This window comes from Xenopus laevis, chromosome 2S, assembly GCF_017654675.1.
Source record: "Xenopus laevis strain J_2021 chromosome 2S, Xenopus_laevis_v10.1, whole genome shotgun sequence".
NCBI lineage: Eukaryota > Metazoa > Chordata > Amphibia > Anura > Pipidae > Xenopus > Xenopus laevis.
The window spans coordinates 68,702,199-68,759,412 of NC_054374.1; the positions used below are offsets into that span (position 1 = coordinate 68,702,199).

General features: G+C 39.3%; 2 protein-coding genes across 6 annotated transcripts in view; one reads left to right on the forward strand and one right to left on the reverse strand.

The window, feature by feature from the left end:
• rcc1.S (regulator of chromosome condensation 1 S homeolog) overlaps positions 1–5,811 on the reverse strand; it is a 7,641-nt gene extending 1,830 nt beyond the window's left edge. Inside the window, 7 exon segments of one of the 5 annotated variants that reach the window (NM_001091915.1) lie at positions 336–488; positions 1,504–1,626; positions 1,711–1,807; positions 2,775–2,954; positions 3,035–3,222; positions 3,838–3,924; positions 5,727–5,811. In NM_001091915.1, the coding sequence (NP_001085384.1) occupies positions 336–488; positions 1,504–1,626; positions 1,711–1,807; positions 2,775–2,954; positions 3,035–3,222; positions 3,838–3,916 (820 nt within the window). In that variant the 5' untranslated portion in view covers positions 3,917–3,924; positions 5,727–5,811. 5 annotated transcript variants of the gene reach the window in all.
• Positions 5,812–7,958: 2,147 nt separating this feature from the next.
• ctps1.S (CTP synthase 1 S homeolog) lies at positions 7,959–28,357 on the forward strand (the record flags this gene model as incomplete). Its single annotated transcript, NM_001094750.1, is given in 20 exon segments — positions 7,959–8,046; positions 9,176–9,342; positions 10,635–10,805; positions 11,001–11,101; positions 11,191–11,307; positions 11,937–12,020; positions 12,189–12,269; positions 15,294–15,445; positions 16,363–16,495; positions 17,125–17,213; positions 18,004–18,098; positions 18,369–18,431; positions 19,414–19,457; positions 19,755–19,851; positions 19,925–19,980; positions 20,727–20,823; positions 20,944–21,088; positions 23,949–24,038; positions 25,674–26,561; positions 26,613–28,357. Coding segments are annotated over 17 exon segments (1,776 nt in total). The 3' UTR covers positions 24,034–24,038; positions 25,674–26,561; positions 26,613–28,357.
• Positions 28,358–57,214: the final 28,857 nt, after the last annotated feature.

Below are 57,214 nucleotides of genomic sequence, written 5' to 3' on the forward strand. Positions count from 1 at the left end.
TGCCATATAGCCTTTTTTCAATGTCATCCATTGTAACAGCAGCTTGTTTATATGAACTATAGTAGTGTTTCTGAAGCAAACAGGAGTTTTACCAGTTCTAATAGTTGCACATATTCCACAGATGTGGCAGAGAAATTTATCAAATAATGTAGCAAATTGTAACAATTCAGAATCTGTGATCACTGAGCAGTCAGACTGAAACACTAGAGGCAGGAACATAAAAAAAAGCGGTTCACCATTAAGTGAATCTACAATATGTTATAAAATAGCTAATTCTAAGAAACATAACAATTATTAGTTGTAAAGGATTTATTTTATTGGAAGCCTCTTCTCACCAAGCTGATGGTAATTTGAAAGACCAAAGCCATATACATGGCCTTCTTGGGACACTGCAAAGGTGAAGTATGCCCCACAAAACACATCCTGGAAATGCACACGCCCGCTTCCCTTTGCCTTCAGGTGAATACATTGTGGAACTAACAGTCTTTCTGCAGGGGGAAGAAAAACAACAATTAAATTTAGTTTAATTTCTAGTAAATACATAGTCAAAAACATTATAAAGACACCCCATAAGCAACAAAACATCAGTACTTTCAGTGAAGATATTCTATCCTGTATTCCTCTATGCATTAGTTACCACATTGCATCCAAGTAACACATTGTTTACTAATCTTAACATTTTAAATTGAGGTTACAAAGCAACCCCATATAAGGCCTTTCCAGGCCAGCTTTTAGATATTTTAATTTCAATTCAGTCACAGACCACGTAAATGACCGGCATATTAAACTTTAAAGCATACTTTGAGATTTAAACGTTTATATCCAAAAGCCTGGCACGCTCCTTTCTACATAATCTGCCACAACAAATACCCAACCCTGACCAGTCGCTTAAATAAAAACTCCACAACACTGCATTTAAGCTTTTTAAAAAATACAAATAACTAAATACAAAATCTCATACATTTTATCTAAACAGGTAAAGGTGGAATTTTTAAGTTAGGTATTGAAAATTAACTGCCCATTAGCCATGTCTGCTTGTGCAGTAAATTAATTGACAATTAATTTGGCTTTAGAGGTATGGCCTAGCTAGCATATAGTTATTTACTAATACAGAAATTCCTTCATTGCTAAAACCCTGCAGCATATAGGAAGCAGCTTTATCCCTCGCTTTGTCATACATTATTAGTATTTAGTAAAGATGCATAATGCCCTCATTCAAGTAGGGTTGCCACCCGGCAGGTATTTTACCGGCCTGGCTGGTAAAAAATGATGGTTGTTCCCAATGTTAATAGGGTAAAAAAGATAAATATATAGGAAGGCCGGTATTTTTTTCTGGAAAAGGTGGCAACCCTAATTACAAGTTACGTAAACAGCAGCCCATGATGAAAGCTTAAACAAGAGATATCAGAAGACAAAGCTACAGGGTTTTCCATTTGTCCTTATGATTAAAACTTTGGTTTAAATTAATTTGGTCTAAAAGCCAGAAAGAACATGGTCACTCACCTAGCCCTTTGCGCCCTCCCCGATTGGTGAATCTCTCTGGAACTCGTCCCAGCTGACCCTGCTCTCCGCATCCTGATGTGTATAGGTCACCATCCACCGTAAGCAATACAAGATGATCATTACCTGGCGTGGGAACGGGAAGAAAGGTTTAAGAAAGACAGCCATGGGATTTTAATGAAATTTTCACACACCCATATTCCCACTTACCAGAGGCGATTTTCATTACTGGTGCATTTATTTGCACTTGAACAGGCACCATGCTTTTCTTCATAGGTTCCAGTAATCCAATAACACCATTATTATCCTACAGAAAAAAAATAAAAAAAAGTTATTGCAGGAGAGCAGGGAATTAATTCAGAACAGCAGAAGCAGTGTTTCTGGCTGCAACAATGTGTTTAAGTTGTCTCAGTTAAGCACAATTGTATGTAAACCAATTCCAAGTAGCATTTTTTTGTATGGGTCTAGTTTAAAAATGAGGAAATCCTACCTCGTTCACTTTTAGACCAAGGTTCAACAGCTGATCTATTTAAGAAGACCTACATGAAATCATCCTGCTTAAAGGGTTCGAACACGTTTTTACCGCTCACTAGTTTGATTGTTCACCAAAAATAATGATTTTTTCCAATAACTATTTGACAGTTTCTCAAATATTGAAGTGCAAGGTTTCATTTTTCACCTTCTAAAGCAGCTCTTGGGGGACTGAAAGACAAACACTAGAGACAAGAATATTAAACTTTCATTTGGGGAAAATGGTAAAGATGGAAAGCTATTGAAAAAAAGGGTTTGTTTATGGTGAACAATCTGAAAACAACTTTGAAAGGAGAACAAAAAAGTTTTTGAATAGTTTTAAGCACCTTTTTTCTACATAAACTTAGCAACTTTTACAAATATTAGAAAGAGCTTGTAATAGGACAATAAAGTATATGGTATTCTACTGGTGTCACTGCTACTGTCAAAATGGTTCATTCTACATTGAGTCTAAAGGGTTTATTGGGTGGAAGTTTAAAGTCAACACTGGCTGTACTTGTGTGTATCAAGGATAATAGCTGCTTGTGCGTACATGCAAAGAGAAAAAGTGACAAGATGATTGGGGCCAATTTATTCATCTTCCTCACTTAAAAGTCCTCAGTATACTATGGGAAATAAACGTATATAAAGCTTACTATAAGATCCACTGTAGCAGTATTTTTATCTGGTAGAAAAAATGCAGAGTGCCAGTCTGCAATTAAACAGTGCTTCTGACAAAATTCACCACAATGATCTTTCCGTACCCTAAATGATCCAAAGACAAACACTCTGCCATCTTCTGTCAAAGCAGCTGTATGACTGTCTCCTGCAGACACCTGCACCACTTTTTCTACAAGCTCCACCTTGTCAGGCTGCATTTCTGATCCTTCCTCAGAGGTATCACGACCCAGTGCACCCTCATCATTGCACCCAAAGGTGTATATCTGATGGAGGGAAAACAAAAGGAAGGTTAGTAAAAAAAAATAAAGCATCAATAATACACATTTGTTGTTCAAATACTCACACTTCCAGAAGCTCCAAGGCAAACAGTGTGCATTCCCCCAGCTGCTGCTTGTACTATGTCCTCAGGAAGGGTAACCAGGGCAGGTTTTTTCCTCTCCATCACATCTTCTCCAAGCCCCAGCTGCCCTACATCTCCCTGTCCAAGGGTTAATACCTGGCCGCTAACTATGCCATGTGATGGATGAGTGACTATTGGCAGAGACATAAAAGGAAAAGTTGTACCTCTAAGCAGAATATGCACTAATTTGTTAAGGGGGTGCTAGCATGTCTCACAATATTACATGTGGCTTATCCTAACAACCTGCTAAGTTTCCACTAATAGCCATCAGAAACAACGTGTTTGCTCCTCTACAAAAATAAACGCACTAATGCATTATTTACACATAAGCAGGGATGCTGGCACTGTCCTGATTTCAAAACAGAAGAACATATTTATCAAATATAAACATTTCAAAAATTTGGAATTTGTGCAATCCTTACTACTCAGCCTGACCGAATCCTAACCCTCAAATATGTGACTTTAAAGCATTGAGTAACTAAAGAGGACAATTTCACACGATCCGGTTCTTGGTGAGTAATTGGCCTAATACAGAACTCGATACAAACCATATTTTGTATATTCAAATCGAAGCAAACTGACAAGGACGTAACTAAATACAAAATAATGGGATTTGGATGGGATTTACAAACATATTAAAAAGTATATTATAAACATTGCTCCTCATATTCTTTCCAAATGAATCCATATTTTACATGAAAACACATTCCATGTGGGTTTATATACTGGACCAATTAACGACTAACCTTTTGTTTTCTTAACATCGGAAGTTCCATTGCTTTCTTCAGCTGCAATAGCTCTCTTCAAACTCTTTTTGCTTTTCATAGTGCAGTCTTAAAAACAAACAAACAAAAAAAAAACATAATATCAGTAAGCAGAACTTATTCTTACTCCTGATTAAATATGGTCACATTTAGAAACAGTGCACTCATCTTGTTTACAATTAAAATACTAAGCAAAATCTTCCTAATGGGAGCCCTTCAAGGGTATGCAGCCCCTTAAAGGGTTCCAAATAATTCTTGAAATATCATAAGATAATGAGGCAGGACTAAATCTGCATACAGGTACTAAATTAAAAAAATGAAAAGGCAAAAATTTAGATTGCTCAACTGCTCGAAATAACGGACTACCTTCCTGTAGGTTGCAAAGCATCGGCAGCTACTAACTAATCCCACTAACTAATCCCATGATAACACATGTCCCCTAGTTTATTCTGTGGAAGCTACAGATTATTGTGTGTGTATTTTTTTTTTTAATTTATATTTATTAATTGCATGTAGAAATCACTCATGGCACACCAATTGATGCAAAAAATGTAGTTGAAATTTTATTTTGCCATATTCACATCTTGACGTCAATATGGAATAATACATTTTCAACTATGTAATTTTCATTAATTGGTGTGTCGCGAGTGCTTTCTACTATGGAACTATATTTCCAATGGTGAGCACCCGGCCACCAGGAACCTTGAATTGTGGTTACCCTTCCTTCCTGGACCTAACCTTGGCATAAAGGAAAACTATACCTCCCAAACAATGCAGGTCTCTAATATATTGCGTAAGTAAGCCATTTTCATAATAATTTTTGTTTAGTAGTACGTGCCATTGGGTGATCCTAAATTAAAAAAATGTTATTTTAAGAACTAAGGACCACCCCCTTAGGGGAGATCCTACCAGTCATGGTGCACACAAACAAATCATACAGAGTTCTGTCTTTTGCTTCCAAATTTCTTTCATTTCCATTTAGGGTGGTGGCACATGAGGGTACAAATCGGCTCTTCTTCGGGCGACTAATCTCTCCTTCCCGCCAGCTAGAATGAAAAACGCCTGCAGGGTGGCACTCCGATTGTTTCGGCTTTCCTAAGTCACCTGAAGTTTCCTTGTGAGGCATCTTCAGAAGACTTCTGAAAAGGAAACATTCCGAGTGTCAAACCGCTGGTGATTCACATTCTTACCGGCAGGAAGGCATTTAGGGGAGAGGTGATTTCTCGCTGTGCGACTAATCTCCCCCAATAGCCTCGTGTGCCACCACCCTTAAGGACTCATTTCTGGTCAGGTCCTCTCTGAGGGAGCACAGAGACCATCACAAAATGGTGTTGCGATGTAAAAGGGCAATATTTACTTAAATATATATATATATATATATTCCAGATTCTTTGATATGCCACTGAACAGGCTATACGCTGTTGGTGAAGTCTTCATTTTGGGGGTGTTGTTTTCCTAAAACTTTTAAAACTGGGGACACGTAGAAAAATGACAAACTGGTGGGAAACCCAATAACTACACCACTCCAAGGCTACACAGTTGGTACCTACTCATTCACATAAATATAAAGCAATGTGTTCTGACCCCTAATCTTCAAGAGCATTAACCTCCTCATAGAAAAGTAAACAAACTACCAATACAGCCAATAAACGATATAGATGTGTCTTAAAATGCGTCAAAATGGTCAAGCAATAATAAAGCATATTCACCTTCTGCTAAAGATGTCAGCAAGTTATGCAAACGCCCCTAAGCCCTTCAGCTGACCCAGATAGATTCTGTTTATCACACCCAAGACAACATTCAATCAATATACACTGTTTACATGGCGTAAGGTTACAAGCTGCTACGTTGTTTCCCCCCCAGAACCTCACCTGTTCTCATGATTACAAAATTAACCGCGCTCAGCTCCTTTAAGCAACTTCTTCACACGTGCGGCGCATCTGTGACGTCTTACCCGAAAAGCACAGTGGAAGGGTAGCCGTAAGGCACGGCCCTTCGCCTGTAGGAAATAAACGTGGTCTGTCTGGGTTAGGTTTAAGTAGAACTAAGAATTCCAAGGAACGGAGCTTTTTATTCCTTCAATTGTACGCATTAAATTATCCGCCTATTCGGACAGTTGCTGGGACTCGCTAATCCCCAATATCATATAATGACAATGACAATTCATTGGCTAACACCATTACATCAGTGTGACAATGTGATTTTTTCAGACCTTGCTGGTCCTACTTAAAGCTACTTTAGGTAAAACCCATGATCCTTTTTGTATGCAATATATTACAGAGTGCTTTAGATTAATTTATAACTAAAGGGTCCGTGTGATATGGTTGCAACAAGTTAAGAGTTAATTACAGTTTACTTCTTACCAAGTTAGGGCTCCTACATGATCAGTTTTGACACAAACATTTTAGTTTTTGGTTGGTTGGATTTAACCTTGTGAAACATAATAATCTGGCCAATAACCACCTCTGATGTCACAGTGCTGCCCCTCACAAGGCATAAACAGGCCCCCTAATGTTATGATCCCACCCAGAGTCGGACTGGCCCGCCAGGATACCAGGAAAACTCCCGGTGGGCCCAGGTGTCAGTGGGACCTCATGCTGCTAAACTTTTGGCCTGTTTCATGGCCATTCCCTATTTCTATGACAACAAAGCGGCTAAATAGGTGAAAAAATAGATTATAGTATGTAAAGAAAAAAGACTAGAAGAATAGAGGTTGAGTGAGGAGAGGAAGAAAATAGTGGGTGGGCTCCTGGTCTAAGGTTTTTTGGTGGGCCCCTGGTGTCCCAGTCCGACACTGATCCCACCCACCTTGTGTCCCCCTTCCTCGCCGCAGGTAAGAGAGCTGCTGGGGAGGAAGGTTTCTTTTTTTTATTAGCTACAGAGAAAGCGGAGCCAGGCCAGGAGCCCTAGGCCTGCACATGCACAAGTCACTGCTCTTGCGCATGCATGAATCAATGTGCACATGCACAGAGGGCAAATAGACCAGGAAGCTAGAACAGAGTTGGGGAGAGCAGGGACTGGATATGGGGTAGGCGACAGAGAAGGTACGTGCCTGGCGGCGGCGCCCCCCCAGTTTTGCACCCTAGGCACGTGCCTAATCTGCCTACCCCTAGTTCCGGCCCTGAGCAGACCCCACAGTCCGGGCCCCTTTGCGACTGTCTGCTTCTTCTATAGTTACACCACAGTGACCATCCCACCCTTTTGTTTGGTTTTTCCAACATCAAAAGTGGCTGCCCTGCATAGAGTGGATAACTAGAAACATCTGTTTCATTACCTGGTGATGCTCAAAGGCCTAGGGAACAGCTGCTTCAATACATGTTCAAAAAGGGTCATTTGTCTAAGATTTTTAAGCCCCTTTCCCCATTAAAGGAGAAGGAAAGGTTTAAACTAAATAAGCTTTATCAGACAGTTCTACATAAATGCACCAGTAAACCCTTAAGGCAATGCTGCTTTGAGTCCTCTGTCAAAAGAAACACCACATTTCTTTACTTCTATTGTGTATACTGTACATAGGCTTCTGCATCAGACTTCCTTCTTTCAGCTTAAACCTCCTGGGCAGGGTATGAGCATGCTCAGTTTGCTCCTCCCTCCCTGCTGTAATCTAAGACCAGAGCTAAGTGGGGGAGGGGAGAGACTCAGGCAGGAAGTGATGTCACACCAAGCTAATATGGCAGCTGCTATCATAAAGAAACAGAGAGAGCTTCTAGAGATGTTTACTCTAGTATGGTAAAGCATTCTGCAGAATAAATATAGTGTTATAGCTTGCACTATTCTGGCTAATATATTAGCAATAATCTGCCTCTGTAGCTTTCCTTCTTCTTTAAGGGCCCTGCTACTACCAGATGAACAGATTAATTTGTTTCCTAAAGATGACAGAATTTGGTTAATTTAATGTGATCAGATAAATACACAACTTGGCAAAATATTCATTTGTTTTAAAGAAAATAAAAGAATGCTGGCTTTATAAAATATTACAATCTACGTCTCTGTAACTCGCACTTGTGTAACAACCAGTAAGGTCTGACACATGCAGAACGCCCATTTCCTACAGGCAAAGAGGCGTGACTTAAAGCTATCCAGCCACAGCACTTTCCGGCGTCTCTTGGTATTGACGTCACGGATGTGCCCCACGTGTGAAGAAGTTGCTTAAAGGAGCTGAGCGCGCTTTATTTTTGTGATCGTGGTGAGCAGGTGAGGTTGTGGAGGGGCATGATCGGCACAGCGAATAATCTTGAACCTATAACCCTATACTAATACTGTATATTTGTAGAAGTCATTCATAATTATTACAAGCAATCAATCATCTCCTTCATTACATAATGCTGGCAGATTCTTTCTTATCTCGGTTGTCCTAGGAAAGCTTGAATAAGCGATAAATGTAGGTCGAAGCTAAAGCACAGTACTGTGTTATGTGAAAGCTCCGATTCCGAGGCTTTATCTTGTTTACAAGTCCTGCTCCAGCAGATTTAACATAAATGACTCAGATTCCATATGTAAAGCAGCCTCACACAATTATTAATATATCTATTATATGTGATCTTTGGTTTGATTGTCAGTGAGACTAAATAACCCTGCTTTTATCAGACTCTTTTGTAAAATAGCCATTTTGTGTTATACACCGGCTTTAATGTCATTTTCTGTCACATTAGTGTTTAATAAAAATACATTGCTTCTGTTTTTCTTGTAAGTGTTATATATATATCTATCTCTATATCTATATCTATCTCTATATCTATCTCTATATCTATCTCTATATCTATCTCTATATCTATCTCTATATCTATATACTCTTCTTTTGTAGAAACAGCTTGTAATAGCACTGGTACAGTTTGTTGTGTTTGATCCCCATTCATTCTGCTGCTGCATCTATGCAGTGTACTCATGAATCAGACCGTTAACCTTCAGAGTTATAATTACCTGCCCTGGGATTGCACTGTGTGAGTCCAGGCCATTGCCATTGAAGGTGATATAGAGGCAGGCATTGATAGACAAATAACTGCATATACAGTACATTTTTACGTCTAACGTTTGTGTAAGAGGAACATTTTCATGCCTCCCATTTGTATGATAACTCATCAAAACAGCTACTTTTATTTTTAAGCAATCCACAATCTGATTGCTTGTCTTATATATACCTCATGTGATGGCACAATGTTCTTTATATACCACATCCTGGATCAAGCTTGCACTCAAACAGGATACTTAAGTCATTCGACAGTGAAATGATTAAAACCTAACCTACTACTGTGCTGCTTTTCAGCATTTACATGCTGTTCTATGTTCTGCTTCTCATTGAATGTGTATATCTCTTTTTATCCAGTATGAAGTATATACTGGTTACAGGTGGAGTCATCTCTGGCATTGGCAAAGGGGTCATTGCCAGTAGCATTGGGACCATTTTGAAATCAAGCAACCTACATGTCACTTCAATCAAAATTGACCCCTACATCAATATTGATGCAGGGACCTTCTCCCCATATGAACATGGTAAATGGACTGATTGAGTTCTATTGGCACAATCACCAGTGATGTTTTACACAATGTTTTACACAGCATGATAAAAAGGCTCCTTAAAGAGGTTGTTCACCTTCCAAACACTTTTTCACTTCAGTTTCAGATTATTTACCAGAAAAAGACTTTTTTTTAATTACTTGTCATTTTTTATTTAGTTTAATGTCACTGTCTGGTGTTTGAGTCTGACAGTTGTTATCCAGGCGCAGACTCTAAACTGTTACAATTTTGCAACATTTAGTTGATACATTTCTCAACAGCATCTCTGGAATATTAGCAACTATTGTATCAATTCTAACAGCTGCCTTTAATGAAACTCAGGGTATCTGTTCAGCAGGGACAAAGATAAGAAATGTATCTACTAAATGTATCAATTTAGAACAGTTTACAGAGTTGGCGACCCCCCCACCCCAGTGCTTCTTCAGAAAGGTGAAAAATTATATTTACATTTTAATATTATAAGAACGACCGCATATAGAAAATAGAACATCATTGGAAAAAGTTTTTAGTTCTGGTGAACAATCTGAAAACAACTGAACAAACAACCCCTTTAATGTAGCATTCTGCCATGTAATAAGTGCAAACCCTGCTCCAGTTCCCGTAATTTTAGGGCTGGATGTGGGCTACTGTGAATGAAATGGCTCAAACAGACATACCTAATTCCACAAATTAAAAGGAAACCATAACAGTTTACTATTTGCAGTAAGAGCTCCCTACCGCTTATTAACTCACATTGCCATGGACTCCCTGTTCAGTTGTGATTGGATGGATTCTTTGACTTGTAGCAGCTCTGCTTTCCAGAGAATCTGTGCTCTAATAATGTGTGGGTTGACTAAAACTCGGTAGAAATAGGAAACACTGGCACCCAAGACAAAAGAGCTGCAGGGTTACCCCTGGCTGTTTATTAGTGCGAACGTGCAACATTTCGGGGCCCACACCAGACCCATACCTGGTTCACTCCTTCATTTTATTTATATATCTGCACCAACTCTGCTGTGATGTGACATGTGAGGGGACACCAGTGCAAGTATTTCAAAAGGCGCACACAGAGAATCATGGTTTCCTTTCAATCCATGGAATTATGTAAATTTATTTCTGAAAGGTCAGATTTATTTATTGTTCATGAACCTCTTCCAAAGAAGTGCATCCCTGAAATAAGACCCGAATAAGCCCATATTATAAAGTGGGGTATGTTTTCCACTGAAGTACTTAACCATAAACTTTAAACCTTGTGGTTTTTGCATATATAATGTTTTATTCTTTTCAAGGGGAAGTATTTGTGCTGGATGATGGAGGCGAAGTGGATCTTGACCTTGGCAATTATGAACGGTTTCTAGACATTCGGTTAACAAAAGATAATAATTTAACAACAGGAAAGATCTACCAGTCTGTGATTAATAAGGAGAGAAAGGGTGATTACCTTGGAAAAACTGTTCAAGGTGTGTAACTGAGGGACAGATGTTTGGGGGGGTTGTTCAGAAATACAGAATCTACATTATATTTATCAGGGTGTAGCAGTATAATAAAATAATCCATATTAACATAGCGTTTTCTAAATATACAGAGAGATAGGAAGAACTGGCTGCTTTAAAAATGACATATAGGCTTACAAATATGACACTTTTTTTTTGCAGTTGTTCCTCACATCACAGATGCAATTCAAGAGTGGGTTATGAGACAAGCTCTTATTCCGGTGGACGAAGATGGTATAGAACCAGAAGTCTGTGTGATAGAGGTTTGCATAATTGTTCAATTTTCTCTATTTGTCTATTAAATGCCTTAGTGTTTTTACATATCATACTAAATGTTTCATTCCTTCCTTAGCTTGGGGGCACTGTAGGAGATATAGAGAGCATGCCATTTGTGGAAGCATTTCGTCAGTTCCAGTTCAAAGTTCGCAGAGAAAACTTTTGCAATATTCATGTCAGCCTTGTACCACAGGTAAAATACGTTTTGTTAGAAGGAGCAATTATTTCCTGTATGTGCTTGAAGTAAAGATGACACCGGAGAACTGTTGATTGAGGGGAAAGAAAGCGCAGACAGCCAATGTTGACAACTCATGCCCTATGACAGCCCTCAGTGCCTCAACTGGATACCCCATATTTTTTAAATTAAGTATTTTATAACCCCTATTCAAAGCTGCCATACTGAATGTGCAGTGTCCAAACGGCTATTTCTCCAATATAGACCAGTTGATTAGATGGAAGGGAGAGCAAGCAATGATGTAAGCCAAGTCTCATGGTTCTGGCAGCATACCACTTGTAACTGCTTAATTTGCCATTACTCTTTCAGTAATGTGCAAGCAACTCTGAATTTGCCTTCTTTGATTTTTGTACCATGCTTTTTACTCTTGTGATTGACTGTATAGATCACACAAACACATAGAAGAGCGTAGAAGATTTCATTAATGAGTTATGTCAAATCAGACACAAAGGAAGTGGTTCCGTGGACTAAAAAATACATTTAATGTCCATGTGACTAGCTCAAAACAAAACTCAGAGTGGCATAGAGAGTTTTTAATTGAAAATTGTTGTATTGTTCTTGATAAATCCATCTCTATGTTGCTATAGCCTAGTGCTACTGGGGAGCAGAAAACCAAACCTACACAGAACAGCGTGCGGGAACTCCGTGGACTGGGCCTATCTCCAGATCTGGTGGGTATCGATAAGCAGCATCCGTAACTTGGTGAATAATAAATGGTCTATTTTGCTGTTTTTTCCTTTCTTTTCTTTTCAATTTTTCTTAAATATTTACATTTTATTGGGAGGGATGTTTTCCATGTTAACTCATGCAGAGTGCTTAACTGTTTTTCTTTCTTGCAGGTGGTGTGTAGGTGTTCCACTCCACTAGACACTTCGGTTAAGGAGAAAATATCAATGTTCTGTCATGTAGAGCCACAGCAGGTAAGATAAGATTGTGAGTACCCTGGAAAGTGTTTAGGTGTTTGACTGCTTTTCTTTTTAAAATAACATTTAAATATGAAGTGTGTCTAAATACAGTAGGTTTTTGAGTGTGCTTAGGGGTAGTTGGGGTTTTACCAGCAGTGTAACTAGTAGGCACCAGGCTTCCCAGCAAAAATAAAATCTTCTGGCGTTCCTTGCGCACACTGCAAGCAATACCAGGTCAGCCCAGACCTGGAATGGTTAATTGCACTCCACTGTGAACATGTTGTGCCTTTAGGCTAAACAAGTGGCCTGGTTTGCTGTAGCTGTAATCCTCTGCTGTATGTGTAGACTGTGTGTGTATTCTTTTGTTAGATTGATATGCGTTATTCACTGTTCTCTTCTTGCCATGCTGTTTATAAAGTTCCAAGGAGCTGCCTTTACCCAGGGAAATAATTACTCCGAGTACACCTCCACAAAACATTATATATAAAAAGGAGTAGCTTTGCAGGAAATCACTCTTCTGCACTTCTGGGGATAAATTGTTTTTCCACTGCAATGCTGAGAAGAAATTGATTGTCATACATAGAAGATGGAGACATATGCTACCATATGCATGTCCCTTCACGGGCTCCCAATCTCCTCTAGAATCAAATTCAAATTACAAACACTCACATTCAAGGCCCTTAATAATGAAGCCCCTCCCTATATTTTATCTCTGATCTCCAAATACACTCCTTTATGCAACCTTCACTCTGCTTCTGATCTTCACCTCGCTTCTCCTCTCATCACTTCTGCCCATTCTCGTCTACAAAACTTCTCTCGGGCTTCTGCTTTTCTCTGGAACGTTCTGCCTCGAGCTGTCAGACTTTCTCTTTCTTTCCAAACTTCCAAAGTGCTCCTTAAAGACCCACCCGTTTAAAGAAACTTATTCAATGTACCTTAATTAATCAATCATTGCTGTATCAAAAATCACAAAATTGTTTCTAAAATCTTAATGTCTCAACCGTACCCAAACCCTTGTATGTTATCCACCTTTTATTCCTTTTGTTATAACTAAGGTTAAGCACTGCGTATCTTGTTGGCGCTATATAAATAAATGATGATAATTTGTTATATTCACGAAGTGGCATGAAAGGTTGTATTTGTGTATGGGAGAGCTGAGGTACTGGTGCTTTATTGGATATCAATGGCTGAGTGAATAGTGGACTTCAGGGTAATGGAGAATATATATATATCTATATCACTGATGTACTGAAATAGACCTACAGAGAGAGAGCATTGACGTCCTCCATTATGAGCATAGGAAAATAATACAAAAATTAAAAATAGAGCTATTTGGTTTAGAGGATGCATGAATTGTGAGAACACCTGGATTAGCACTGTAAGACTAGGAAAGTAAGTCTGTGTCGTTGTGTGATATGTTAAGTGAGAAGATTTATTTACTGGTATGTTGAGTAGATTGATAAAAAAAAAAAGGGATCTGGCTTACGTCAGTGTATTCGAAATTATTGATTGGAAAAAAGAGAAATCCCTTCCTTATCAATTAAAACGTGTTTTAAATGAACTGGAAGATTCTGTAGAACGACTTCTTTAAAAGACGTTGGATGATATATACCACATATTAATATAGAAAATCATTATTATATTTGACAAGTCAAAAGGTTGCCTCCATGAGCAATACATGTTAACATAAAATTATGTATGTTTCTAAAGTGCTAGTGCGCTAAATTGTTTAAAGTTCATTGAGGCTTAAAGTGGCTAAGTGTTCAGCTAATAATTAAAGTGACTGAGTGCTAAATTGTTAGATAATCAAACATAATTAAATTATGATCTTATAAATCCTTAAAGATTAATTACCACCGCTTTATACAGTTTTAGATTATGCGGAGTTAAAAAAGTATCCAAATAAAAATTAGAAAAGTGATTAAGTGCCAGAATTAGAATTCCCAATTCATCCAAATAAAATAATGTAATTGCTCAGATTTCATAGGTAAGTAGGAAAAGGAAATAATAGAAATGGAAAAGTCCCGTGGTAACTGTCTTATATTTTGCTATCTTCGGGACCCCACAAAGGTGTAGAAGTCAGGGCTTCTCGGACTGTGGTGTCAAAATTAACCTTATCTGACTTGTGTAAAGAACTAGCTTTCCTACAAAACCACAAATCCCAGAGCGATTAATAGAGAAAACAGATTGGTAGAATTATAGATTCGATTTCTGAGCAAGAACAAAGAGAAAAATCAAAACCCACCCAAGGTTTCTAGTAAAATGCTATGAACCGTCAATATATAAAATCAGGTGCCGATGCGCGTTTCGCAAAAGCTTTTTCACAGGCAATGGCCAATCTGTTTTCTCTATTAAGTGCTCTGGGATTTGTGAATTTGTAGGAAAGCTAGCTCTTTACACAAGTCAGAATTTTCCAGTTAATTTAAAACACGTTTTGATTGACAAGGAAGTGATTTCTCTTTCCTCCAATCAACAATTTATGTGATGTTAATAATTCTGTTGCTGGGTGTAGATTTTTAAGTGAATATTGTTGGTTTGCTGAAGCCCTCTGTGTTCTTATGTGGAGCAAATGCAATTATAAAATAGCGATACATTTTTATTCCCTGAACATATATTTCCATTAAAGAATAAATGCAGAAGAGAATTTGGGGATAAGTGTATTGGCTTCCTGTCCTATGTAGCCTTATGTAGTGTATCAAAACCAAAGTGAATGTATGTATAGTATTACTAGACTTCTAGCTTCTTTGTTTGACTTCACATCCTTTCTGAGGTGGAAACAAGACAAGCTAAAGTACTGTACAAAATATGTATTGTTACCCCCCCCCAAAAAATAGTGCTAATTTACAGACATTTAAGGGGGAAAAGACATAGATTTTATTGGATGGAATGCACACATAGAGGCATCGTTAACTTTTATTGGACAACAAGCAGCAGTGGTGTGCACTACTTAGAACAGGGATGCTGCCTCCACCCTAGGTATAATAAATAATAGTAAAATAAACAGCATTTTAACTGTGTTCTCCTCCTCCCTTCTTTTAGGTTATCTGTGTTCATGATGTCTCTTCAATATATAGAGTACCTCTTCTTCTGGAAGAGCAGGGAGTTGTGGACTATTTCCGCCAGCGGTTGGATCTTCCCATTGGACGCCAGCCTCGAAGGTTGCTCATGAAATGGAAAGAGATGGCAGACAGGCAAGTGATCTATATCCACTTTTCCGAATAGCCCACATCTTTGCTCAATTGAAAACCAAAATAATAACATAAGCAGCTTTCCAAGGCTAATATAAATAATCTTAGACGGTAATCCTATTATACAGAATAAATAACCAGAACTTGATTCTTATCAGTATATCCAAAAGTTTAAAGTTACAATACTGAATTGCAATATTAATATACATATGGTTTGCCTTCTCTCAAAAGTAAAAATTGTTTCCTTCATTTCACCTGCTGTCATCACCAGTTATTGAAGTTTGGCACTAGTTATGCCCTGATCTCCATCTCCTTCTATCTGCAGAATAGGGTGTAGCAATTTACATATTATTGTGCGCGTTGGTAAATCATGTGCAAGTTGCAGTGCAGTATATTCTTATTCAGTGTGGGTCCTAATTTTTGTCAAGCCTCCAGAAACATCATTACTGTGCAATTTCTTAGGTACAAGTCAGTTGCATGTAAAGGTGCAATATACAAAGGGAGTCTTTGAAATAACACCTCCTCAGGGCAGCTTTCAATTTTAGGGCTTGGGACTGTGTGCTCTGTAAGTTTGGAACTGACTCTAGCTGCAGATTGCAAGGGTTTTTTGTTTTTTTTTAAGGTATCTCAAAGTAGCTTATTTATGTCACCTTTATATTTTCAGTTTCCAGATCTTATAACACGTGAATACAATTAAAACTTTTTTTTTAAAACAAAAGTGTTATAAAAATGTTAAAACCATTTGATAACCTGACTATATGTGGGCTTTGCTCAGTCACTTGTATTTAAGTGCTTATTCTTGTTCTTCTGGAATTATATGCATAACATGAATCCAGATTTATAATGTACTGTAAGTGTGCCAGTGGTGGCAATCAATTAATCCCAAGTGGCACTACTAATAAGCAGGGCACTTTTTACAGATATGAACGGTTGTTGGAGTCCTGCAGTATCGCTTTAGTAGGAAAGTATACAAAATTCTCGGATTCCTATGCTTCTGTAATCAAGGCTCTGGAACATTCTGCACTAGCTATAAACCATCGGCTGGAAATCAAGGTATTTATACATCCCTAACAAGACATGTGTTTTACACTCTACACTCTTATGATTCTAACCCCATATATAATAATGTGCATGCAATATATCTGTATAATGAAAATAAGCGTCCTACATAAGATATTGTTTCTTGCACAAGTGGAAACACAAGTAGATGTATTATGCCGGTTACAGAAATTTGGTTAGGATCATCTATAGTTTATTCATTTGGAAAGAATGCACATTTTCTTTTTGCAAGAATTTGTAAAGAGGTTAGTCATAATAACTTAATATCTTGAATGTTTGTCAGGAATATTATAGATCATTAGGTGAACCCTGTACAAGGTAAAATAATACGTTATTTCCTCTGGAAACAGATGTACACCATGTGAGGCTCTAAATTCTACTTTTTAGTATTTAATTTCCATGCACTATATTATCTCTTTAAAAAAGGTATTAAATATATTATTTAAATGACATCATTCTACTTGGACCAAGCAATGCTAGTGTGTTATTGCTTTCCGCGATCATGTGTGGCTTGTGTAGACACAGTTATTGCATAGTAGTGAATCCATCATACCAAACTGTGCTTTATGTTGTGATTATTTATGTCTTGCATTTTATGAATTAAATATAACTTCTCTTTTAAGTATATAGATTCTGCAGATTTAGAGCAAGAAACCCTTCAAGAAGAGCCTGTACGTTACCATGAAGCGTGGCAGAAACTCTGCAGTTCAGAGTAAGCATTTTACTCTTGTCTCCGTTCTCCATTCAATTATTTAGTACAATATGCATACTTAAAGGACACCTAGGTTAGATGTGATGTATATTAGACTGGGCTGCTATACCAAAACTATATCTCCTTATGGAGATTTTGCCACCACCTTTTTTTTTTTGGTAACCACAGACGACATGCACATTGTGCTGTTCTTCACTGTTAATGTTATGGAATGTTCTGAGCAGTCTGGTTTTGCCAACTGTGTGATAGACCAATTGAACAAAGATGTGGGTTGCTTTACCGTGGTTGGTTGGCCTTCCTGTGATTTTTAAATCCTAGAATTATCCCCTCAGTATTGTACTTCTTTTATCACTGTTGCCACACTCTTCCCTAAGCTTATTTAACCTGTGGAATGACGTACATATGTATCGCTAAACTTCTAGCTGCAAAAAACGTCACACAAATTAAAATGACACGGCTTTAAGGATCTCGTGGGCTCTTATCACCAGGAGCCATTGGGTCTGCCCTCCAACTTTTGTGCTAAGATGTAACTACAAAGCTGAAGCTAAATCATATCCCTGTAACCTTCTTTAAATTGGTAAATGACACATCTCAACATTTTTTTACTTTTAAAAATTCTAATGTGTGATTGATGCACTGTGCCTTAAGCAATTAATTTATTGTTACTCCAGCCATTAAAAGTGTGGTTGCATAACATGGACTAAATGAATACAGTTATATTTACATTAGAATTGGCTGTATAGAGAACATTCTGTTTCTCTAATGCTTTGGGGGTTTTCTTTCTGTCCAGTGGCATTTTGGTACCTGGAGGATTTGGGGTACGAGGAACAGAAGGGAAGATTCAAGCAATAGCCTGGGCACGAAAACAGAAGAAGCCTTTTTTGGGTAACACATTTTAATGTCATACATTTTATTACCATGCACCATTTTGCTTTGCAAATACTCCTCTGTTAATGATCTTGCGGATGAGTCCAATGTTTTCCCTGATCTTGCCTCTTATTTTTTCTTTGTGGGCAGGGCAGGTAGAACTTTAGCTTCGCCACCTTGCATTTTGTATGTTATCAGACTTTAATTACACTGTGGTAGTCTAATCTTGCACAATTGTACATTGAGCTGTTAGACATTTATTAATAAACTTCTTTTATATTATTACAGGGGTGTGTCTTGGAATGCAGTTAGCTGTTGTTGAATTTGCACGGGATGTCCTGGGCTGGAAAGGTGAGCTAGCTGACCCATTTTGTCAGGTTGGGGGGAACAGTTTCTTGCTGCACACAAACAACTTAAAGATCATACATTAATTTCTCATGCCCCTGACCTAAAGTAAGGGGGAACCTAAGTTCTAAGGATTATTAATAGTAATGACCTTGATTTGGGGATTTTTCATACTTTTTAGTAACATATATATATATATATATATTTAGTTGCATTCAAATGTTTTTTTTTCTCATATAGGCAAAAATAAAACTGTCCTACAACTTTTCTATTCAGAATTCGCTAAATCAGGGATCCCCAACCAGTAGCTCGTGAGCAACATGTTGCTCCCCAACCCCTTGGATGTTGCTCTCAGTGACCTCAAACAGGAGTTTATTTTTGAATTCCAGGCTTGGAGGCAAGTTTTGGTTGTATAAAAACCAGGTGCACTGCCAAACAGAGCCTCAATGTAGGTTGACAATCCACATAGAGGCTACCAAATGGCCAATCACAGCCCTTATTTGGCACCAGAACATTTTTCATGCTAGTGTTGCTCCCCAACTCCTTTTACTTCTGAATGTTGCTCACAGGGTTCAAAAGGTTGGGGATCCCTGCGCTAAATGATAATAAATGTGTCAAAGCTTCATATTCTTTAGCTCAAGATCTGAATTTTTTTTTTTAATTTTAATTGGACATGAGTTATCTTGCACATATCTGTGGGATGCTTCCTGTGGCCTAGCAGCGATGTGGGTGGGAGATCACTGAAAAATCAAAGATTTTTTTCTATTTAAAAATAAAAAACAAAACAGAATGTTTCACAGACAGCCTATTTTGGCTTATGTTGACTATATGTGGTGATATCCTCTATGGTCCAATTTCTGGTTGGATAGTGGGCTTTAGTAGGAAACCATTGCTGCTGGTACCGCTATATTAAATATGTATTTAATTTTCTTTATGAAAGTGTAAAAAAAATAAAAGAAATAATTGAGCCTTGCTTTGCTTTTAATAGATGCTAATTCAACAGAATTCAACCCTAAAACAAGTCATCCTGTGGTAAGTTTTATTCTGAATCCTAAGGATTTTGCTGCATAGAATTAGACTGAAAATTGGGTAAAATCATTTTCACCAGCAAATGAGTGGGCTGGTATAACCTACACAAGTGTTATAATACTGTTTAATACAGCTTTGACCTATTCAGTAGCTCTATACATTGACTAGTTCAAGATGTTAGCTATTGTTTGTGGACTTCAGTTTAAATGTCCTATTCATTTGTTCATCCTGTTTTTAAGCGGTTTCCAGCTATTTGCTGGAATATAGTGTATATGTTCTAATGTTCCCCTTTCTCTGCAGGTAATTGACATGCCTGAACATAACCCTGGTCAGATGGGGGGAACCATGAGGTTAGGCAAAAGAAGAACCATCTTTCACTCCCAGAATTCAATCATGAGTAAGTGTGTACATGTCTGCGCATTTCATGAAGGTATTGGTCCAAGACTACATTGTTCTTTTGTTTTCTACAGAGAAATTATATGGAGGTCACGAGTATGTAGAAGAGAGACACCGCCACAGATATGAGGTATGGTACAATCTTAATATCAAGTTCGTATACGTAGATTTATAGGTGGTAGTTTTTTCTTTTTCTCTCCTACATCATTCCTGTATTAATTGTACTATTGTTATACACATTAAAAAAAATGGATCCCTGTTGTTTCTTTGGCCACTGTTTCAACCCAGCAGACTCCAAGAAAATCAGGACATATGCTGGTAATGCACATGATAAAATGTATTAGTATACAATGCAGCACAACCTTTAAGGGTGTTTGTATAGCTTCCTTCCACTCAAGAAGGGAATAAGCTACATGCACCCCCTGAAAGGTTGTGCTGCATTGTATCCAAATACATTTGTATCTAATGCTTCAGCAGCATACAGCCTGATATTCTTTGAGATCTCGTGCTACCATTCTTGTCAGTTGGTGCCAGGTATATACAGTAACTACAGTTCACATTTTGTTTGTAAATGGAGTAAGTGATCCAACTGTTTGGTTACCCTTAAGCTAGTGCAAGATGTCCTGCTGTTTTCCCAAGAATATCGGCAATTAAAATACCCTATCCGCCTGTAATAGCTATATGGGGAATTAATGAAGACTGATTTGGTGGTGATGAGTAGAATGGAACCCAGAAACGCTTGCATGCTTCAGATATACTTCTTTGGCAAGTGGTGACAGATAGCTAGGGGTGTTCTGAGAGCTGCTGTTTTTTTTTTTTTGTTTTTTTTTTTTGGTGAGCACAACAGCGATATATATGTGTCTTGCTGTCTCCCAGGTGAACCCAGAACTTCGAAGAGAACTGGAAGTTCGAGGGTTAAAGTTTGTAGGTCAGGATACAGAAGGAGAAAGGATGGAAATTGTTGAGTTGGAGGGTGAGTGACCTTTTAATTCTAAAATGTGCAAATAGAAAGAAAAGAAATGCTTAACTTAATGTCCTTGTTTTAACCACCCTACTTACCTGTCTTCATTTCCTATGAATTATTTTTCTGCAGATCATCCTTATTTTGTTGGTGTTCAGTATCATCCTGAATTTCTGTCACGTCCCATCAAGCCCTCACCCCCATATTTTGGCTTGTTACTGGCTTCTGTGGGAAGACTTTCTCAGTACATAGAAAGAGGATGTCGGCTTTCACCTAGGTACAATGCTTTGTTGTAAACAAATGTGTTTATAGTACGTGCACATCAACTAGATCAAGCAGTGCTAAAGCTGTGTACACACTGCTATCTGAATTGACTAATGCAGGCCCAGTTACTGTTTATTTTGGCAGCTGATTGAAACAAGCAAGAAAACTAGTTATCTCTGCATGTTTCTAATACAATTTGCTTATTTGTTCCGAAATGCAAGGGTTAATGTTGACCAGTCTGTTCTAAAAATGATTGTCTACTTGTTTAAGTTAAAAATACAGATGGAACAAGACACTGTCTCTTGGAGGCTTTGTGGAATATGTCTTCTACTTCATTTTATTAGAATGTGATTATTCTGTGTTGTTTTCATGATCTAAAAAGGCAGAACATCTGGTCACAATCAAAACAAAATCTTCTTTTGACTCTGATAGAACTGTATGGAAACATGTCTAAAGAGTTTTAACAGTCAGTGCTGTATTAATAAAGTGAGCCACAGGTCTCTGCAGCTATTTGCATAATTCCCCATGCAGTGGGCAAAGTGCAAATAAATGTCTGGTTGCAGGCTTTTTTTTTTTTTGTTTTTTTTGCAGGCTGCACACTGCATGGGACATAGTAATTGAGCCCTAACATCTTACTTTGGTCTCACATTGGTTTATTGTTAGCTGGGAGTAACTATCTTGATGTTTGGGGCTGGGGTGAATCACAGACAGAGAATCTCTCTGGTTTCTTTTTTCTGTGCTTCCTCTTCTTTTTACTGCTACACTCACCTTGACCTGATCTTGGTATAGGATGGTCCTCAGTCTTACTATTCATAAGGACATGCTCACACATGTGCTTTAAACAGATACTTTGGCTTAATCTGTGCCACAGACTCATTGGAGGGAACTACCAAACGTATTTCACCAATTAGTCTTCTCCTAAACCTCTGCTTCTGTATATGTTCCTTCTCAAGAAGTTCTCAAAGCAGGAGTAGAAAAGGCAATTTTTGTGTGCCTCTAGCCTAGGAATAATCTGTTTTCTTTACCAGGCCCTGTCTGTCTCTTCTCTCCCATTTTCTTTCATTTTACCTTTGCCTTTCTTTCTTTTGATGTCCCTTTGTCTTAGCCTTTGGTAGGCTAAATCTTCATATAAAAAGTCAATTTTAAAAATGAAAAAAGGAGTCTGTCTATACAACCTCTACACATTTATTTGTATTTCCTGGTTTATCTGCCACTTACATGTTATACATCTTATGCATGTATGCCTTTTTTTGTTTTGTACTGCTCTTCAACATTTGTCAGAACATTATCATTTTATCATAAGCTGTAGCTAATTTTGTTTGTTTCTGTATGTTTATGGAGAGAACGGTAACTTTAACATGTTATAATTAATGTGATGTAAGCATGTTGAAAATATTTCAAACTCCAGATGATTTTGACAGATATCACTACAGATTTTTTTTCTCTAATAATGGCACATGATAGCATATTTGAAGTTAACTAAACTAGCAAAAATCAGTGTTGGTGGCAAAACAATCCTTGTTTTTTTTTTATTCGTTTTTTTAAAATGTTGTAGCCTTACGGCAAGGTACTCTATATTATGGAAAGATATCTTCTTAACCCAGATCAAATACCTGTACTGAGGTGTAGGATACATACAGAGAAGGATACATTTTCTGAGGGAGAAATCCACAATTAAGGAACAGTAACACTAAAAATAAGTGTTTTAAATAATGAAAATATAATGTACTGTTGCCCTGCACTGGTAAAACTGGTATGTTTGCTTCTGAAACACTACTATAGTTTATATAAACAAGCTGCTGTGTAGCCATGGGGGCAGCCATTAAAATCTGAATAAGGGGAAAAGGCACAGGATACACAGCAGATAACAGATAAGCTCTGTAGTATACAATGGGATTCTTCAGAACGTATGTTATCTACTGTGTATCCTGTGCTTGAATGTCTGCACCCATGGCTACCCAGCAGCTTGTTTATATGAACTATAGTAACGTTTCTTAAGCAAACACCAGTGCAGAGAAACACTACATTACATTGTGATTACATTAAAACACTTTCATTTTTTTGTTACTATTCCTTTAAGTGTTCACAAGTCACAAACTTATACAAGCACTTGCGTCTCCAGTGTTGTTTCCAGCAAAAAAAAAAAACTGACAGGGGGTGGGTGGGGAGATCAGTGGGGAAAAAGCCCAATTAACCACTTCCACTCTAATCTTGGAGAGGCCATACTCGTCCTGATAATATTTTTACTACATGTATGGCAGGCTTCTAATTCTCCATGTACTCTGTGTTAATTTGTTGAATTAGTTTGTGGATCAGTCATACTTGAACTTCTAATCTGGTGATGGTGTCCATCCTGCAGGCTGATCTGTTGCATATTGCGCATGTCTATGGACGTGTCTACATAATCTTTTATTGCTGTTTTGAACTAATCGTAGAACTTCTATGTCATCCACGGACTTACTAGCAGCTAACAGAGTAGCTTACTCCAACCTTAACAGCCATTATATTTACTGTGTATACTTTACCTCAACCTTTATTTGTCTTGCTGATATCTGACTGATCAATTTAAACTAATTCTTAGACTAATAGGTAAAGTGCACATAGAGGACAAAGCCTGGTTGCATGTGCAGAATCACAGACCACAGTTCTGAGGAGGAATGGGGAGCCGATTCTGGCATCATCCTGCCAGAGTGTTTAGGAGTCTGTGTGACTTCTATTGATTTTTTTTTTTAATAGCCAGTAATGTGGTGTTTGGGAGACTGTCAAGCTCATAGGAGTAACCTAGTACTTATTTATGGTGCCTATTGCATGGTTTACTTTCATACAGAGAACACAGTGAGACTGTAACCTTTCCTCCTGTTCCCCTCACTCAGGGACACATACAGCGACAGAAGTGAGAACAGTTCTCCTGATGCAGAAATAGCAGAGCTCAAGTTACCGATGATTGATCACGATTGAATGGTAATGGCATATGACAGTTTAGCTGCAACTATGCACTGTACAGTAGCTGGATCTTAGATATATTGGAAAGATAGCACAAATCCCTGGAGTTAGTTAATTAAGGGGGATATTCCTTTATTTAAACTGATTTGATTCGGACCTTGGAAGCATTGGCATTACTAAAAAACCAGTATCAATTACAAATATATATACAATATAGGTTTGGCCTTACACAGGACATAGCCAAAAAAAAAAGACAAATGTATTTAATATTGGTTCATAAGAACTACAACTTTTGTAAGTCCAATAAAACAGTTGTATGCATTCGTGTATAAACAATATAGCCTGCCTGGGTGCAGTGTTTCAAACCAGAAGATAGAACATTAGAAAGATCTGTAGTTTTACTGCAGAGAAGAACTATTCACTGGAGTCTTTCCCTGCAATAAAACAATGTTTTCATAACATCTAAGGGTGCGGTGGGGATCTTTCTGATGCACTAACCATCCAGATGTCTTGTTGAGGTCATAGAACCAGGTAGTCTTTGCTAGGGCAAGTAGATAAACATGCAGGAATGCGGGGTGTTCTTATATCGGTTTTTCTTTCCTAACTTCCTTCATTTCTATAATTTCTTCTTTCCTTCCTTCATTTCTATCCATCTTTCTTTCTTTCTTTCTTTCTTTCTTTCTTTCTTCCTTCCATCTCTGTTGTCTGTTTCATTTTAATGTTTACCCGATACATACCTACTCATTTTGTGTTCATGGTAAAGTGTCTGCAGGTGACTTCACTTCCCACTCTTTTTGTCATCAGTCTTTCATTTTTGATACACTATGGACGTGAACATGAAATCGCTTTTTTCAAATATCCTTTCCATATGTTCTTACAAACTCTGTCTTCTTCGACATCATTCTGTTTAATGTCCAATTGTGTGAAAACAAATCGCTGATATACAAGGTGCACCTCATATGCACTACAGATTAAATGTGGCAATAGAATGAGGTTGGAATTCGGAAAATCCTACTAACACCACGTAACACAACCCGTCTCTTAACAGCTGCATTGCTCTTCAGAATTGCTAAATGGAAGATTGGAATTGGAGGAGAGCTCTACCAATACTGGAGCTTCTTCTTAAACTCTTCAGCTTTTCTGACTTCTAACAATGACTTATCTTTTTCGTGTCATGTCACACAATCCCATATTGGGGAACTATTTGTTTTTATCTTACCTCTACCAACAAAAGTATTTTTCTCTTGAGTGTTATTCATGCACTGATTGCCTCCCCGCTCCTATCCATTAATCTTTCTTTTTAAAAACATGCTCTTACCCTCTGCCCTTTTTCCCCCAGTTATTCCAATAGCACCCTCCTATATTTAGGAATGTGACTTCTGATCTCATGTTAGAATTGCTTGCTGTGTCTGTATAACCAGTGGAACTACCTGTAGTTAATCCCATAGTTCACATTGGTGGGCATTGCATGTTAATGCAACAACATCATGGAAAACCGATCGCGCATGGGAAAAAGTGTGCAATGCAGCTGCTGCATTAGAATCTCTTTGTACCTATGAGCTACTTTTTAAAATGACACCATTAGACACTACAACCTTACTTATCTTACTCTTTATAAAATATAATAATATGCAATACATTTTTTTTTTTGTAGGTGACACTTATTTGGAAGAACGGACTCCTGAAGGAATAACATCTAATACTATCCCAAGACCTTTTTCTGTTTAAATGATACATTATATTTCCTTTTCTCTTGTTTTGTACCCTCTGTAAGGGTATGTTTTCTTTTTAATTTCTGGTTTTCCAGCATTTATCTTTCTTTGCTCATCCATCTTTAAGCAGCCAGTGTTACTGAGATAAACTGTCCAGTGTCTTTCTACTTGAAGGTTGTTGAAATGTATTTTCTCTTCACTGACACTGACTATTGGAATGACAGAATTCTGCCTCTATAGCAGATTTATTTATTTGGACTATACCTAACCATATGTGAGGTCTGATACTTATGGAGGACTACCTGGCAGATGTGTATATATTTGGACGCAGGTTTGCTGATCTACAATTCTTTAGCTCATGGACAAACTGCAGTCAGTCTGGAAAGGATGTCTCAAATGTGTCTGTAGGGCCTGTATATTATAAAGAGTAAACCCCTTCAATCACATAACGAAATATTGAATATTATGCCTATTTATAATCTATTAGTGCTGTGTAGCTGTTTTCTTTTCTCTTTTTTTCACTGTACTTCTGATAAAACAAAGGGTAGCTGGATGGCCTTTTGTTGAAGTAAATTGCCATGGGAAAGTGTTCTAGTATAAAACTGTGACCTTTATGTTTGGCCAATTATTTGGATACCCAGATTCTTGACCAATGATTGAAAATTGTACACACAAGGACATGTACAAATAAGTATACTGTACGTTACACAGCACATCTATGCATGCTGGCAGTTGATGGATACAAAGGGTCTGAGCTTTTTTGGAGTACATCACCTGGACTTGCATGTAGTCCCGCAGTAATTGGTGTATCAGTAGAGCTGAGCAGCAGTGTAAAATATGGGTAAAAGGATGTCACTAACCCATTTTAGTATTATGCCTACAAGTAAATATGCAGCATAAGAAAATAATTTAGTAATGGAGCAATGCATTTTTAATTTTCTTGGTGCAACTCCGTACCAAGAAAGTTTGCAGTTACTTCTATGGCTATTCAAAGACCAGTACTTGTCCATGACAAAGCTGCCAGGCTTATAGCATTCTATCCTCTGCCCTATTTAACCATATGATGACTAGTTTTGGTGAAATCACCAAGGGAGGCTGGAGGTAATTCCAAGATTGTACAATTTACCTACTTTCAATCATCTTATTTCCCTTTTTATAGATTGCAGTGTTTTGACATCCGCTGATGTTTGTAGGAATGTTTTCCAACCTGTATCATGAAGTTCACTATTGAAATTAACTTTTAGCATCGTGTAAACAATAGTAGCTTTTACCCAGCAGCTCTGTGATATACCTTCCAGACTATTATTGGTAACTCAGGTTCCACTGAAGTAGTGGTTTAAATGTCAAAAGAGAACACGAGTATGGCTGAGGGATTGAATAGAAATGTAAAAAGAGAGGAATAGAGGGTATCTATTGTCTAAAACACAAGGGACCTGGGATTTCCATAAAATAAGTTTATCTGTCTGAAAGTATCTTCTAACATTGCTTAATACAGCAGTTGTGCAATCAGTGTGGGTTTATACTAGGCTAGTTAACATCAGAGACAAGGCATTAGAGTGGAACAGTGGATCAGACAAGAATGAACAAATGAGTACAGTATTGATATTATACACTGTGAAGAATGGCATTGCCTATCCTCAGAACATCCTAATTTCTAGATGGTAATCTTATGTTTTTTTGTAGACAAAATTATATAAAATATCGGTTATATTGCTCTGTGAGAATTCCAGGTTATAGAGAGGCAGAATACAAGGGCAAATTAATTAAAAACAAAAAACGCAATGGCTATTGTATTAAAAGCTAAATCTTAGATGAACTTCCCATGTATTGGCAATTTGCTGTTTCACAGTAGTATGTGTTTCTTCTATGCTGTTTAGACGGACCATGTCCTGTAGCATTACTGGCTGTTTGGTCTTGCACAAGACAAATCTTGTTTATGGGCTGTAGTCATTTGTAGTGACTATTCTTTTAAAATGAGCCAGTGGTCTGCTGCTTTTGTTTCCAGATGTTAACTAACTGTAATAGAAGCATCCTGGAATATCGGAAAATGAGAGAGCTCAGAAATGTGATTCCACTTTATACAGCAAATAACAAAACTTATTATTATTGCCCTATGCCAAGTGCAATTCCTTATATAATGGGGATATGTAAAGCCACATTTGGCTATTTAGATGCAATTTTTAATAATACAGTTTCCAGGGAACTCTCTAGTGATTAATTTGATGTTGTAGTGAACAAAGGGATGGCTCTGGATTGGGAATGCATTAGTATGTCAATAGATGGCTATTTTTAAAAAATGTAATTCATGTACCCAGAGACATTGGAGACTATTGTTAATATGTAGTCCTGAGTTCATTTTCCACCAGTCAGACAGCTGGTGAAGGTTGAAACTCTAGTTACATTGGCACACAATCATCTAAAGGTAAATACACACAAAAGTGCATGTTGGAATGGGACATCGGTTCAAATTCCTGAGCATATATGCCCTGTACTATTTGCAACATGGTAAACTTGTAATATCATTAGAGCTAAATTCTAGAACTTGGTATCTGAGAATTTGGGCAGATTTTTACAGCATATATTATTTTGATTACTACGGTGTCATTAATAAAGCTGCCTTTACCTTTTGTGTGTCTGTGTCTTTGTGTGACTTCCCAGGAGGAAAAGCTATGGAATGGCAAAAGTTCTGTCATTCGTTGAACAGGTGCCACTGTGCCTGCTACCGTTATATACGCTTTAAGTTTACACTAACAATAAATGTCAACTTTTATCTCGTACCATCTAGGTCTGTTCTGTCCCAATTTTCCATTTAGTCAGGCAATTATTCAACATGGACCCTCCTTATTTGCTTTATCATTGGTTTTTCTGCATTGTTAGGGCTCTTACAGACGAGCGTTTGAAGCTGCGCTCCCCTGCGTTCTGTTTTATGCGTTCAGCCGCAGGGGAGCGCAGGAGTAGACGCATTCAGTTTTTTTTCAATGGGGCTGTACTCACACTGGCGCCGAACGCAGGAAAAATGCAGCATGTTGCATCTCAACCTGCGTTCGCCGCCTACATACGCCTGTGTGAGTACAGCCCCATTGAAAAAAACTGAATGCGTCTACTCCTGCGCTCACCTGCGGCTGACCGCATAAAAACAACGCAGGGAAGCGCAGCTTCAAACGCTCGTCTTTAAGAGCCCTTGTTGAACAAATGCATCAAACATGTTTTTCTTGGCACACGAGTACTCCAGGGTAGTTAACTGTAAGATCAACTTACACAAAAACTAAACTAGTAATATTCTCACAGTTATTTCTACGATATGGAAAGTGGACCTGTCACCCAGACACAAAAAATCTGAATAATAAGAGTCCTTTTCAAATGAAAGCATTCATAGCTGTTGTAAGCTCATTTAAAAATCTTAGCTGTCAATCAAATATTGTCTCCCATGCCTCTATTCCCTGGGCATAGAGGTGGGCAGACAATTATTCACTTTCCTTTCAGCACTAATTAGATGTCACTGCTCTCCACATATTCCCCCGTTCTCTTTCCCATTTAATTGTGTAGCCAGGGCATGGGGATGGACATCAGGTCCTCCATTCTGGTGCACAAACAAGATTCTGAGATGATGCAAGGCTTGTCTTAAAAACAGTAATAAAGGATATCAAAGGTTTCGGTAGTCCGCTCCCTCTGCCGGTTCCCAAAAGGGTCTGTTCTCCCTCAGACTTGTATAGACATCCAATCCAGAATTACGAAAAGAAACCAGCGCTCATCCAGCACGAGGTATAGACAAACAAAGGGGCAAGAAAATTATTCCCATATAGTGTAGTATTTTTACATGAATTTAGTACACCACTTTGTGAAATTAGAGTACTTCTAAAAAAGTGCCCTTTTCAAATTATACTATTTGCCGTGTCACTTATTAAAATCCACACAGTGAAGTGAATCTTATGTGAGGGTACTCACGAACGTTTAAATGGAGTTTAGGCGTTTAGAAAGATAGTTTAACGGTCATCTTCCCAATTCTCTCCAGACTCTGTGGCTTTAAAACAATGCGCTGACAGTGTAAAATCATCACTTTTTTAATCCCAAAATAACATTAAAATCACACTCACAATGTTGCTGTTAAAATTTTCGCATTAAAAGAAAGTCACCACTTTGCCGTCTGTTGGAATCACCAGGCAGTCAGTGTAGATGGTTTAGCCGGCGTCTCGACCGCCTCGTGTATCCCAGTGCGCTCGTGGATGACGTCACTGACCGACGCGTTTCGTTTTCTGACTTCCTCAAGGGCTTCAAAGCTGTCAGTGCGCATGTCGCCTTATGAAGAGACGGCGGATCCGGTTGCGTGCTCCTCCCTTCCGCTTCTCTTGTTCTGTTTGTTTGCATGTTACTATAGTAACGTCTTCCCAGCCCAAATGTGTCTAATCTTCTGTACATTACCATGACACCCAGCGGATTTCTTCCATCGTAGAGGGAGGGTTTTAATTTCCCTCACTGATGGATCAATATATCACTATGACATATACCTTTTGCCCACTTCGCTATAAGGATATTCAAAAGATTCCCACATACAGCATAAACAACATATTTGTAACTCTAGGACATTTAGGCCATTTCATTCAAATAATACAAATTTCCTATTCCCATTGGATTATAAAAAGGCTCTCAAATTGATGTCTACATTAAGTCCTTTAGGTGTAAAGGTTTCTAAGCTGTAAATCCAGCGGCTTTCACACTGTAGGGTGGTTTTTACTAGATCCCCCCCTCTCCATCTATTTCTCACTTCTTCCACCCCCCAGTATTGTAGACAGGCAGGATTCATTCCGTGGGCATCTTTAAAGTGTTTAAAAACAGTGTCCACAAAATGGCTCCTGCCTGCTTGCTATAATTATTAGCTCCCAGACAGAAGGAAACAAGATTCAAATAATTTATATAGTGTAATTAAAGTTCATTTTGCTTGACTAGGGTCCCCTATAAGGAGATTACTTTATGGTAACGCTAATAGCTTGAAGTTGCTAGAAACACGAGTCTGTTTGAGGGTGCTCTGTCTTCAATCAACGCTAGCTTCTTAATTTAACTCTCTCCATTAATTTCTCAATTTTTTAAGCCTATAAGATGCTCCCATATCCTTGATGTTGTTATAACCCCTGATGTTAAGTTAATGATAAAGTTAAAGGGTCAGAACCTTTTTGTTCATGTTTGCCCATTTTCTATTGATTTCCAAATACAAAAAGGCAGCAATGGGGTGTGCCCAGTTGAACAGGACCCTAAGAATTCCCTAGGTTTTCTCATAGCCTGGCACAGAGACAGAGAGCCAGTGAGATAGGTTTGTGCACTGAACAGAAACATTCTGCTTGGCTCAAATAAACATCTGATTAAAAAATTGCAAATTGAGAATGATATTTATCCATATTTTTATTTATATAGTATCTTCATTAAAAAACAGATATTACTAAGCTCTCCAAAAGCAACACACGAGCAATAAAAATTGCTGCATTGTGAAATTTTGAATAGTTGAGTAAGGCGGCTTGAATGGACAAACCTCAAGTCTAGTATCATTAAAGCCCTGGGCCTTGATCAGTTTTGCATTAGAAATGCCAGAATAATCTCTTGCGGGATAGCTGAAGACAGTCTGGACATGTACAGTAAGAAATGTTTGAGGTCATGCCACCTCACATCCATTTGCTGAACCAACAGACGTTGCAATTGGCTCAACCTGCCCATCAGGCTCTGTTAGTGTTTCTCATAAACAGGCAGGCTGGCATGTCCTCAGCATCTGAAGTCTCTTCCTACTGGCAGCCCTTCTAACAACTTCTGCCTTTTTGACGTTCTCATTGTAGTGACTCTCAGACAGATGTTCAGTTCTTCTGTTCACTCAATTTCCGCTTTTCCTTTTTTTTTGGTCGGACATTCAAGGCAAAATCTTCACAATTTCTCCACCCCATTTGCACTTGTGCGCCTTGTTGTCAGGTGTCCTGTTTGTTGTGCTTTTCACCAGATATCCTTAGGTCCCATAACATAAACACCAATGGGGTGTCAGTTCTTCCATTTCATTCTAAAATTCATATTCAGTCTATAGACAGATATGAAAAGTTAAGGCTATTTTCAGAAAAATAGTAGCATGTTTAAAAAAGTGAATATAGCTCAAAATCCTTATAATAGCTTTTATTTCCATGCACGCATATGTATTGGGAACACTGTACATTCTATTCCAAATCAAAAGAAGAAAGATTTATGAAATTTGTGTTATTCCTTCAAAGAAATTGAAGAATATTGGAATATTAGGCTGTGGGCAATATCGGGCTGATCCGATTGCGGCCCCTAGGGCCCAACAATCGGATCCTAACAATGGGTAACGGGCGGATTGCGGGACCACATTAATGGTCGGCCGCGATCCAACGGGATTTTTTGTCCCGTCCGATCGACATCTGCCCGATTTTCGGCCAGATATCGATTGGGGAAGCCCGTCGGAGGGCCCCATGCACAGGCCAATAAGCTGCCGATTTGGTCTGTCGCCAGCTTTAATTGGCCCGTGTATGGTCACCTTTACATGGAGTTAGCTAACTTCTGGCACCTGTTACATTCCACAATTCTTCTGCATTTCTTGCTTTTGCTTCAGAAATAGCATTTTCGATGTCACCCCACAAGTTTTCTATTGGCTTAAGGTCCATGGATTGGACTGACCACTCCATAACGTCAATCTTGTTGATCTGGAACCAAGATTTTGCTCTTTTACTGGTGCGTTTGGGGCCATGGTCTTGTTGAAACACCCTTTTCAAGGGCATTTCCTCTTCAGCATCAGGCAACATGACCTCTTCAAGTATTTTGATGTATTGAAACTGACCCTGATCCCTGGTATGTGATATATAGACCCAATTCCACAGTATGAGAAACATCCCCATATCATGATGCTTCGCTGTCTTCACAGTATACTGTGTGTGCTTGAATTCAGTGTTTGGGGGTCATCTGACAAACTGTCTGCGGCCCCTAGACCCAAAAAGAACAATCTTGCTTTCAGTCCACTAAATATGGCACCGTTTCTCTTTAGGCCAGTCAGTGTGTTTGGCAAATTGTAACCTCAACACATCTTTTTTTTTTCTTCCAACAATGGGACTTTGCGGGTGCTTCTTGCCAATAGCTTGACTTCACATAGGTGTCTTCTAATTCTAACATTACTCACAGGTAACTTTAGACCTTCCTTAATCTCCCTGGAGCTGATCATTGGCTGAGTCTGCCATTTTGGCTATTCTTCTATCCATTTAAATAGTAGATTTTAGTTTTCTTCCACATCTTTCAGGTTTGGTTGTCATTTTAAAGCATTTGGGATCATTTTAGCTGAGCAGCCAAACATTTTCTGCACTATCTTTTCCCCTCTCCAATCAACTTTTTAATCAAAGTACACTATTCTGCTGAACAATGTCTGAAATGACGACATTTTCAGAGAGAAATGTACTATAACCAGCATGCACAACATTTGCTGCCTTCCTTCCTTAAATAAGGGCTGTAATTGACACCTGTTTTTCACAAAATGAATGACCTCATTAGTTGAACTTCACACTGCTATTATTTGGAACAAGCTATTATTATTATTTGGAACAAGCCTCAATTAATGATTCAATTACACAGAATCAGCAGCATGCATGTCATGACTGTTGGGTCTGTTGGTTTTCTATTACTCTTCTACACCTACTAGTAAATGATTTGCCATGTATAAATATAATTTGTACCAAAATCAGAGATTGATCAGGTTAGTGATGTCGAACTATTATTCTGAGCACAACTTTATATAACACTTCCAGTTCATCTGTCATACAAAAATGCTATAAACAATTGTCATTTACTTTAATATTAACTCTTAGTATTATGTAGACAATAATATTTAAGGGAATGTGCAGTTGATTTTAATTTTTCAGTCTGCTGTTTTTACATCCTATACCTATTTTTCAATTGCTCTCCCGTTACATTTAACTATTTGGTTGCTAATTTGGTTACCTAGCTCTTTAGGCAGTATCATAGAATGTCTTACCATAATACAGGTGTGGAACCTATTATTCAGAATGCTTGGGACCTGGGGTTTTCCGGATAATGGATCTTTTCCTTAGTCCTACAGGCAGCACAGTAACTAATGGGGTTGAGTCCCTCACCATCCCTGTAGCACAGGAAAAAAACGCAATCATGAATAATTAATCAGCTTACAAATACCTCACCTCTGTCCCTCCTTCCCCAGCGTTCTTTTTCCCGAGCAATTCTATTGCACAAGTCCTGTGGGCCATGTAGGCAAAGATCCAGGCGCTGAGGTGTCTGATGGCCGCATGGGGAACTATCTGAGGTTGAGTTCCCCAGGGGAAGGTTCCCTTTGACATGGTTGGAGATTAGGGAAAATTATATCATACTTACAGGGTGGGAGCCTTGCCCACTGCCATGTTACAGTCCAGGAAAGGAAAATCTCAGTAAGTATGATATGATTTTCCCTGTTCCTTAACACGGCAGTGGGCAACAACGGGATGTACCAAAAAATACACAACATAAAGAGGGAGAATTTTAAACGTTTAATGCAGAGTTCAACACCGAGGATGCGAAAGAAGAGGATTTGTTCGAAAATACGTCAAATTTGTAATGGTTCACAAAGGTATTGAACGATGACCAAACAGATGCTCTACAGATTTCTTCTGAAGTGGCCCCTGCATGAAAGGCCCAGGATGCCGCCATGCCTCTAGTAGAATGTGCCTTAATAGTAGAGGGTACTGTGTTAGAGTTTAAGGTGTAGGCCATCTGGATGCACTCTTTGATCCATCCCGCTATCGTGGATTTGGATGGCTGAGCCCCTGCTTTTTTCCCCTGAGGGATCACCAAGAGGGAGTCTGAGGATCTTATGCGAAGGACTCTTTCAAGGTAGATCTTCAGACATCTCACCACGTCCAAGTTATGCTATCTATGCTCCTTGTCGGATTTAGGATCAGGAAAGAAGGTAGGTAATATGATGTCCTGAGTGGTGTGAAATTGTGACACCGCTTTAGGGATAAATTTATCTGCAGTTTTGAGCACTACTATATCCTAAAGAAAGGTGAGCTTACCTTCCTTTACAGACAGGGCTTGAAGCTCTCCGACCCTCCTTGCGGAGGTGATTGCAAGCAAAAAACACATCTTTAAATTCAGCATCTTAAGCGGTATGTCTTGTAAGGGTTCGAAGGGTTCTGTAGAAAGAGCCTTCAATACCAGACTTAAGTCCCAAGGGGGAACTTGAGGTGTAGTGACCGGCGCCAGTCTTTTGACTCCTTGGAAGAAGTTTTTAATCATGGTGTATTGAGACCACTGTATTTCAGAGAAGTGAGATATTGCCCTAACTTGGCTTCTGAGTGTAGCCAAGCTCGGCTTCAAATCTAACCCCTTCTGCAAAAATTCCACTACATGAACTTCAGAGATCTTGAGTGGGTCGACTCCTGCTTCTCTGCACCACTCATTGAACTTTTCCCAAGTGGTAAAGTATTTTTGCAAGGTATTGGGTTTTCTTGCTGCAATTAAAGTGGAAATAGAAGCTTCCGAGAGACCAGTAGATAAAAGGTTTAACCTCTTAAGAGCCAAGCCATTAAGTTCCATCTGCCTGGATGGGGGTGGATTATATCCCCCTGCATCATCAGATCCTCCCAATGGGGGAGCCTGAGTGGGAGATCCTTGGATAAGGCTAAAATCTGCAAGAACCAAGGCATCTTCGGCCAAGGTGGTCCTGCTTGGTCCTTTATTTTTCTCAGGACCCATGGAATTAAGGGGAGAGGAGGAATGATACAGGCCCTGCAAAATTTCCACTGAATCGAGAATGTGTCCACCCTCCAAGCTTCCTGATCCACTGACACGAACTTCGAAAGTTTCGCATTCGTTTGTAGATGCCATCAGATCGAGACATAAGGGGTCCCATTTTGTCAGAATTATATTGAAAGCAGATTGGTTCAATTCCCATTCCCCGGGTCTGGACATTGTCCTGTTTAACTTGTCCGCTCTCACATTCTGTAATCCCGGAATGTATTCTGCTCTTAGATCTTCCAAGTTCTTCTCTGCCCATGCAAAAATAGTCATGGTGAAGTCTAATAGATTTTTTGACCTCATCCCTCCATTGCCTGTTCAGATATCTGACTGAAGGCATGTTGTCTAATTTCACCAATACCGACTTGTTCAGAAATTGTCGTCTAAATGTTAGAAGTCCCATTAATATTGCCTTGAGCTCTTTCCAGTTGGAAGACCTGGAAATTTCCAATGGGGACCATTTGCCCTGAGTTTCGATCCCCAGTGTGTGGGCTCCCCATCCCCACTTGCTGGCATCGGTGGTTAATATCAGCCAGTCTGGCTGACTCAAGGACACTATCATTCGAGATTCACCGTCATTGTCCACCATTTCAGGGACTGAATCGTAGTTGATGCTAGTTGTATCTGCTGATGAGGTAATTGTGGTCCCATCTGGACAAAAACTTGTTTTGCAAAATTATGACATGGTAATGGGCCCACTTCACACAGTCCACTGTAGAAATAATTTTTCCCAATACTCTCTGGCAATTTATTGCTGTTTGTATGGACCTGGTTCTGAGGTTCCTATAGAATCCTGAATGTCCCGAATTCTCCTTTGTGGAAGTGAAAGATTGTAGTTTCTGGTGTCGATTTTCACCCCCAGGAATTCCAATCGCTGGGTAGGGGATGTGATACTTTTCTCCCAGTTCATTATCCATCCCAGCTTTTGAAGCAGATCAGAAACCCTTGATAGGTGATCCTTTAGAATCTCTTTTGAAGCAGCTTTGATGAGCATGTCATCTAAATAAGCAAATAGCTGAATCCCCTGTAACCTTAAGCTCTCTATGATGGGAGCCAGGACTTTTGTAAACAGCCTTGGAGCTGTTGCTAGGCCAAATGGAATAACATTGTACTGGAAATGCTCGTTTAGTACCTTGAAACAAAGGAATTACCTGTGAGCTTCTTTTATTGGAATGTGCCAATAGGCATTCTTTATGTCTAACTTCACTAACCAGTCGTTTGGATCCACACATTGGGTGATAGCCTTCAAGGTTTCCATCTTGAAGGATGGAACTTCCAACTGTCGGTTTAGTGTTCTGAGGTTGAGAATCATTCTGAGATCTCCATTCTGTTTTTCCTGAGGAAAATGTGGGAATAAATTCCTCAAAATCTCTGATCCCGGGGAACCTTTGATATAACTGTCTTCCAATAAACTTCGGATAATAGATTTAAGAATGAGGAATTTCTTCGAAGATCTTGGTTTGTCTGACGAAACAAACCGATGAGGAAGGTTTTCGTGCAGGTTTATTCTGTATCCTTCTGTTATAACATCTAAAATCCACTTGCTTGAACAAACTCGAGCCCACATTGTACTGAATGTCGTTAATCTTCCTCCCACATACAACGGGGCTCCCACACCTTCATGATCTGGGCTTCTCAGGCTTGATGTTAGCTCCTTTGGACTGAAAGGACTGGTTCCTGTAATTTCGCCCTTGTTTCCATTGCCTAGAGAAAGACTTCCCTGGCTTGTATTGTCTAGCCTCTCTGTAATTTCCTCTGATGTTTCTGGTTGGGTTTCTTTTATCCCTATGAAGAAGGAAGAAATTAAGATTTACCGGCAGACGCTTTGGCAATGATCTGATCCAATTCTGGACCAAATAAGTTCCCCTTGAAAGGAAGACTACATAAGTTATGCTTTGATTGAGCATCAGCATGCCATTGTCTTAACCATAGTCCTCTTCTAGCCACCACCAAGAGGCTCATGGATTTAGCTACCAACTTTATTGATTCTAGAGAAGCTTCTGCTGCAAATTCATTGGCCACTTTGACATCCTTAAGTAACTTGACCAGTTTATCTCTGTCAGTGCCCGCTTTAATAGCATCTTCCAGTTCCTGATGCCATATTCTGTTGGCCCTTGTGACAGAGGTTGTTGCTGTAGCCGATTTACAGGCTGCTCCACCAGCGTTATAAACCCTCTTAAGGACCCCATCCTGTCGTCTCTCCATGGTGTCTTTAAGGGATACCCCTTCATCCACTGGAAGGGTAGTTTTCCTGGCCACTCTGGTAATGTCCGCATCAACCTTTGGAGGATTTTCCCAGGATTTAGCCACATCTGCTGAGAATGGGAGTAATTTCTTGAATTTTCTAGGAACTACTTGCTTCCTATCAGGACTATCCCATTCCGACTGAATGGTGGAACTTCGTGCACTGGGAAAAGATGATTCGTTTTAGCAGATGATTTGAACATTTTATCCTGTTTAACAGGAGATTTTCCTTGGTCTTCCAAATCCAGTGTTTTTCTTACAGCCTTAATGAGTGGCTCAACCATATCGATGTTAAAAGGCAGATTCTTCATCCTGTACTGAGTCACTGTCTGAAATCTCTCCTTCAGATTCAATTGATACTTCCGATAAGCCCATACCCACCCTGTTAAAGGGGTAATCATTCCTGAACTACTTCTGTCTCCAACTGAAGCTGGCCCCGGCCTAAATTCTTTAGAACGTTATCAGTGACTTGTGACATCATAGAGGATACCGACTGATTTATGGTCTCCTTCATCCAATTCATCATATCGGACATTTGAGGTGAGTCAACTCCAGAGGCATCAAGCAGGCATTTGACACACAGCCTCTTATCCGGAAGAGCATAATCCGAGCATGAAGCACATTCAGTTCTAGCCGACTTTCTTCTACTCCCCTCTCTGCTTGGAGGACTCCTATTAAGAAGAACAAAACAGTGTAACATTACTATCATCAAATAAAAATTCCTTTTTCCCCTCGCCTCCGTTGCGTTCACCTCTCAAAAAGAAGCACTCACCCCCTTGAAACCGGGTGAGACCTTCTACAGCTCATTATGCAATAGAGATCCTCCAGTAGATGTAGCTATCCAACCTGAAAAAAATTCCAAATATTATCCATGTCCCAGGAGGATCCCTACGGGCTTCACATCAATGGTCAGGGGACTCATACTTACAATAGTACCCTCCTGACAGCACAAATGGCACAAGAAAACTTTTACCAATTCAGCAGGGGAATAAAAGACGCTTCTTTAAACTTGAGCGCATAGCCTCAGGCGCCTTTTCACGTTCACTTCCGGGTTTGCGTAATTGCGCATGCGCAGAAGCGCTGGTGCCATCTTGGAGGCTGACATCAGCGTCTTATCGCGCACAGTGCCAAGGAGGCGTTTGCGGCTTACAGCGCTGGTGGCACACATGGCCAAAGCCTTTAGTGACTTTCCTAGAGGCACTCAAGAGGTAAAACAGCCTCGGTCCCAGGACATCAGAAAGGAGAGAGATACCAAGTCTGGACTAACGGGGGTAGCGACAAGAGAAAAAAAAGATGGTGGCTAGGGGGCGGGAACTGGCTTTTTATTTGGCATTTTCTGTCCCATCGCAGGGTGGGAGGGGATTAACCCGTTGTTGCCCACTGCTGTGTTAAGGAACAGGAATGTTTCAGGGCTGCAGGTGATGCTTTTCAGGCTGGAATTAGAAGTGCAGCAGTTTTCTCTTTCCCCTGACTCTGGGCGCACAGCACGGAAGCGTTGCGCATGGAGATGACGTCATCACTTATGGCAGTGAGACACGCATGGTTGGGGAGATTTGGCTCCTGTTTTAAAGGGATGGAGGCATTTTCTGCGGCTAGTAAGAGGGTATTTAAGGTAGCAGAATCTTTTGAAATATCTATCCTTGTTGCAGTACTGTGGCTGAAGGCTGCCAGTCTGTGTATCAAAGGCTGCTAAGGTATATATCTTGTAGCAGCAGGGTTGGTAATGGCTGTTTGTTTATTGGGCTAATGATGTTTATCCCTGTTTCTTTTGTTAGATGTCAGAAGGCAAAAGAAAAACATAGGATTTGCTCAGGCTGTGATCAACCAATTCATGAGATATGGGCATCAAACAGCTGCCAAGCCTGTACCAACCCCAGCCAAGATAAAACAGAAGAATTTATGTCTTGGTTTAAGGATATCATGGAAAAGTCACTTGGAGTTTTTCAAAAGTCAAAATCAGTGCCTAGTCATTCCAGAACGGTGAGTGATTCAGAATCAGAAACGGAATTGGGGGAAATAAGTTCTTCTGAACCTTCCTCTTCTACTTTGACAACTAAAAATAAAGAAATGTATTTATTTAATGTGGAAAAGATGCCTAGGCTAATTAAAGAAGTCAGGAAGATGGTTTGCCCAAAAACTTTGACTCCAGAGTCTGGGAATAAATCGGCTTTACCTTTCTTTTCTGAAAAGAAACAAATTTGTTTTCCAATACATGATTCATTGAAGCAGATTTTTCACGATGAATGGAAAAATCCGGGGAAAAAGCCAGAGATGAATAAAAGATTCAAACAGATGTTTCCTTTTGAGTTATCAGATGTGGCTGAGTGGGAAGACACCAGAATGTTGACACAGCAGTTGCCAGGTTATCTAAACGCATTACAATTCCAGTGGATGGATAAGAGAGGAGTGAGGAGGTCTTATATGGCTGGGGCCAATTTATGCAAAACGTCATTAGCGGCCATTTCAGTTTCCAGATCATTAAAATGCTGGTTAAATGCTTTAGAAGAAGATATTGATACAGGAACTTCTAGAGATGATCTCCTGGATATGCTTTATCCGATAAGACTAGGTACAGATTATTTATGCGTTGTGGCACTGGAGTCATTTTAGTTGGGAGCAAGAACCATGTCTTTATCCACATTAGGTAGAAGAGCCCTATGGCTAAAGGCTTGGGCAGCTGATTTAGCTTAAAAGAACAAGCTTATTTCAATGCCCTTTGAATCTGGAAAATTATTTGGTTCTGCCTTGGATAATTTGCTGGAAAGCTTAGTAACAGGAAATGGGGAAGATACTTCCACAAGACAGGCAAAAGACTCAGAAGAGACATTTTTTCCCACCTCTACCAGAAGATTCTCTCCACAGTCTTCTAGGGGCAGGAGACCTTTCAGAGATGGAGAGAATAGGGACAAGTTCCGAAACAGGCTCTTTAAGTCCAAGTGTCCAGCAAAGGAATTTAGTCAAAAGAAGAACTCCGGTCAGATTTAATCACCTAATTGCTGACGCCAGAAGTCAAGAGGAGGTTGGGAGGAGACTGACTTTATTTTTCCCCCATCTGGCAACAAACAACTTCCCACATATGGGTGTTGAATGTAATAAAAGAAGGCTATCGCATAGCATTTTAGGAACAACCTATGCATAACAAAAAGGAGACAAGACCCTATAAAACAAGAGGCTATTTTGATGGCAATAAAACAATTCCTAGTAATGAAAGTGTTGGAACCGGTTCCTCAAGGGGAAATAAAGATGGGAGTCTACTCAGTTTTTTTGGTTCCCAAGCAAAACGGCTCTTTCAGATTAGTGGTAGATCTGAAGTTTCTCAACCAGTTTGTAAGGAAAGAAAAATTCTGAATGGAAACTATCAAATCTGCAATAAGTTTTTTACAACAAGGAGATCTACTTGTTACAATAGATCTAAAAGACACGTACCTACATGTTCCCATTCATCCCCTCAGCAGGAAGTATCTGTGCGTTGCAGTTTGGGAAAAAAACGAGATTCATCATTTCCAATTCAGAGCTTTACCCTTTGGGACAACCTCAGCTCCGAGAGTATTTACCAAGGTGATTGTGGTTCTAGCAGCAGCACTGAGGGTGCAAGGTGTCTTCGTAGTTAAATACTTAAGACGATTGGCTGCTAAAAGCCTAGAGTCTGGAGCAGATGGATTATCACTTGAAGAAAGTATTGAATATGCTGGAATCTCATGGGTGGACAATCAACTCAAGGGCAGATGTGTCTTCCAAATCCGTCCAGATGGAAACTGGCAGCATGGAATTTGACAAGGACTTGCTAGTTAATCAAGCCCTCTCTTAGGAAGTTGTACAGACACTACTACATTCTCGTAAACAGTCCACTTCTAAAGTATACAATAAAGTTTGGAAAGTCTTTAGTTCATGGTGTGTCCAGAGAGATTTTCAGTCAATGACTTGTCCGGTGGCAGGGATTTTACAGTTTCTGCAAGACGGGTTTGACAAAGGGTTGAAGCCGGCTACTTTAGCGGCCAACTACATCCAGAGATTTAATTTCAGAACCTTTGATCAAGCATTTTATTAAAGGAATGATGTGGTTGAGACCATTAATAAAAAATCCTGTTGCGGCATGGGATCTCAATTTGGTATTGTCAGCTCTATGCAAACATCCCTTTGAGCCCTTGGAATCTATTAGTCAAAAGTTTTTGGCATGGAAGACGGCGTTTCTGGTAGCAATTACATCTGCTAGCACTGGCAGCAAATCCACCGTATACTTTATTCTTTCCAGAAAAAGTTGTGCTCAGAACTCTACCTTTTTTTAGACCAAAAGTTCCTTCCACGCAAAATATTAATGCTCAGATTATACTTCCATCCTTTTTTCCGGAGCCTTCCACTGTACAAGAAGAATATCTTAATAAGCTAGATGTAAGAAGATGTTTTGCAATTTATACTGAGAGAACAAAAAGTTTCAGAGATTCGGAACATCTTTTCATTTCTTTTATGGGGAAGTCGAAAGGAAACAAGGTTGCAAAATCTACTATTGCAGCCTGGGTGAAGAATACTAATTCATTGGCTTATACTTCATTGGGAAAAGATCCTCCTGATCAATTAAGAGCTCATTCGACAAGAGCAGCAACGTCTTGGCAGAAAAATCAGAAGAAATCTGCAAAGCAGCCACATGGAGCAGCATTTCTACATCTACAAGATTCTACTGCCTTGATTTGGCAGCCTTAAATGATGCAGCCTTTGGCAGCTGGGTTCTGGAGGCAGTACTTCAAGATCCTTAATCCCACCCTGGTTATTCTAGCTTGCTAGATCCCATTAGTTACTGTGCTGCCTGTAGGACTAAAGAAAAGAAAAAATGTATATTTACCGAAGTTGCGAGAATCAGTCAAACACGAATGCGTGAATCATTTCATGGAGCAATACCTGTGCAGCAGATACAAATAATTTGTTACTTTAATATTGGGAACTTTCTGTAAGATTTTATCTTTATCTTTGCAATACACTAACTGGTCTGTCTCCTCACAAATTTATAGCCAATCAACAAATCATAATGCATTTGAATATATTATTATTATTATACAATATATGGCCTGAGCTATTTCTCTAACAGAACAGGTTCCCGGTGGGCCAGTCTGACACTGAATAAACCTATATCCAATATACTTTAATTAAAAAAAGTGTACTGTTTTTATAATAAACCTGACTGTATGCAGTAAAATTCCCCCTTTGTTTTACTTTCCCAAGGGAAACAAGTACTTTCGGACGGCAGGGAAGCAATGTGCAGGGTTATTGTATGTTTTGTTTGCATAACTTGGCTAACCTTAGCTAATCTCTATGCCAATCAACCCCTGCACCTTCTTTCCCAGTCATGCAAAACTCTGCAGCGTCGGACTGGGCCGGCAGGACACCGGGAAAAAACCCGGTGGGCCCTGGCGGCCCAGACCCGCTAGACATAGCTGGTGCTCCTGACCTCCCCTTCCCTGATTGCGTAAGGAAGGTGCGATATGCGCCGGCAGAGAGAAGGGAGAGGGACAGAAGGAGCCCGGTGACAGCAGGGGGCCCTGTCACTGGGGGAGGGGGGAGCGGCGGGGGCCCTGCTACTGGGGTATCATCGGCCTGATTGACATCACATTGACTGAAAACACCAGACTCTGATTTCACCTTCAAGTGATTCACTTACTTTTGCCACATGCAGAAATGTTATTGGATCATTTTTTTTTCAAAAAATACATGACCAAATATAATAATTTGTGTTTCATTTTTTAAACTAGGTTTTTTTATCTACTTTTAGCTGATCCTGACAATAATAACATTCCTTGCACACTTCTGGGATTGTCCTACTTCACTAGTCTCGTGCACGGCATTGTAGGAGTATATTCTGGGGAGAGCTGAGTACTGCTGCACTGTTTCAGTGGTACATGTAGTGCAGATGAGAATTTCAGAGAACAGAAAGGGGAAAACATATACTGCATTCAACACCAATTGTATTTACAAATAAATGTGACCTTTCTTAACATTTTAGTTTATGAATATTGGAACGTTGCTTAGATTTACATTTCCTGTCTTGCAAACTTATATTGTTTTTATTATTTGGGTGGAGTTTCTCTTCGGGGTAAAAAACTGGGCATTCAGAAAGCAGACTGATCGCGAGCCTAGAGTTTTACAGTACTGTAATTCAAAACAACTGCATGTAAAACAGATTTGCAGCTTGGCGCCAGGAGGAAAATTTTATAAGCTGTAGACAGTTACTTGGTACAAAAAGGCATTTAGCAATTTAGAAAATACTGCCACATTAAAGTGACACAGACAAATGTAAAACACAGTCGATAATACAGCATATATAGTACATTACATTGTTTAAAAAATATATTCTAACTTTGGATGCCTAAGCCCACTCCCCTGCAAAGACACCCACAGGTGTTACACCACCCCATCCCGCCCTCCCCCGCATCAGCACACTGTGATTTCTGGGAGAGGGGCTGAATCAGGAGGCTGCAGCACTTGTATGAGTGGGTCATGGGCTCTTTCTGGACCCCATGTATTTGTGGCTGTCGGATTTATCCTCCTATAGTCCTCCAGCGATATAAGATTCTCTCGCACAATGAGTAAGTCCTTCTTGGATTTGAATAAATACTTACTCAAATCGAGCCTGGCGCCGAAGTTCCCCCTGTGCCTGACTTGAACCAAACAGATTCACTCAGGAAATTAACCTGACATTTTTATTTGAGGTATACATTAATACAGAGTATTACAATACAGAGTATTAAATAATAGCTAATAGGTCCTGAAAGCTCGTGAAGATTATGGGGGACATTTTAGTAATATAACATAGAACCATTTAACCATTTCTTCCCTCATGGGGCTGATCCTGTGACATCCAATCATTGTCCTTGGTTTAACATAATTGTGACCATTTTAAGTATAGCCCTTTCTGACCTTAGTATAGTCCAGATAAGTACGTCTGCTGTGCTAGAACAGTGTCCAGAATGGTATCTGTGCAGTGAGTGTGTTTTTCAGGCTATAAGTGTCTTTTGTAAACCTTGCACTAAGAATACTTGTGACTTTGAGGCAACAGATGTATTCCCTGTTCTGTGTAAACATTCCAACTACCCAAATTAGTTTGAAGGCCTCTAACCTTGAAGTTTACTGGGACATTCACTAAGATTCGTTGTTGCACCAGCGTCCGCTTCGCTGCGCTTCGCCAGGCGTATTTTCCCTAGCGCTATGCAAAATCACTAAAATCCGAAGTTGCGCTCAGGGGAAGCGTAAGGTTGCGAAGTTGCACTAGCGTTAATTCGACAAGCAAAGTTGCGCTAGCGATGGTTAATTTGCATATGACGCCAAATTCAAGTTACAATGGAGGTATATGTAGCAGCACTACACAAGCCTGGGAAACCTTCAAAACAGCAAATAACATTTTTATTTTGCCCTACACATGTGGCCACTGTATAGTTAAGTTGCCATGAGTTAGGAAATGTAGGGGGGAAGGAGGGTAGCCCCCAAAATTGATCTTTTTCAGCCTATCACCCATAAAAAATGAAAAAAACACCAGTGTTTTTTCTGACTTAGAAATTTTTTAAACTTTTTTTGAAGCAATCCCTATCTACTCTATTGCACTTCGCCTGGTCTGAGGTGGCGAAGGAAGTCTGGCGTAAATGGTAGCGTTCAGAATAATTTGCGCATCAGTGAATTTGCGTAGTTAGGTCCGTTGCGCAAATTCGCCAGGCGTAAGGGTGCGAAGTAACACTAACGAATCGGCAAATTAACGAAAATGCTAGCGTTAGGCACTTCGTCGTTTAGTGAATTTGCCCCATAGAGTCTAACACAGCTGTTCTGTGGCAGTGTTCTGTTCTATAACCATTTTAGTTTATACATAACCCGTATATATAATTTTAATCTAAAACCCTGATATCTACTATGGCCGGTGGACTCTGCTTCAATTAGTTACACCACTGCTGACCCCATCGTTTTACTTCACCCTGCTCCAGTAACTGATGTGAGTTTTCATGTTATATGTGTGAGGCAGATCAACATCTCCAAATTTGCAAGGCCAGTGCTTTCCAGTTATGTTTCCAGACTGAAGGAAGAAATCTCTGGCAAACAGCACAATTTAGAATGAATGTTCGATTAGGAATCTAAGCTGCCATTTAAAGGGGACCCATCACCCAAAAAAAAAAAAATTCCAAATACTATTTTAACCTGTTAGTCAAGCAAAATTAACTTTACTTACACTGTAGGAATTATTTGAATCTGGTTTCCATCAGTCTGGGAACTCATAATTATAGCAAGCAGGTAGCAGCCATTTTGTGGACACTGTTATTAAGACAAGCCTTGCATCATCTCTGATTTTTGTTTATGCACCAGAATGGGGGACCCGATGTCCATCCCCATGTCCTGGCTACACAATTAAATGGTAAAGAGAGAGGGGGGAATGTGGGGAGAGCCAGTGGCGGAACTACCGGGGGAGCAGGGGTGCGAGCGGGCCAGGGCCCGCACCCCCTCAGGGCCCCCCGGCAGCCCGTGCGCCACTGACAAATGCGGCCGTACGGAGGGGGCGGGGCCCGGCTGCGCGTCACGCACCAGGGCCCGCTCCCCTCTAGTGACGCTACTGGGGAGAGCTGTGACATCTAGAAAGTGCTGAATGGAAAGTGAAAGTAATTGCTTGCCCTGCCTCTATCCCTAAGGCAAAGAGGAGGGGCAGACAATATTTGATTGACAGCTGAGATTTTTAAATAAACAGCTATGAATGCTTTAATGAAAAAAAGAATTAGGATTTCATGTTTAATTTGAAAAATACTTTTATTATGCAGCTTTTTATGGGTGACAGGTCCATTTTAAGAGTGAATACCATAATGTAACTATAAGGAGCTGTGAACAATTTGGGAAACCTTGGAATAAGGGTAGGCAAGAACACAGGCGTCAAGTTGGATGCAACAGAAAATAAGGTTATTTGAAAATATTTTATTTGATTTTAATTTTAAGCAAATAAAATCAGTATGACAGCAAGGGGCAGATTTACTAAGGGTCGAAGTGAAGTTGAGGGAATTTTCGAAGTTAAAAAATTCGAAATTAGAAGTAATTTTTTTGGATACTCCGACCATTGAATAAGATACTACGACTTCAAATTTACTTAGACTTCGATTCGAAGTAAAAATCGTTTGAATATTTGACCATTTGATAATCGAAGTACTGTCTCTTCGACTTCAATACTTTGCCAAATTAAACCTGCCGAAGTGCTATGTTAGCCTATGGGGACCTTCTACAACCATTTTCTAAGTCTTTACACATCGAATAAAAATTGTTTAATCGTTCGATTCAAAGGATTTAATCGATTTTTATTCGACCGCACGATTGCCAAATTTGCTGAAAAAACGTCGAATTCAAAATTCGACCCTTGATAATTCTGCGCCCAAATGTTATGCAGACTAAGAGAATATGTTATATTCGAAAATAAGGTAAGAAACACAAAATGTCGAATGGTGTCGCATCGTTCCCCCGACACTACTGTTGGAAGCAGACGCTGCATCCGAGAGTTGTGTCGTATGAGCACTGCGACACCATCCGACATTGCTGTTGCTTACCTTATTTTCTGTCGTAGCCGACTTGACGCCTGCATTTTCGCGCAGCGCGTCGGATCACCCGAAAACACGTGCAAATTGCCCATGTAGTTCTACCCTTATACTTAAGAGAAAATATGTCAGGGATGCCCATGAGGTGGCCCTTCTAGATTTGACTGCTGTTGGAATACTAAAGCTGAAGTTCAATAAAAGCTAGAGAATACTAAAATATATCAATTAGATATTAAAAGTTTTCTTATAGTTGCTGTTACCATCAATAGAGAAGGGCAATTTTATCTCCAGCTTTCATGTATCATGTACAGAGGGCGAGAGTAAATCAAACCTACAAAGTATCCCCAAATTATACTAGCTCTAGACTAAATACGACAACTGAATCTGGTCTCTCAGGACAATCTGATGATATAACATATACTGTATACCTCTTGTGAATACATGATTCACAAGAGGTGTAGAAAAGTTTTGTTAAAGGGAATGTAAAGGCAAAAAAACAAAATCCCATTTTTACTTTCTTTAATGAAAAATCTCTCTCTAATATACTTTAATTAAAAAATGTATACTGTTTTTATAAGAAACCTGACTTATGCAGTGAAATTCCCCCTTCATTTACTTGCTCTGACTGCTGGGATAGGAAACTTCAGAAGGTCTCTAACTGCTCTGCAGGGAAACAATCATACTTTAAAAATGGTAGGGGGCCCCACGTTACTTCCCAGAACTCAAGCAGCTTTGTTTTTTCCCTGTAGAGCAGCCGGTGACCATGTAGAGATTCCTATACACAGAGCCAGTGCAGTCTGCATATTCTGATTAATCAGTCTGTCTAGGCTTCTATGGCAAATATTATTTGACTTGTTCTGTTTTGATAATTTTGACGATCCCTAAGCTTAACCGCCCAACTGAAGCCCAGACCACTCTGAGCATGTGCATCGTCTTGGTCTTGCAAAGATGTTTAACATAGTTACAATGTGACAACCCCCTGCAGCCAACTTTGAAAGCATAAATCATTTGTTTTATTAGGCTTCTGGTGCAGTAAGTTCATATTTATATTAAGTATACAAAATACAGTATTTCTATCATTATTCTATTTTAGACTTTATTTCCCCTTTAAGCCCTTATATGATGTTATACTGCTTAGACATAAAGCAACCCTTTCTTTAAATGACTCCCAGTGAGTGGCAGAAAGCACAAATTCTATATTTGGGGTAGTGATGGGGGAATTCATTCACCAGGCTTGAATTTACAGCGAATTCCCAGATTTCGGCGACATTGAATGTTTTTGTGAAACTGTTAAGGAAATTCACTGTGGAAAAATTCACTGCAACAAATAAATTGTCACTCACATAAAAATTGTTGTACATCAAAATTATTCGGACGCCCATTGACTTTAATGCATTTGGACAAAAGAATCACGTGTATAAAAATTTTCACTCGTGTCAAAATTGTGATACGTCATAATAATTTTGACATCCATTGACTTCAATGTGTTTCACAAATTTTTTGCAGTTTCACTAATTTGTTTGGAGTTTCCTCGAATTTCTCGGCGAAGCAAAATATCAAAAATTTAGTCTTACCTGAAATTTTCTTTTTCTTTAGTCTGAAAGGCAGCATATCACAACTGGGTAATAGATTCCATTCCCCCTGATAGGACAGAATAACAAACACGTTTAATTAACCCCTATAAGAGTCACCTCCTCCCTCCAGGCATCAGTGTTCATTTTCTAGCTTCTTAAATAAAACCACACCACAACTTTAAATTTATTGTGAGGGATTATTGTGCTGCCTTTCGGACTAAAGAAAAGGAAAATTTCAGGTAAGACTATATTTTTGATTTTCTTTACGTCCTACAGACAGCACATCACAATTGGGATTTAGCAAGCTAAACACAGGGAGGGATCATTATTTCTCTGCCATGGCCGATACCCAAACTGTACTGCTAAAGGCTGCTTCCTGAGAGGCTGCTATGTCAAGCTTGTAGAACTTTGCAAAAGTATGTACATTACTCCAAGAGGCTGCTCTGCAGATATCTCAAATATGCACTTGTGATCTTTCTGCCCAAGAAGTGGACACTATCCTTGAATATGCTTTTAACTCTGCTGGAGGTTTCCTCCCTGCCATATAAGCTTTTCTATCCAAGGATCTTTAAATGGTGACTCTTCCACAGGAATTGTTGTTCTTTTAGAAAGTCTTGCGATCAAAACAGCCACCTGAAGTGGCTCCTCCCAGGGTGCCTCCTTAGCATCTATAGGAAACATCAATTAGAATCTTTTTATTAGTTTGGGTGTCTTTTCTACCTGAAATAAATAAAACTGTTCCTTAGATTTGTGTTGTACTAATGAGGAAGAATCACTATCAGCAACTGAATCAAGATTCTGAACTAGATTACAAATCTCTAGAATGTCAGCAGGTGATATACTTTATATTTGATCTGACTTCATCAAAATATGTTATATACAGTTTCTTGAACCAGCTAACAAACTGTTCCGTGTTATTTACTGGGTCCCCACTTCAATTACATGATTCATAATATGACTGAGAATAATCTTCAGGGAAGAATCACTATCAGCAACCAAATCAAGATTCTGAACTAGATTACAAATCTCTAGAATGGTGAACAAATTATATCTTGATTTTCTCTCTCTTTTTCTGGAAGATCTTTCTTCAGACACCTAAAATATATAAAAAGTAGGGATGCACCGAATCCAGGATTCGGTTCGGGATTCGGTCAGGATTTGGCTTTTTTCAGTAGGATTCGGCCGAATCCTTCTGCCAGGCCGAACCGAACCCTAATTTGCATATGCAAATTAGGGGCGGGAGGGAAATCACGTGATTTTTTGTCAGAAAACAAGGAAGTAAAACATTTTCCCCTTCCCACCCCTAATTTGCATATGCAAATTAGGGTTCAGATTCGGTTCAGTATTTGGCTAAATCTTTCACGAAGGATTCGGGGGTTCGGCCGAATCCAAAATAGTGGATTCGGTGTATCCCTAATGAAAAGTGAGCATAAGTACACATATTAACTTTGTTAATGTGACCCCAGTAAATCTGCTACACATAGTACCTTTAGCAGCCTAATCACAGTCTAGCAGCTTCCACTACAGGAACTGACACACAAATGGCAGAGGCAATCAAATGCTGCAAAATACCTGCTTAAGGTAAACCGCACCCTTAGCTGTGAGTTTCCTGGAAATATCTTAAACTCCTCATACTGACCATATTTTGCATGCCCGCATTTATATGCTGAATTGCGATCATGTGGTATGAATGATACTCCCTAACCAGTAACAGTTTTATACTGGTAAAGATAATAGAATGCAGGTCAGCCTAGGAATTGTAACACCAATGAAAATTTGCAATCATTTGAATATCACATTATAACAGATTTCTAAGCACGCATTTGAAATGGTAAACTGCAGATGCAATACCATTAAAATATAACTGTAAAGGAGTAATAGGATATTTGCAATCCCTATACCTTTGTAATATAGACGATAAAATTCAAAGTTTCCTGAATGCATTGCCCTTGTACTCTACAAGGTCATGATTTAATGGTGGAGAACTGCAGTGCCGTATAAAAACGAATACAGCGTAATGGACAAGGTACCACTAGCTACAATCTACACCCGCATACCTCGCATAACGAGGTTGCAACCTAATTTGTAGTATAGTAAAACTGAACTGCAGCCGTGCACATAAGACCCGTAAATTGAATGTCTACCTTATGATGGGCAGGTTACATGCAAATGTCATAGTAAGGCAACAAGTGAAGTAAAGGGTGCCCTTAGTATAATGCAAGGGTGTGTTAGTAAAACTGAATGGTTATATCATGATAATACTGATGTTTGCAGACCTATAGTTGTATAAACTGCAGAACTTCAACTGGCCTCCATATGCTCAATGACTATCCTGCTATTACTAGTTAATTTCAGACATACCAATATGGTAGTATGGAGAACTCTAGGCGAGTATTTAGTACAACACTCTGAAAGGCTATACAATGATAGTTTTGATCAATACCGATAGCATATCATTACATAAATTGTAAATTAGTAATAATGAAAAACAGAAGTGCACTTAATATCCATGTACTAAATGGCTATTCTGCTATTACTGGTAAAATGCAGACAGGACGATATGGTATTATAGCGAACTATAGGAGCACAACACACTTAATGGCTATACAATGAGAACTTTGATTACCAATAGCATATAGTTACATAAGTTGTAATATAGTAATAAGTATCTGCAGAAATGCACTTAATCCAAATGCTGATTGACTAGTCTGCTAATATGGTTTGATTGCAGCCATAACACTAGTAGTAGTAGTATAGGGAGCTGTAGTTGAACATTTAGTATAACACCCTGTGCACTAAATCCATACACTGCATGGCTATTCTGCTAATCCTGTTTGAATGCAGCCATTACACTATGGTAGTTTAGGGAGCTCCATATGTTGCATGGCAGCTTTATGGTAGTGCAGGTTAATGCAGATGTTGCCGTATGGTAGCAAAATGAAGACAGCCATGCACTTAGTTTGAATGCGGTCATTACATATGATATGTTGTATTATGATACTGCTTAATACAGGTATTGTGGTACAGAATCCTGGTGGAGAGCAAGAGCGTGATTAGTATAACACACTGTATGGCTATATCATGAGAGCACTTATGCCTGCAGACATATAGTAATAATAACCATATATGCCGTTAGAATTCATATGCTGAATGGTAGACATTGTAATTCAGGAATGAACAAACATTTTTACAAGGAAAAATGTAGGCAAGAACCACCGCCTGAGGATTGAATCCTGCAATACTCACTGCTTCATGGTGAAATTGGAGTTTCATATGGTGATTTACCAACCATTTCCTACTAACCATAACAAGTAACCGTTTTGTAAGTAGCCATATTGTTGGGAAACACTGTGTTGAGTAAGCAACAATACTGTGTATATCCCATGGATTTGGTTAACCATAACCGCAACAGTTCCAATGCCTTTGCTGATATAGCCGAACAGGCTCAAATACCTGCACTCCTAAAAAGGTAATTTGCATGCCAGAGGCATTTAGTGCACCAGGCTCCTTTGCATTAGGAGCCTTTCCCTTAAAGGGACAGCACATTTGCTGATATAAAAAAAAAAAAACAGCTTATATCACAGAGGCTAGGTTACCAAACTTTCCATAATGATGTGGATCCAATCCACTATAGTTGATAAGGCTGCACAATCTGAATGCTATCTGGCAGACTGCAGAGTGCATAGTGAGGAGAGCCCCATACTCCTGTTTGGATGTAAACGCCAAGTTATTGGACGCACCCAAAAGTTTTGTGACTAACTGCGAAGTTAGGCACACTTGGCCATGGTCCTCCTTGGACCCGCCCTTGTCTTAAATACTTGATCTAACTTGATCTAAATACTTGATCTAACTAACAGCCTAGTCAAATTCTAGCAGCCTGGCAGCTTCCGCTCCAATAACTGGCCCAAATGACAAAGGCGATAAACGCTGCAAGATTACCTGCTTTCCATAAAGTTCCTGGTTTACACTGCCATATCCTCTTAGATGCGCACCTACACGGAACGGAAGTACATGATGTCATCAGCATACGCCCCGGTAATACTAACGGCGTGTAGCTCCGCATCCAGCCACATTCTTTTTCTCTCTGCAGGTCCTCACCCCCTCTCCCCACAATCAGGTTACTAGTGAGGACTCCGCATCGCCTAAGGGAGTTTTTGCTGCCTCCCCGAAGTGACCCACGCTGGCGTGGTCACTTCTACGGCCTTCAAGCTATCAAGCCTGGATCTTCAGCCTTCCTGCCATCTTCTATATCTTATACTGGAAGAATATAAAAAAAACATTGATGCCAGGAGGGAGGAGGTGACTTTTATAGGGGTTATTTAAGCTTGTTTGTTATTCTGTCCTATCAGGGGGAATGGAATCTATTACCCAATTGTGATGTGCTGCCAGAAGAACGTAAAGAAAGGGACGGATTCGCCCATCACTAATTTTTTTGGAGTTTCCTTGAATTTCTCGGCGAAGCAAAACGGGGTGGATTCGCCCATCTAATTTGGGGGAAAAAAACCTAGGACCACAGGAACCTGTGTGTGCTGGATTAATATTTGGGTCAATGCCCCTTTACTGAAAAAAAAATAAAAATCACATGATTCCACGGGGCCCTGTGCAGCTGCACAGGATGCCGAAATCCAGGAGACAGCTTCCTAAATTTAAGCTGCAACAAAATAGCAGGTAACAAATTCAACAAGGCCTTTTAGGGAGCACATTTGAGTTAAAGGTTTATGCTGTTCAGAGATTGTGAAAGAAGAAGCAATCATTTGGAGTTTAAGCTGGTAAATATACAGTATACGCATAACAGATACAAGATTCTGCTATATAATGACCATGATGGAGAAATCTAGAAGTTTGGGTATAGGAGGAGAATCTCTGCATACTATTAGGGTGCATTTAATAGAAAACTTGGTTTTGTTTCCAGACACAAAGGGTAAATATATTCTCCAAAGTTTGTGGTTATCTTTGATGTATTTTTCTTAATTATAGAGCAATTTATATGGGCAAATATTTAACCATATACTGCATATTAATGCTATGCATATTTGTTATATGAAAAGTGTTTCTATATAGATAAGAGATAGCAATTAATAAAACTTTTTTAAGGTTTGTATGAAGCCATATGGGTTCTATACTGCTTCTCATTGACATCAAACTTACCTTTCAAGGGTCCAACATGCATCATACACTTCCCCTAGTGACATCATCTGGATTGGCACTTGTGCATGCATAGCACACTCAGCTTATCCAGGGTTATGAAGAGGTAGGGGAGATACCAAAGGAACCTAAAGATATAATCCACTTGTTTGCTGAGGTTGCCAAACAAGTGGATATTTGCTCAATTTGGCAAGCTGCATTCTTGGCCAAACTGGGTTGAGTTGATCGTTTGGGCAACTATCCAATGATTGGATTGGATCATAATGGATGCCTATGCAGGCCTGTTGGGAGACCTGCAGCTTTTCAGACAGATTTCTATTGGGGAGACAGTCGTGAAGGGTCCATATTTGGACAGATAAGCGGCTGACACAGTCTATAGAAGGTGAATTGGCAGCTGCTGAAGTGAGGGGTAGAGCAGGAGTATGTAACGTAAGCTGCAGGGGCAGCCATTCATTTCACTTCTCCTCGGCCACTAGTTCTGGAGTAAAAGACACTAGTAATGTTAAGATGTGACTTTCATCCCTGTATATGAACCCCACCCTCTTAGTGCCATAAGCTTCTGCAGTGCTGCAACAAATAAAATCATTCCTTATGGAGAAAGAAAGATGCAAATACATAAACATGTCTTTGCTTTAATGTCCTTTTTGCTTACTGAACCGTTAGATTTTTTTTTCCATGAGTGTGTTCTGAAATGATTAGTCCTCCTTTCGATTGCAGCGATGCCCCCTGGGTTGCAGTCACCATCTATGATTTATCCTCATCACTTCCGTCTGCTACTTTTCCCTAGCGCTCATTTGCCCAGTTTAAAAATTAGTTAGAAAGTGCCCCCTGTAATATCCTGCAGTTAAACACTTGCCTGTAATAAATTTCAACTGACATACACAGTGTTTATTTTTGCCAAGCGAGCTTGTGTGTAGAATGATCATGTATGGCAACACTCTGTTAAATAGTCACAGACCTGGATCTACAGAGAGGGGGCTGTGCAGGATCTGCATATGGTTGTCTTGAAAACAATAGGGGAGCAATAAGATTTGAATTCGGCAGGCTTCTAGAATCAAGAACAGAGGTACATCCAAGCATAGTATGCAAATTAGAAAAAAAAAAGTATTCGGGCAACTCTGGAATGCAGCATGCATTCTCTACATACTCTACAGGAGAAAAGGAAGCTGCAGTAAGAGAATACAGGTACTTGATTCATTGGTAGCACTTTGCTGTTTCCCAAGCTAACTATGGAGCGCAAAGCTGCTCTTTAGGAATATGGTAGTATTGCTATCATGGCTGATATTTTTAACCCATGTTGTTTAGAGGCTTTCCTTCTCCTGTAAAGGAGACGAATACTGTTAAGTACAAGTATTTGCCATTGCATAATATACCTCTAAAAAGAGAAATAAAATGCTCTTAAATGTTGCCAGTAAGTACTTTTACTTTCTGCTATGCAGATGTCTCTCTCAGCACTTTGCAATGTACAATGCCAAACATCTTGTGTGAAGCAAACCAGGTACACTGTAGCACACCACACTTGAAGATCAATGCATCAAATTTTCTTTATTGGCCCCAAACAAAGTAGATACATGCAAGCCTTGCATGTATCTACTTTGTTTGGGGCCAATAAAGAAAATTTGATGCATTGATCTTCAAGTGTGGTGTGCTACAGTGTACCTGGTTTGCTACATGTATTATTGGATCACAGGCGGATGATCCTTTCACTGCTAAAGCACCCTACCCAGCAAAAAGGGTTTTCTACAGGTGGAAGCTCTCCATATTTGTGTGAAACATCTTGTGTGAAGGCACAGTTGTGCCTGGCAACCCAAAGGCTACTGTTCTTCTGTGGAAGGATCCTGCACACTCATTTATATCATATACCAGCAAACATCTAATGGAAGCATCAATGTATCATTTTTACCAGTGACAATCCTTTTTAACCCAATCTAAAGCAGTGAAAGAACCACACCCATCTATGACAGGTAATAGTGTATATATAGAGACTAATAAAATAATACAAAATTATAATTGCATCCCAAATTCCCTACTACGCAAAGACTGACCTAAGCCAGACGAGGAGGGAAAGTTTAATTGTGGCCCTATAAAGTCATAAAAACTGTGCTCACATAATGCCATGGTCCTGCTGTCAGAGGCTATAGGGTTAACATCAGTTAGGCACACGAGATAGAATTGTAGCTGCAGGCCCTGACTACATTTAGTAGCAATAGGCCGCAAGGCTTGCAACAGTTGGGCACAGGAAACCATTATCTTGAGCAACATGTTTTCCAGAAATGCTTGCACCTGCTCAGATGTATGGAGTGTCTTGAGCATGTATGGCAAATCCATGTACCCCCTTTCCTTATGGTAAATGTCCTGTAAAGGTATAAAAACTTGGACGAATATGCGGGACATTTGAAGCTCTCCGTGTCATACTTGCTAGTGTGACAAGCTTCCCAAGATTCCAATGTTTTGTCTAATAAACAGTTATTCTGAAGAATCTTGTCTTGGAGTCTTGTTTAATAATTAGGTTCTGGTAAGCAAATTGCCTACACCAGGCACCACAAATTATTATTACCTACAGGGTGTTTTTATAAACACATTATTACCACTTTAAGCATTGGTTCTCTTTACCCTTTTAGGTTACTGTGAACATTATTTTGCCATACAAATATAAAGGAAGAACCAACACATCAACCACATTCTCTATAAGTGGCTGAATGCAAGTCACGTGTAGAGATAAGAAAACATTTAAATATTATTTATGTTTGTCATCCCACTGACAAGGATATTGCAGGATAAGTATCAGTTGAATGACCCCCATCTTCACCTCATTATTGACCCTACTCCCTGTAGCAAAGACTCAGGGGTTATTGTTGATCTCTAAATGCCAATATTTATTACCCTCACTCCTGATCCACCAGGAGTCAGCTGCATGTTGGTAAACAATATCCTTAAAATATAAAACTTTAGCTATGCACAAGCTGGGTTTCTACCAGTGAATGTGACACTGAGTTCAAAGACAAGGTGTCACAGACATACAGATCTGTCCTGCTGCAGGTCTAGCTTATATTTCTACAACACCATCAAAAAACATTTTTTTTTGAAACTCACCATGTATATGAGGAGGCCCAGATGTTCTGCCCTAAGCAGGCACTCAAAGAGCAATCCTTCAGGCAGTTGCAGTTAAAGTAATTATTGAAATACAAGCATGGATTACAGCCTA